Here is a 68,951-nt window from a genome sequence, read left to right on the forward strand (position 1 = left end):
ACATATCCCTTCTCCATTTTTAGGATAAGTAATTTATATTTAAGTTGAGTATTTGTAAGCTATAGTATATGGCATAGGATGCCAGGGTGAACCTATTTTTTGTCAATCTACATTCCAGTATTCCTAGCAATTCTTGTTAAATAGGGAGTCCTTTCCCAAATAGCTTATATTTTCAAGTTTATCAAATACTGCTTTACTGAATTCAGTTGCTTTTGATTCTTGCTTATTTAGTATGTTCCCCTGAATAGTTTTTTTGAGCTAGTATTAAAATAGCTTTCATGATTAATATTACATCATATCATATGTGATATGGTATGATACAATATGGTATAATATGGTATGATATATGATATAATATAATGCAACATAATGTAACAACATAATGATATAATAAATGGTATATAATATGATATAATACTATATAACAATATAATGTGGTACAATACAATATGATATAAAATGATAAGACATAATAAAATAAAATATAATGCAATATATGATATAACATAACATATGATATAACAAACATAGAATCCGAGATCTAAGAAATACTATTCCCCCCTAATTCTTACTTTAAAAAAATCATTTCCCTTGAAATTCCAGATCTCTTGTTCCTCCAAATGAATTTTGTTGTTGTTTTGCCTGACTCTATACATTGCTCTGTTGGTAGTCAGATCGGTATAGCTAGCCCCATATCTATGATTTAATTTATATACTGTGCTTTTGAAGATTATGATGAAGGACTACAAACTCTGGCAAGAAGTAATGCAGATTGGTAACAACACCAACAATGACCATAATAACTAGCATTTATATGGCACTTTGAGGTTTGCAAAGTACTTTACAAATGGTATCTCATTTTATCCTTGTGATAATCCTGGGAGGTAGATGCTGTTATTATCCCCATTTTACAGATAAGGAAACTGAGGCAGATAGAAGATATGTGACTTGCTCAGGGTCACACAGCTAGTTATTGTTTGTGTCAGACTTCGAATTCAGCCCTTGCTGACTCCAAGTGTGGCTCTCTCTTCTCTGTGCCACCAGAAGGTGCAGGAAGTCTGGTACAATGGAAAGAGAATTTGCTTTGGTACCAGAGGTTCTGGTTTCAAATCTTGCCTCTTATGGTTATTACCTCTATAGCAAGTCATCCTGCCTCCCCAGGCCTCAGTTTCCTTATCTGTAAAAAGAGAGGGCTGGACAAGATCATCTCTAAGAACCCTTCTAGCTCTTGGTTTCGGCTCCCGTCATCTCACTCTGATGCCTTGTGTTGAAGTTAACACCTGCCAGCAGAAGCTGCCTCCTTGCTTCTACTATGGTAACTGGATTTTGTCCCTTTTCTATTTGCAGCCTTTGCATTTGTCCTCTGTTTTACTCACAGGGCTGCTACTCCAGTTTAGGTCTTCAACACCTCTCCCCTGGACTACTAAACCAGCTGCTTACCTGGCCTCTTCCTGACTCTAGCCTTTCCTCTTTAATCCAACTTCCTTGTAGCTGCCAAAATCAAGATAAGAATCCAGCTGTGTCACTATCTTCTGGGCTAAAATGCAAACTCTTCATCCTGGTTCTAAACTCACTGGCTCCCAATTCACCTTCCAGACCTACTTCCTATCATCCCCTTTCAGATATTCTCTTTGGTTTTTACAAATATTGCTCTATCAGCTTTCCCCTCAACACTATGTTCCATTGTCATGTCTATGGAGAGTCTGTTCACCTTCCTCCTCAACCCCATGCCTGCCTCCTCCACCCCTTCTTTGAATCCTTATTTTCCCTAAAGGCTCTGAAAGTTCCATCTGCTTCAGAAAGCCTTCCCTGATTCCCCCTCAATCCTCCTATTACTTTGTATTATAGTTCTCTATTTATGCATTGTATCTCTCAAATGGACTAAAAGCTCACTGAGGGCAGCGATGGTTCCATTTTTTTTGTCTTCATATTTCTCCACTACCACCTCCTGCCCCTTACTCCAATCAGGCACAAATCCTTGTATAGGGCATATACTTAATAAATATCTTTTGGATTAAGGACCTGTACCAATGAAATTAACTAGACCTAGAAATAGTAAATTATTCCTTTCACAGGGCGTTGAGCAAATCCTCAAGAAACTGCTAGAATTTTAGACATCAACTATAGTAGAGTGGGAGGGTATTGGGGTTAGGGGAGGAAGAAGCGTTCCTTGGTCTCTTCATAACATACCCCAGAGGCAAATTCTCCATAGACCCAGCATGCTCTGGGAAAGGGGAGACAGAGAAGGAACAAAATATGGGTGACTAGCTTTTATTTCTCAGCAGATCTCTCTCCCCTGCTGAAGGATTGCAGCCACTGTTTAGGGTGAGAACATAGAGAAAGGGAGGGGAGGGGAGGTGAGAGGGGGATGGGGAAACTGAAGGAAGGAGAAGACAATGGAGAGAGCTGAGCGGGGGAAGAAAAAGGGGAGAAACAGAAACTCAGAAGGACTTGAAAAGATGGGAGGGATCAAACATGGAGCAGAGGCCCTTCAGTAGGCAGCACAGGAGAACTCTAACCACTTCTTCCAAGCCACCCCCCTATTCAAGAGTCAGAGATCACTCATCAGTCACCCAGCTGGGGGCCTGGGCCAGGCCAAGATTCCAAAATGCAGAGACATCTGCTGAATCAGGGTGGCCAAACAGTGATTCTAATCACCCAGTTGAAACTACTGAGTCACAGGACCCACTGAGAAGCTGGTGACACTGAAGGGTGGGGAGCCATGAGGGGGAGGTGGCACTGGGACTTTTAGCCACAGATGCAAGATGGTGACTCTTCTAGGGTCTTGCCAAATTAAGGCTCTGCCAGGAGGTAGTGGGACATGTGACCTATGGTCCATCATTTCTGGAGAATCCTTTCCAAAGAATCCTATTCTTGGTGACTTGAGTGAGAGAACCATTGTGATCAAGCCTGTTGACACCCTGCTTTTGGGAGGTGGGGTAGGAGATCAAAAGCTGGGTAGGGAGGCAGAATGAGATCCATCTTGCCTCATGTCTTGGTCTAAAAATTTGAAAGATTCTTTGTAATTAACATTTATAAAGCCTTAAGTTACATGTTTGTGGTATCTACGAAAAACTACACAGGATGAATTACATGGATCTCATCTCTGCTGACAATCAGTTGCTAACCTTACATGATATTTGCCTCTGGATGTGATAGGATCACAGATCTAGTGCTGGAAGGAACTCTTAGAAGCCAGATCATTTTATAGATGAGGAAAATGAGATCCAAATTTAAGTGACTTGCCCAAGGTCACATAGGTAGTAAATGGCAGCACTGGGATTTGAATTCAGTCCTCTGAGTCCAGGGGCAGCTACATGGCACAGTGGATCGACAGAGTGCTGCACCTGAATTCAGGAAGATCTGAATTCAAATCCAGCCTCATCCACTTACTAGCTGTGTGACCCTTCACAAGTTGTTTAATCCTGTTTGCCTCAGTCCCCCCATTTGTAAAATAGGCTGGAGAAGAAAATGGCAAATCACTCCAGTGTCTTTGCCAAGGGAACCCCAAAGGGGGTCACAAAGAGTCAGATATGATTTCAAATGGCTGAACAACGGCAACAACCACCTCTGAGTTCAGAGCCAGCATTCTTTCTGCCACTTTCTTTCCTTATTCTCTTACTAAGCCTTCTCTTCTCCATTCTTATTTCTCTATTCTCTCCCAGAGAGAATGTACTAGCAGATGCATACATAGAAGAAGAAGCAGCTATACCAAACTAGATGACATGGACTAATTCTTTCTTCACCATACTCTCTTCACAATATTTAAGACTTTTCTTCAATATTAGATGCTGGAGATACAAGGATAAAATAAAAACCAGTCCCTGAATTCAAGGAGTTTCTCTCTCTCCCTCTCTCTCTCTCCCTCTGTCTCTCTGTCTCTTTGTCGCTCTCTGTCTCTTTGTCTCTGTCTCTGTCTGTCTCTGTCTCTGTCTCTCTGTCTTTGTCTCTTTCTCTGTCTCTCTCTCTCTTTGTCTCTCTCTCTCTCTCTGTCTCTCTCTCTCTCTGTCTCTCTCTCTCTGTCTGTCTCTCTCTCTCTCTGTCTCTCTCTCTCTCTGTCTCTCTCTCTCTGTCTGTCTCTCTCTCTCTCTGTCCCTCTCCCTCCCTCCCTTCTTAAGTACCTGCTACATGCCAAGCTTTATGCTAGGTGAAGGCAATACAAAGATGAAATAATAAACAAGGGAAAACAATATGCCATCATGTAGCAATGTACCAAATAGATTCAAGATAATTTGAGGAGGAGGATGTGGTATCAGGAGAGGTTTTGTGTGGGAGGTGGCACTTGACATGAACCTTAGAGGAAGAAAAGGCTTCTAAGAGGTAGAAAAAAGGAATCAGTACATTCCGGGCATGGAAAATAGCTAGTACAAAGACATGGAGGTGGGAGATGAAGGACTGTGTGTAAATAACATTAAGAAGGCCAGTTGAAGCCTGGTTTAGGACAGTGGGAGTTAGAACTGGGAAGGACTTTAGTGCATCTAGTCCATGAGTTTTTATAATTTTTGTTTGTGTCAAACAGACTACCTTTGTTGGTCTGGTATTGTTCATCCTTCATTTTCAAAGAGGACTAAAGACATCATGGTGTGATGTCTCTCGAGTGAATTGGATTTAAGTGAAGCCCAACTTGCACAGTTGTCAGCCTCACTCTCTCTTCCAGAGACCAGTGGCAGAACAAAAATCAAGACAACTGGCGGTGGCCCAGGATGCAGTAGATGACCTTGGCATCTTCAATACCTGACCAAGCTCTAAGCACTCCACAGTGCCTACTTTGGCCACCTTCATGGCCACTGGAACAAATTGTTCTCATCCACCCATTTCACCAGGGGCAAGTCTTCCATGATTGGGAGTAGACACCCCCCCAACTCACTGGCCACTATGAGGCCTGTTGGTTACCCTCAACCTGGTGTAGCCTGTCTGTCAAGATGGTTTTATCAAGGTGGGGCTTCTACATGGCATGCTACAGCTTCTCGAAGCCATAGGAGAGAGTTGGGTGAAGGGGGACACCAAAGGTGATGAGCAGCCCTGAAAAGGGCTCAGCAAGCCCTCACACCACTGCTGGTCCTCTCTGAACACCTCATACACCCCACACATACAATTCATTTATGAAGGAAACCAATTATATTGAAATACAATTATCAAAATATTTGAAAAAATAAGTTTACGTATCACAGGTTAAGAGCTCTTTGTAGAACCCTTTACATAGTTCAGTTCACTTTACAGATGAGGAAACAGTCCCACAGATGTTAAGTGATTTGCCCAAGTTACGTAAAGAGCAGAACCAGAATTTAAACTGAACTCTTCGGACTTTCAATTAGAGCTCTTTCCGCTAGGCCAAGGTGCCCTCTCCTTAGCATTCAGCAACTGGGAGATAGGTGAGGATTCCCCATTTTCCCCAAATGAGAATGGGGCATTTTTCTAGGGGGAGTAAAGAGGAAGTTTGGACAATTGGCATTTTCTCAGTGGTTAGGACACCTGAGCCTCTGTGCAGCAGCTTGCTCTCCTGGGAAATGGCCTACCTAGCCTGCTCAGGGGAAGGCATCCTAAGAGGACAGAGTGAATTCACCTCACCAAAGCTGAGGCTGCCTGTAGACCAGTGACTCTGTCCTCTATCACCCCAGAGAAGGAGCTAAGGACCTGGAAAAGAACAACCAGGAGGAAAAAAGCAACAACTTCATCCCCTTAACCCCACTCCCTTGGAGGAGAATTGGTCTCTGGGCTAATTACTCTATGACAGCAAGTTAATTAGATAAGACCCAAATTATATGAGCAAGGCTTGCAAGCCCAGCAATTTGAGTGTTTCATGTTGTTTCAGAGATGGGGAGGCTCAGCAGAGAGAAAATGATTTCTTGCTTCCAGGCAAACCAAACCCATGAATTAATGCCTGGACTGCCCCTTTAGAGTGCTAGCCTGGGTGTCAAACACATATAAGGGGATAGGTGGCTGTCCCTCATACCATTGGACTGGGATTCCCAGGCTTTGCTTTCCTCCTGCTGCATCCGAGTACCATCTCCACCAGCAACATGAGCCGGCAATTCAACTGCAAACCAGGAGTCTATGCCAAGGGAGGCTTCAGCGGCTGCTCGGCTGTGCTCTCTGGGGTTACCAGCAGCAAACTGGGTAGCTCGTCCTCTTACCAGGCAAGAAGCAAAGGGCTTGGGGGAAACTTTGGCAGTCGGAGCCTCTACAGCCTACGGGGGACCCGGAATATCTCATTCAGTGTGGCTGGTGGAAATGGATTGAACGGGAGTTATGGTTTGAGCAGGGGTCGGCCAAGTGGCTTTGCTGGGAGTATGTTTGGCAGTGTGGCTCTAGGACCGGGGTGCCCATCGGTGTGCCCACCCGGGGGCATCCACCAGGTGACTGTCAATGAGAATCTCTTGGCTCCACTCAATGTGGAGCTGGACCCTGAGATCCAGAGAGTGAGAACCCAGGAACGGGAGCAGATGAAGGCGCTCAACAACAAGTTTGCCTCTTTCATCGATAAGGTAATGGAGAATAACTAGTTTTTAAAATATTTTTTTTCAGTTGTAGCAGGAAGATCTAAGGTTAGACTTTGAGAGGGACTTCCCAAATGAGTTTTTTTTCTTGTTTTTATAAAAGTATTCTTAGGGAGAATATAAAAGCTAGATCTGTTAGGTTATCTCAGCCCCTGTACAGAACCTTGTCCTGAGAACCAAAAAGGGGAGAGCAAAGGGGAAAAAGAAATGTCAATCTTAACCTTAAGGTTTATCTTAGTACCAAGATTCAGCTCCTAGGCCATTGTAGAGAAAAGTGGATGACAAACAACAATTCTCTCCCATAGCCTTCCTAGAAAAACCAAGGAAGCATTGGGACCTTCTCCCTCCTTCCAACTATGTCTCCTTTCATGGGACTTAGGATTCAAGCCATGTGTACTTCTCAAGCACCATCGTTTCTGGAATGACCCTTCCATGGAGCAGGAGTTTCAGTGAATTAGATATGACCTCATGGAAGGGTGAGGGGAAAGGGGACTATGAGGGAGAGCAAAATGTCTGCTAGAACGGACCAAAGGAGGTCCTCTGGTCTAAGTATCCCCCTGCCTCCATAGTTTTACAGATGAGATCACAAGTGCTTAATGGTTTGTCACACTACTGACAGAGATGGTGTGGAAATCCTGGGTTTTTGCCTTCCAGACAGGACTGCTTTCCCTTGACCAGGGAAGGGGGAGGGAATAAGCATGGATATAGCACCTACTAATGGGTCAGGTGCTGTGCTAAGTGCTTTTTACAAATATTATGGCATTTGCTTCTCACAACAACTCTGGGAGGGGACTGCCATTATCATCCTCATTTTACAACTGAGGCAAACTAAAGTTAAGTGACTTCCCCAAAGTCATATGGTTAGTAAGCGTCTGAGACCAGAATTGAACTCTGACCTTCCTGACTCCAATCTACAGTACCACCAGCTGCCTCCACCTCAGGACAACAGGCCTTTGCAATAATGTGCAAGCAGGATAAAGAAAGTTGGTCCAGAGGTCATCCATTGCACTGTCTCTAATCTCCATCTGAACTTTGCCAACACTAGCTTCCTGAATTGTGCAGAATCCTAGGCTCTTACCTTTGTTGATAAGCTCACCTCTTGGTTGGCCTCGGCCCTACTCCTATAGCCAATTAGCAAGGAGTGTGAAGGGGTCCTCATTCTGCACTGAGAGCTCAGGATGAGAGTGTAGCAAGCTACTTATGTGGGGGCAAACCCTGTGGAGCCAGGAAGATCTGATAACCAAGAAAGGTGAACCTGAGCACCTCTCATGTTTCCACATTAAGGGAGGGAAGCTAGGTCAGGGGATCATCCAAAGGAACAGACAATCCACAAATTATTTTTGATTGACAATGGAGTAGACACCTCTAATATAGGTTGGCATCCTCCAAAGCGGACAGCTGGCAGGGATTTCAATTTCACTTCATTGGCCAGATGTTCCCAGTGAGCCAGACACTTAACAGTGTGGAATCTAATAGTCCTTGGAACATAGCTTACCTTGGGTCAAGTTGGCTTTGTGGTTAGTTTTCAGTGGCTGGAGAAGTTCCCTCAGGAGCTCAGGAAATAGGAAACTCGGTGCATTGAATGTCACAGAAAGAGGGGAAGTGTGGTCCAATGGAAAGAGGTCTGGATTTCTGACCCAAGCTGAATTCCAGCTCTTTGACTTATGTCCTTAATTCATTTTTTTCTGGGCTTCTGTGTCTCATCCATACAATGAAGGTGTTAGGCCAGGTTACCTATGAGGTTTCTAAAACTATGATTACCAAAATAAACTCTTGATCATCTATGTGAAGATTAGACATTTTGTGGATTGTTGTTAGTCATAGACAAGGTAAGAATGTTTGAGATTATCTAAAAGAAACCATTTAGCCCAATCCCTTCATTTTACAGCTGGGTGAACCGAGTCCCAGGGAAGCAAATTAAGTAATGCCAATGTTGAATCCTACGCTGAAGCTCACCTCTAATCTACAACCCCACCATTTATGCACCTCCTAGTGTACACTTAGTGCCTCTGGGAACAGAAAACAAAAAAAATAAAACAATATAATTCAAATATTCCAAAGTCAAAGTGCTCTCCTCCTTTCTCTCATCCTTTGATCTAAAGGAAAAGAGAGGCATGGAAGTCTCAGTCTATCTGTTTTTACATGAGAGGGGGATTGAAACTAATAGCAAAATAACTTGTAGGAATCACCAATGGATTTAAATTACCCAGGCATCCCAAGGTTATGGAGACTTGAGTGTTGACCGAACTAAGGTATACTCTCTGCCCTAGAAGTTAAAGAGAGGCCCACGGCATTTTGAGGGATTAGGGCTATCACCTTGTTTGTTTCAGCCACCCTCACAGTCCAGGTGAATGGGATCTCCTCATGTAGGTTCTAACTTCCGGGGTTGGGTTCTAGGTGCGGTTCCTAGAACAACAGAACCAGGTGCTGGAGACCAAGTGGAATTTACTGCAACAGCTGGACCTGAGCAACTGTAAGAACAACCTGGAGCCCATTTATGAGGGCCACATCAGCAACCTGAGGAGGCAGTTGGAGGGCCTGTCAGGGGACAGGGTGAGACTGGACTCTGAGCTGAGGAACTTGCGGGATGTTGTAGAGGACTTCAAGAAGAGGTAAGAAGGCAGGTGATCCCTGTGGACGGGATACCTGGGCCCTGCAGATCCTGAAGGCCCTGGAGACGAATTCAGTCCTGTAGAATTGGGCCAGTTCAGCACAGATCGGGCATTTTCATCAGTTTCTGCAAGGAAAGCTTGAGCTGCTCAGGGGCTGGAGAGAAGGCTAGCAGTGCCCCTAGTATTAATCCTTTAGAAACCTCATATAGGATGCCAGCAATTCCTAGAAGGATTGCCATAGCCTGATAGAGGGAGATACACACACACAGGCATGTGTATGTGTGTGTATATGTATATGTATATGTATGTATATGTATATGTACATGTATATGATGCCTGTTGGGCATTGGTTATGATCATTTCTGCACTCTGCCTACACCTAGAGCCTGGATGCTCACAAGGCAGAGAAGTAGTATGAGATGATCATTGAATTGGGAGATCCTTTGAGTTGTCAAATTTGCCATTAGTTGTGCATTATAATATTCCATTTCGTTCATGTACCATAATTTGTGTGGCTGTTCCTTAGTCAATGGACATAATTTTGTTTCCAGTTTTTTGCAACTACAAAAAAATGTTACTCACTCTGATACTTTGGTATACAGGGGTCTTCGGTTTCTGTTGAATTCCTTAGGTGTATATGCCTATGGAATCTTGGGTTCAAAGGGTCTAGACATTTTAATATCTTCCCCCTCCATTTGGTTTTAACCAAAATCCCAAATAGCCTTATAGAATGGTTGGGCCAATTCAACAATCTGTGTGTCTGTTCCACCATGGACTGTCCAGTAATATTTCCTTCTTTTACTATCTTTTCTAGTTTTCTGAGTGTCAGGTGAACCTCAGAGCTGTTCTGATTTGTATTTCTCTTATCATTAGTGATTTGAAGTAATTTTTCCTATGCTTGTTAATAGTTTGCAATTCTTCTTTTGAGAACTATTTGTTCATATCCTTACTGAGTTCGTAACTTGTTGAGAAGTGGTTCATGGCCCTTTATATTTGTGTAAATTCCTTATATGGCTTCGACATCATACCTTTGTCAGAGACATTGGAAAAAAGACATTTTTTTCTCACACAGCAGTTTCCTTTCTTTTGGTCTTAGCTACATTGATTTTGTTCCTGCAAAACGTTTTAATATAATCAAAATTATCTATTTTATCTTTTGTGATCTCTAACCCTTATTTGATTAAGAATTCCAACCCCCACCCCCCAGCCATAGACATTAAAGGTATCTCCATCAGTTTTCCTCCAATCTTTTTTACCATGTGGCCCATGGATTTAAGTAGAGAGTCCATTTGAAACTTATTGTGACATATGGTGCAGGATGCTGGTCTAGACCTATTTATACTAATAATAATATTCCTTTTTAGTTGTTGTGAGTACAGAGCCCTGGTTTCCTTTTCCTTTTGTGTCTCCTTCCAGGAATATAGTAGGGCTCCACAATAAGGACATTCTAGAAAGTATATAGGAGCAGCTAGCTAGGTTGGATAGAGTGCTGGACCTGGAGTCAGGAAGAGTCCCTCTCCATGAGTTCAAATTTAGCCTCAGACAACTTACTAGCTGTGTGACCCTAGGCAAATCCCAACCCTGTTTGCCTCAGTTTCTCCATCTGTAAAATGATCTGGAGAAGGAAATGGCAAACCCTTTCAATATCTTTGTCAAGAAAATCCCAAATAGGGTCATGAAGAGCTGGACACAACTGAAAACAATTTGACAACAACCAAAGAAAGTATATTCACTGACAAGCTATCCTACTTCCAGGTATGAAGAGGAGATCAACAGGCGAACAGCTACCGAAAATGAATTTGTGCTGCTCAAGAAGGTGGGTTTTAGAGGCCTTTGAGGCCTTGGGTGAGTTGACATCTCCCTAATCCTTAATGTCACTCACTATGAGCTATTTCGGGACCAACGAGGACTTGAGGTGGGGAGAGATCATGATGAAAACTCCAGGAAAGAGAAAGCTTTTAGGGGAGGTGAAGGTGGTGGTGAAGAGGGAGGTAGAAGTGGAGGAAGAGATAGAGATGGAGGAGAACTTCAGAAATATTTTGAAGCATATGAGGATTGCCCTAAAGCAAAGATTAATCTGGAGTCCATGAGTAGGTTTTAGGGGATCTATGAACTTGGGTGGGAAAAATACATCTTTATTTAACCTCTAACTTAAATTTAGCATTTCATGCAAGTATTTAAAACATTATTCTGAGAAAGGGTTTATAGGCTTCAACAGACTACGAAAGGGGGTCCATGACACACATGATAGTAAGGACCTATACTCTAGGTTGTTTAAGGTTGTTTAAGCAAACCTTCCCTGAGAGGGACTTCTATTGCAGCAAGAAGGACATGGACTAGACCACAGGAGGGATTTCTAATCTATCAGTAATATTAAGAAGGCAGCTGGGGAAGAGCCTGGGAAGAGCTGCTTTGTCAAATCCAGGTTCCCTGTTTTTAGAGCCTTATGTTTTTCCCACTATGCCATGATGTGTGTGTGTGTGTGTGTGTGTGTGTGTGTGTGTGTGTGTGTGGTTGCTAGAGGACCCCTACCATTTCCTTGAGATCCTTCGGTTTCCTAGTTCTCTTTCTTGACATTGGGTGACTGGAGCTTGAGGAGAAGTCTCTGCCTATGAAGAACAGGTAGTAATTGGAGAATATTTTGGGGGGTGTCTCTCCTAGGATGTGGATGCTGCTTATGCAAATAAGGTAGAGCTACAAGCCAAGGTAGAATCCCTGGACCAAGAGAACAAGTACCTGAAATGTCTGTTTGAAGCGGTAAGTCTTCACTGCAGACGACGTCCTTGTTTCTCCCCCACTCAGCTATCAAAAATGAGGGAAGTAGGGGGTGGGAGGAAGTAGATTCTAGTTTGAAATAAGGAAAAACTCTCTAATAATCAGAGCTATCTCCAAGTGGAATGGGTGGCTGAATGACCCCTCCTCAGGGATCTTATAGAAGGCATTCTTTCAAGCATTGTCTGATGACCAATGAGATTTCACACGCACTATGTTGTGCTGGACGTTACAGTTACAAAGACAGCTAGAACATAGAACCTGCTTTCAGGAAACTTACAACCGAAGGTTGAGTGATGGGAGCACATGTACAAATCAGTCAATACTCTAGAATAGGGGTCTCTAAACATTTTTTAACAATCCCATATCTCCACCAAAAATCTTTTGAGCATGTATACCCGATATATGGGTATTTACTCATTTATAAATTGTATGATATACTATTATAATACTAATTATGTGCATTTTTATAAATCTTACAAGAAAACTAGAAATTTTAAAAAGGGTAAGATAAAGATGAAATAACACTTGATCCTTCACACAATAGGGAGCCATTGGAGTTTATCAAGCAGGGGAGTGACATGGTTAGAGTTGCACTTTGGGAAAATTTCTTTGAAGGTGGGGCAGAAGATGAGTTGGAGAGGGGAGAGACTTAAGCAAGGAGACTAATTCTGGCAGTCCAGAAGACTTTGACTATTACAGTCCTTCAGGTGAAGTGATTAAGTGTCTGAGCTATGAGAGTATGAGAGTAGAGAGGGACAGACAGATTCTAGACTTGTGGAGATAGAGATGACAAGATTTGGCAATGATTGGATTTGTAGAGTGAGTGAGGAGTCAAGGGTGGCGCCAAGGTTGTGAACTTTGGTGACTGAAGTTAGGGTGGGTTAGGGTGATGGAAAGAAGAGCTGTTCTCTTTATAGGAATAGGAAGCTTGGAAGAGGAGTGGATTTGAGTGGAAAGATCATGTCATTCAATCTGGGATCGGTTGAAACCCAGCCCTCCCTGCTGATTTTGTGCCTCTCTGCTCTCCACATGAGAGCACAGCAGGTCGGGTTTCTTGAGGGTATTGAGGTATTTTCATAGGGTCCTAATGGGGAGCCAATCCTTTATAAATTATTCCTGGGAAGGAGGGAGCATCCGGGATTTTGGTCTTTAGACACTGTCTAGTGGTCTGGTTCCCTGAGCAAAATGTACACTTGACAGCCTTGGAAAGGCATTTCTGCTCTAATGATGGGAGAAGAATAGGGGCTGAGGGGAAGGACTGTTTTTGAAGGCAATGAAGAATTGGACCAATGGCCTTTTGGGCAAAGTACACTTTTTGAACTTTTGTGGGGGAGATGGAAAATTGCTTCCTGGAATTTGTCCCACCTCTTTAGGAGAGAGGTCATTCAACCTTGGCCCATAAGGGGGTTCTCACTCTGAGGCTATCTTTGTACCCATGGTAGGAGATTGCTCAGATACAGTCTCACATCAGTGACACGTCTGTTATCCTGTCCATGGACAATAACCGAGACCTGAACTTGGATAGCATCATTGATGAAGTCAGAAGCAAGTATGAGGAGATTGCCATGAAAAGCAAGACTGATGCTGAGAACTTGTACCAGACCAAGGTGAGTCTAGGGGTGGCTCCAAGGAGCATAGAGGTGTATGATCTGTGTCCTAGAAGTATCCTAAAATTTCCTAGGGTAAGGGGAGAGGGTTTGAGCTGCCTGCCATATCCCACCCTCTGCAAGTCACCAATAATCTTAGAAACGTTTGTCTCTCTTTTGTGACATGGCATCATGTGGGTCTCTCTAGCCCGGAGAGCAAGATTTCCAATGCTTTTTGGGGGGAACAATGAATTTAGGGTTCTGGGGATCTGAGAAACTTTCCTTGGCTTCTAACAGTTATAGGGAATAAGAGTGCTGAGAATTTGATAGTAGGCGCCGATTAGAGAAGAATCAGAGAATCAGTTTCAATTCAATTAAATCAATATTTGTTAAGCATTTTTGCTATGTTCAGAGAGCCATGCTAGGCACTGTCAGAGATAAAGCATTTCCATAAGACACTCACCTTGTCCTCATGGTGATTGCAGGCTAGTAGCAAGGAGAGAAATCCACACAGAAAGCTAAAATACAAATGATTATATGATAAGGAAAAGGAACAGTAAAAGTTCTGTGTGACTTCCAAGGATCATGGCTATTCCTGACTAGGGGGATCAAGGAAGGCTTCCTGGAGGAGGTGGTGGCATTTAGGCTGGATTTTAAAGTATGTATAAAAATTCAACAAATTAAAAGGGTGGCATTGCAGGAATAGGCAACAGCCTGAGCGAAAGCCAGGAGGTGGGTTTGAAATTGTTTTCTACAGTTTGACTTAGTCTCACAAGAGGGTTTCCAAATCCTATTGGACCTTCAAATTTTGCCTAAGTTTTATGTGAATGTCCCAGGGAACCTTCCTCTCCTAGACCTAGATTCCATTTTTATTAAGCTTTCTTCCTGATTTCCTAAGCTTGTAGTCCCTGGTTTGTGGTCAAAGCTGGTGTTAATTCATATAATGCGAGCTCCCTAACTCCAAAGATGGCAGAGAGAAAGCATAGGACTCAGTTCCTCACTCAGGGAAAAAAAGAAGGAGCAAGAAGAATATGTTGTCAATGAGTTCTCCTTTGGGGTCCCAAGTTCCAGGAACTGCAGTTGGTGGCTGGCCGGCATGGGAACGACCTCAAACAAACCAAAAACGAGATTTCAGAACTGAACCGGCTCATCCAGAGGCTTCGCTCAGAGATTGAGAACGTGAAGAAGCAGGTGAGGTGGATCCAATGGTCCAATGGTCAGTTGGTGGTGGGGAAGAAGTTGGGCTCTAATAGTCAACATCCTGCATCTCTTATTCCACAAAGAATGGGTCAGTGGAGTCAGAACCCTGAACACACTTCATGTCTGGAGCTAAACATCTTTAGGGGCCACTTATTACAGGTGAATTTGAAAAGATTAAGGAGGGAGATAAATAACTCTTCAGATTACTGATGGAAGGTGCCACATATTCAGAGATTTCCCTTCCTCCTTCCCTTCCTCCCTCCCTCCCTCCCTCCCTTCCTTCCTTCCTTCCGTATTTATTGAATGTTCACTATGCATTCCAGCTTGTGCTGGGCTCTGAGATGACCTATGAGAGATGTATAAGGAGACAAGGTAGTACAACAGAAAGATGACTGATTTAGGAGGCAGAAGTACTGTGTTCAAATTCTGCTTCCTATGCTTACTACCTGTACAACATCTGACATGTCATTTAAACTCCATGGGCCTCAGTTTCCTCATCTGTAAAATGGGAAATGGATTGGAAGGCCTCTAAGATCCTTTGCAGTCCTACAACCCATGACTTTATGATTTATAATGTGAGGGGGTTGGACTAGATTACCTCTAAGGTCCCTTCCAACTCTAGACCTATCTATCTATCCATCCATCCATCTATCTATCTGTCTATCTATCTTTCTACCTGTCACCAAGACAATGCCTGTCATCTAAGATCTTACCACTTAGAACCCCACCCAGTGAATCTAGAATTCCAGCACAGGAATTTAGAATTCAAGTGCCTGAATCTAGAATCCCAGTACATGGATCTGGAATCATAGTGCATTAATCTAGGATCCTGTTTGCTAATCTAGGATACCAGCACATGGATCTAGATTCCTATTAGATCGATCTAAGTTCATCTTATGCAATCCCCTAATTTTACAGAGGAGAAAACCAAGGCCCAACTTTAATGGTAGGAACTCCAGGCAGGAATTTAAGGTTGGGGTTAGGGTTAGTTTGAGAGAATGCTCAGCAGTAGGATGGGATAAGCCATAAAGGGGAGCCTTGAACATGCCATTACTCTAAGTTGATCATCACAAATGAAAGAACAGGAGGAAATAGGCTTACATTTTAGCAGGAGCAATTAATGTTTTTTTTTCATAGGATCTAAAGCTGGAAGGGTCCTTAGATAGCATCTGGCACAGTCTCTCATTTCACAGGAAACTGAGACCCAGAGAGCTTTACCCAAGGTCACACAAGTAATATATTTTAGTAAGCAGTAGTATTAAGAGCTGGGATTTAAACCTGGGAACTCTGACTCCAAGTCTTGGATTCTTTCCATCAAATACCCCCTCTATCTGGCTTCAAATCCAGTGCTGTTTTAAAGAATCCCCAAGGTCTATTGGGAAACCAAATGAGAAAATGTCATCCTAAGGGGTTGTTGGCATCTCTATCCCTGAAATCTTTAGGAGTGAGAAGTGTGATTAAGGAAGAGAGAGTTGCCCAAAGGCAAGAGGATGAGTTGGATACCTCTTTCCTCCTTCCTCTTGCCTCCCCAAATCTTCTGACACTTTCAGTTCTGTCCCTGCAGCGCTCCAACCTGGAGATGGCCATTGCTGATGCTGAGCAACAAGGAGACAGTGCCCTGAAAGATGCCCGGGCCAAACTGGAGGAGCTGGAGGGTGCCGTGCACACTTCCAAGGAGGAGCTGGCCCGCCTGTTGCGGGAATACCAAGAGCTGATGAGTATCAAGCTGGCGCTTGATGTTGAGATCGCCACCTACAGGAAGCTATTGGAAAGTGAAGAGTGCAGGTAAGGGCTAATTTTCATGTGTGGACTAATTAGTCCTACAAAGCACACCTTACATTCAGGAAGAAAGGAATGAGAAAAGTAACTCCACCCTAATATGGGTGGTGATGATATTCAGATTTTCAGGGGAATGGCATTAGAACCCTTCCCTTCAAAGGGAGGTTGGTAATCTTGATTTATTGGTTTGAAATTCTGGGGTCATGTCTACACTTTCTTAAAAACGTGAGTTTTCAATTCAGTTCACCAAAGATGTATAAGGCACCCACCATGTGCAAGTCTGTATCCTAGATCCTGGTCATATCAGGACAAGAATAAAGAGTTCCTGACTTCAAGCAACCTATAATCTATTAAGGGGATAGAGAGATAGGGACAGGGAACTCTTAGATGAGGAAGCTCTTTGTAACAATGCACCCTCTCTACCACTTAGAACAGTCTTGGAGAGTAGCCAAGAGTACTGACAAGTTATGGGACTTACCCAGGCTTAGATAGCCAGTGTGTATCAGAGTCAGGAATTGAACTCAGGTCTTCTTGGCTCCAAGGCCAGCTCTTCAGCCATGACACCATACTGTGATAGGACATGTACACAAATAATGATAGTGAAAGTAAAATTGAGGAGGCAGAGAATACTAAAAATTTAGGTTTCTGTGGAGGGAGTGGGAAATCAAGAAAGACTTCCTGGAAGAGGTGGCACCTGAGATGAGCCTTGAAAGAAGACAAAGTTTCTGAGAGAAGAGGAGTGAGTGTATGCCAGGCCTGGGGAGAATGACACCAGTAACCTGCATTACTGAATGGATGTTGATGACCCTCTGTTTCAGGGGTGGTACCCAGTGATCCATTTCGTCATGATAGTGTTGAAAGCAATGTGTGGTTAAGTTAGCTATTTTGAGTGACTCAGATACTGCTCAGATCAGTAGACTGGGGGTTGTAAATATTCCATCTTGGACTTTTATTCATCCCCCAAGTAGGGTTTGGAGGAGAGACTGTTGATTGGAAGACTGACCTAACCTGTTGTTTTCTTCTTTATAGAATGTCTGGAGAATTCCCATCCTCTGTCAGCATCTGTAAGTGCCTTGAATCATAGAAACTGAGGGACCATAATTATAAACACAGAACCCTGTGAAGTGGGGAGTAAAAAGTGTATTATTCCCATTTTGCTCATGTAGAAACTGAGAGAAAAAGAGAGATGAGTCACTGTTCAAGGTCGAACAGCTAGTTCATGAAAGAGTCAGGACAAAAACTCAAATTACCTACATCCAGTGCTATGTCTACCAGACCATTTCACCTTTGCTTCATGAGAATTTACAGTCAGGTACATAAACACTTTGCAAAGCTTAAAGCGCTAAACAGGCATTAAGTTTTAGTTATGGCTAGCACAGTTACTAGAGTATTACTATGTTGCTATAGGAGGGAAAAGAGAGAATGGAAACAGAGCCTAGGAAGCCATCTAAGAGACTAAGAGAATAGGTTTTTCTGTCATCCCAGAGGAATGGTCAGAAAAGTGTTGAGGCCAAGTTATTATAAAGGAATAATCAGAAGACCATGGTTACAGACTGGATGTGTGAAGACTTTTGTAGGGGCCAAGAAAGCCTATCCTTCAGGTGCTTTCCTGGCGAAAGGGAGAATCTTTAACTCGAACTACTTCCGCTGCCAAATATTGCATTGGGAGCTGACCTCTAAGGGGGTAGACCCAGGTCTGAGAGGGCTGCAGGGGAAACTTGGAAGGGCTCTGGTCCTAGCTCAGAGAATTATTAGCATAATCTTGAACAGGTGACATGGTCTCTAAGCTCATTTCCACATCTATCAGATGAATGTAATACACTTACATGCTTTAGCTCCCAGAGCTGTGGTGAGGGAAGTCCTTTATATACTTAAAGCACTCTACAAATGGGATGTAGACTTGTCTTCATTCTGGCCCCAGGTTGGGTGGGGGTGTGGGGGTGGGTGAGGGACATGTCCTATATGACAGGCTCTCAGGGATAATCTGACATCCTGGATCTCTCCTTGCAGCTGTCATCAGCAGTACCAGTGGAGGCAGTGGTTATGGCTACCGGCCAAGCTCTGTCAGTGGTGGCTACTTGGCTTCCAGTGGGTCTTGTATGTCTGGAGTCTGCAGCACAAGAGCCAGGGATGGCAAGAACCAAGGTTCCAGTGTTGGTGACTACAAGGACCCCCTGAGCAAATCCTCCACCCTGGGCTCTCCCATCGGGAAAACCAGCCGATAGATGGTCTACAATGTGTTCTCTTGCTGACTGTCCTCACTGGTCACCACAACTCCAGTCCTCCATGTTAAACATCTCTGCCCTGAACTGCTCATCCTGGGACACCATCAGCCAAAATTCTTTTATCTTCCTAAGCCCTCAGCTTTCTCTGAATCTGCCTAGTCCTGAGGCAACACTGGATTCCTAAACTACTTCTTTTACTTCTTGCCCCTCTCTCTTCTTTTCTTTTACCGCCCCCCCCCCCATATGGCCATGCCTGCACTGGCCACACCCTAAACACACTTCATGTCTCCCAGGCCTCTCTTTCCTTTTCTCTGGCTCTAGACTGCAGCTGGAACTCCAGCCATCATGAAACTCCTTTCTGGATCTTAGCTCCTGCTTCACCTCTTGGACCTTGGAACCTACTGGTTTTAATGTGTCTGGGGCTCAGGAGTCAGACAGTGGATACCATTCTTTTCTAACTCCTGTCTTGGCCACCCACTAATTAAGGGCCGGGAGTGACTTGGTCATCTGTTGGTTAAACCTACCTGGTTCACTTCCAGCTATATTAAGTGTAATTTAGATCCATGGAAGGACCTTCTGTCTTTATTTTCTCATAACCAGAAGCAGAGGCAAAGAAATACCATTGGCTTTCCCCATCTTTCTTTCACTCCTTTGGCTTTACCAATCTTTCTTTCACTGCTTTGACTTTCTACCATATTTCAATAAACAGCAAAATCAATATGACTTGGTCTCTGAGTATTTAAAATACACAATTCTATGGTCACTCATATACAAAAACATGTGCACACAGATACACATAATGTACTCACACATATGTACACAGGCATGCACATAAAGCACACACATAGAATGCATATGCAGTCATATGAACACATGTATATGTGCATGCACATTACCACACACATAAGAATAAGTACATGCATGTACTCACACATTTTATATAGATAGACATATTTGCATCCATATTCACATACAATCACATGCAAATGTACAAACACATACACTTATACATTTACTAACATGTATATACTAACATGCAGAAATATATAATTAATCACGTGCACACAAATTTACATAACATACAGATAAATTTACAATGATATGCATGTGTTTGCTCACATATATAAATATGCACATGATACATGTGCATCCACACCCAAAATTACATGCATGAATTTGCCAATACACACACAGATACAAGAAACAATGTACATATGCATACTTGTATATGGATTATACAATATATGATGTTGTATACATACACAAAAACACACAAATAAATCTATCTACCCTTTTATGCACTTGTACACATGTCCACAAACATATGTGAAAATATACATTCGTGAGTTCATATGTACTCATACACATATGCTGATAACATGTGTACTTGGCTACTCCCAGAAAGACTGCTACATATAATACACACACACACACACACACATATGCTGCCACACTGTCTCTGGAGTAGTAAAAATGAAAACTCCTCCAGGTTATGAGGGTTCTGGGAGATTATGAAGTCCAGGGAGAGTGGAGCCATATGGGATTCAGTCTGAGAAGGGTCCTTGAGGGGAGGAAGGGATGAAGAGGATCTGTAAGGAAGAAAAGGTAGTGAGACATAGTGGGATTATAAATGCACTGGTTTGGGAATCAGAAGACCTGGGTTCCAGTTTGCCCCTTACCATCTGTATGATCTTGGAGAAGTTCCTTCCCCTCTCTGGGTCTTCTAAGTTTCCTTCATTTTATAAATGTGTAATCCTATTATCTGGAAGGAATTTCTTAGGCAAAGGACTAGACAAATACCAATAGATGGGGCAAACAGCATCAGTCTCCGCCATCTCTGCCATTTGGATCTGGAGGGGAGGATCCATCTCAGAGGGCAGTGAGAGCCATGTGAGGTTGGAAGTAAGCTGCCATTTTGGCCTTTTTCCATAGGACACTAGAGCCTCTTGAGGTAGGCTCCCCAAGCTTGTTTAGGGGGAGCTGGATTCCAGGTGGGCTTCAGTTCAGTGTACTCTCCTCTGTTCTGGAAAGAATGTCATATAATTAGGGATAGACCTAGGAAGGCAATCAAAAAAAAGTCCTCAAGCTAAGTCCTGCTTCCTGGGGGCTGGCAGTTGTTGGAGGGGGTGACAGGATAGTCCTGGGGAAGAAGATGAGGCACATAAAGTTTGGTGAAGAGGACAGTGATATCTTACTCTGGATGATGTGCCAATGTCAAAGGCTGGAGTCCATTGGGGTGTGATGGTCTGGCCTAGCCTGGTCTAACCTGGCCTGCCTGCCTGCTGCTGCAGATGGATATACAGAGGGCAGAAGACAAGTTTGAGGTCTGGGTTCAGCTTGCTCACTACCTCCTTCCTTTCCTTTCAGGGTTCCCAACACACAGATAAGCCTATGAAGACCCTTGCCCGGAAACTGAGGGGCCTGGAGTCACCTTCCTGCATTGTCTTTCCACCTGGCTTAAGAAGGGACAGTTGAGTAGTTCTGGGGGTGGGAGGGGGCACAAAAAAGCAACCTGCACAGTGAATATGAGGTGGAGGTTTTATATATATATATATATATAAAATGAATAAACAAACAAAAATAATGATAAATAAACCCAATAAATACCATATTATATATAAAATAATAATATTATTTAATAATAATGAAATTGAAGGGGGGGGGGTGGAGGCAGCTAAAGTCTCTCTGGGGCTTTTCAAGAAAAAGATGTGGCTAACTAAGGCCTGGGTAAAGAGGAAGGACTAAATGACCACAACCTTCCCTTTAGGTCCTTGGCATCAAATCCCGCTGGGGATCTGTTTTCACTGTCACTTTTCAGGTGGGATTGGGCATGGGGAGGAGGAGGAAGAAGGAAGAGTTGGGGGGGGGGGGTTGTTTCTACATTGCAGGGCTAGGGGATCTGCAGCCATAAGGCCACATATGGACTTCTAGATTCTTAAGTGCAGTCTTTTGACCGAATCCAAATTTTATTGCCCTGTATCTAGGGCAATAGAACAAAATTCTGAAGATCGAGTAAAACCTTAGTTCTCCACTCTCCCCCACCTCCCACCTTTTCTAGATAAAAAAATTAAGGCCAGAAAAGTTCAATGTTCTGCTTAAGGTCACACAGAGTAAGAGTCAGAACACCATAATTTTAACCCAGGTTCTTGGCCTACAAATCCAGCTCCTTCCCACTGTACCACATTGGATGAAGTCAAATATGGCCAAGAGTTGCTTAGAGCAGGCACTCTTGACCTTTGGGGGGTGGGGAGTGTCATGGATCTCTTTGGCAGTTTAGCAGAGCCAAGGACTCCTCAAAATCATGTTTTAAAATGGATAAAATAAACATATATAGGATCAAAACATGCTATCTGCATCCAGAGAAAGAAGTGATAAATAGAAGTATGCATAGAATAATTTTATATACATATATACATTGATTTGTGTCTAATTACCGATAACCATCTCTAGGGTAGGGAGAGGGTGAGGGGAGAAAGAAAAAAAGGGAAAAAAGGAAAAGAAATTTGCAAAGATAACTTCATTATATATGTAAAAGGAATAGCAAGTTGTACATAATAGATTTGCAGTTTCATGTGCAATCATCTTTTTAAAAAATGGTACTATGTTATGGAATTGCTTATTTTATTCCAGAAATTAAAAATTAAATAAAAAATTTAAAAAAGAAAACCAATTATATTGAAATATAAAATTTAAAAAGAACAAGTTTACAGATGCCAGATAGAAAACGTCTGGTTAGTACCACTGTTTGAGGTCTTCCCAATAGCAGCCAAAGGCAACAGAGTGAGCAGGGGCAGTTGGAAATAATGCTGAAGGACCCACAAGACTCGATGGGGGTACTTAAAGAACAAGGCTAGGCAGAAGAATCACTGAATTGCACAATCCCAGAATGCATAACAAATTATCATCCAGTCCCAGTGTGTGGGTGGCAGGCTCATTAGGTGGAGGTAAGAAGACCCAGAAGCTTTGGTGGGGAAGTCTGCCTGCGAGATTTCCTTTTTTCTTGCCATTTTGGCTGCATGCCTCTCTACCACTCCTGCCCTGCTAAGAAGGTATGAGGCTAAGATCAACAGGAGGATAAATGCTGAGAATGCCTTCCTATCCTACACTTTCCCTTTATCTCCCAGCTATCCCTCTTCCTTCCCACTCCCTACTCCAAAATCCAGATAAGGGTCATTAGCTAGGGCAGGAGTTAACCTGACAACTGACTTTGATTGCTCCTCCTGGGTCTACCACTAATTAATTAGCTATGTGGTATTTGAACCTCAATTTTCTGTAAAATAAACCTTAAGAATATTTTTTTCTTTTTTTAATTTGGGGTGGAAGGAAGAAGAGAGTTAGACATGATTAAAGAAAAGCGAATTGGAGGGCTTGGCTGGCCCAGTCCTTAGAGCATGTGCCAATATCTGCTAAATTACAAGATAAAGTAAAGGAAAGAGGGTTGTTGAATTATTTTTTTAATGAACAGAAGAGAAGAGAAGGTAGGTCAGATAGGATCACTGACAAACAAGACAACTTTGAAAGTTAAATGTTGAATTTATCACATATTTATAAAGAAAATTGAACTATACACAAAAGAGATGGGATGAATTTCATTATTGCTTTCTAGAGTTTTTCATTATTACTTTCTAGAGCTAGAAAGTAATGATGAAATTCTTCTGGAGGAATAAAAGGTCAATCTCTAGGAAATAATTTTAAAAATGAAATTACTACAAGGCAATAATCATTAAAATTATTTAGTACTGAATTATTTAGTACTGACTAAGAGATATGTTGATGAAGAAAAACCTGGAAAGACTTATATGAACTGATACTAAGTGAGGTGAGCAGAACCAGGAGAACATTGTACAAGTAACAGCAGCATTGTTCAATGATCAGCTATGATTGAATTAGCACTTCTCAACAATGCAACGATCCAAGACAATTCCAAAAGACTTGTGATAGAAAATGCTATCCACATCCAGAGAGAGAACTATGGAGTTTGAATGCAGATTGAAGCATGCTAACATGACTAATGTGGAGCTATGTTTACATGATTGCACATGTATAACATATCGGATTGCCTGCCATCTTGGGGAGAGGGGGTGGGAGGGAGAAAAAATTTGAAACTCAAAATCTTATAAAAATGAAGGTTGAAAACTATCTTTACATGTAATTGGAAAAATAAAATACTATTTACAAAAAAAAAGAAATAGGTTGATGAGTAGAACAGATTAGGCATGCCATGTACAGAAACGACGAGCTCAATAACCTATTGTTTGATAAACCATCAATGAAATAAAAGCTCACTATATGACAAAAGCTGCTGGGAAAACTGGAAACCATCCAGTAGAGACTTGTATAGACCAAAATCTCACACTGTATAAGTGTGATAAACTCAAAATGGGTTCATGTTGCTGCTCTGTCATTTTTTCAGTCATGCGCACCTCTTCATGACTCCATTTGGGGTTTTCTTGGCAAATATACTGGAGCAGTTTGCCATTTCCCTCTCCAGCTCATTTTATAGCTCAGGAAACTGAGGCAAACAGGTTGAGTGACTTGCCAAGGTCGCACAGTTAGTAAGTATCTGATCCTGGATTTGAACTTAGGAAGATGAGTTTTCCTGACTCCAGGCCTGGTGCTCTATCCACTGCACCACCCATCTGCCGCAAATGAGTCCATGACTTTGACCTAAAAGGTAACATCATAAACAGAGAACCAAGGAAAAAATATCCCTTCAGACCTATGGATCAGGGAAGAGTTCATGACTAAACAAAGGACTGTAAGGATTGCAGGTGATAAAGTAGACAATTTGATTTTTATAATTAAATAGATTTTACACAAACCAAACCAAATGCAGCTAAAATTGGAAGAGAAGCATAACTCGGGCAAAAAAAAATCCTTCCAGCTAGTTTCTCTTATTTACAAGATACAAAGAGAACTGATTCAAATTTATAAGAATAAGATTGTCAAAAGATATAAGCAAGCTGTTTTCAAAGAAATCCGAGGTATCAATAGTCATATGAGGTAAGTGGCAAATGGCTGTCTGAGACAAGTGGAACAGCCTAGGAGGGGATTAATAGCTGCTATATATACATTGACCTATGGTTTCTAAAGTACCTTCCTCCTGAATAGTCAGAATATAAAGGAAACTAAGCCTTTTTTTTTTCCTTTGGAGGGGTGAAGGCAGGGCAATTGGGATTAAGTGACTTGCCCAAGGTCACACAGCTAGTAAGTGTGTCAAGTGTCTGAGGCCCCATTTGAACTCAGGTCCTGCTGACTCCAGGGCCGGTGCTCTACTCACTACTCCACCTAGCTGCCCCAGGAAACTGAGTCTTAAAGAATCCTGGCAATTGTTCATAGTTATGCAGCTAACAGGTATTTTATCAACAAGCGTTTTAAACACAATGTGCTAAGCTCCGGAGACACAAAGAGAGGCCAAAGCTCTGTCCTCGGGAGAATTACGTTCTAACAGGGGAGGCAACATGCAAGCAACAATGTATCGACAAGTTAAATACTCCCGACTAGAAAGCTAGTGCTTTCCTCTTAGGGGCAGGCAGGAGAGGAGGGGTAACATGCGAAGCCCAGGAAGAAGAGTTTGGAAGCTGATATCACAGGCAGTGATTTGTGGTTTTCAATGAGAACTTAGGACATTTCTATCACGCTTTCTGGTAACCAAGCCCTCTGTCTAAGTAGAATCATAGACTTTCCAAGTTGGAAGGAATCTTATAGGCCTACAAGACTGACCTGTACTTGAATATAAATCTCCATGATGTGAGCCAGTAGCCTAGGTCATCTAGCCTCTGCTTAAATATATCCAGTGAGGAGGAGCTTACTACCTCCCGATGAAGCCCTCAGTTCTAATTATTAGGTGTTTTTTTCTTATATTATCACTTAATGATTATAATAATAACCAACATTTATATAGAGAGGAAACATGGTTAAAGGAGCACATAATAGAGGGAAGGGAACACACATTTATTAAGTGCCTACTGTGTGCTAAGTACTGTGCTTAGCGCTTTATAAATATTATCTCATGTGATCTTCAAAATAGCCCTGGGAGGTGGGTGCAATATACCTACTTTATAGTTGAGAAAACTGAGTCGGAGAGAGGTCAAGTGATTTGTCCAGGGTCACACAACTAGTAAGTGTCTGAAGCTGGATCTGAGCTCAGGTCTTCCTGACTCTAGGCCCAGTACTCTATCTTCCATGTCATTGTAATGAGATGACCAGGGTTTGAATTCTTGCTCTGAAACTTAATACCACTGTGACTTTGGGAAAGTTACTTCTCTTTGAGTTTGTTTGAGTTTGTTTGTAAAATGGTCTTAGAGGCCTCTAAGGTTCCCCCGCTAACCCTTTTTAAAGTTCTAGAGCAAAGGACCCACATGTGCAAAAACAGTTGCAACAGCTCTTTTTGTGGTGGCAAAGAATTGGAAATTGAGGGAATGCCCATCAATTGGGGAATGGCTGAACAAGTTGTGGTATATGAATGTAATGGAATACTATTGTGCTATAAGAAATGAAGAGCACATTTTTTCAGAAAAAAACCTGGACTTATATGAACTGATGCTGAGTGAGGGGAGCAGAACCAGGAGAACATTGTACACAGTTACAGCCACATTGTGCAATGACTAACTTTGACAGACCCAGCTCTCCTCAGCAATGCTAAAACAATTCCAAAAGACTCATGATGAAACATGCTATCCATATCCAGAGAAAGAATGATGGAGTCTGAATGTGGATTGAAGCAAACTATGTGCTCTCTCTCTGTTTTTTGTTTTGTTTCTTCTTTCTCATGGTTCATTCTATTGGTTATAATTCTTCTCTGCAACATAACTAATGTGAAAATATGTTTAATGTGACTATATATGTGGAACCTATATAGGATTTCATACCATCTTGGGAAGGGGTGAAGGCGGGAGAAGAGAGAGGGGGAGAAAATTTGGAATTCAAAAGTTTGTGGAACTGAATGTTGTAAACTAAAAATAATTAAATGAATTTAAAATAAAAAAAAGTTCTAGAGCTTATATTGTATTTAAAGGTTTATAAAATTCTTTGCTTAACAACACCCCTTGGGGTGTGTTAGTCAGGTTCAGTATTTCAAGGAACAGAGACAAAAACCACTCCTACCTTATACTAACTATAGGGTTAATTTAGTAATATACAAACAAACCACTTGGTTCTACTTCTCAGTCCAACAGGAATGGTGTAAGAGGATCTGTGCACATCTGTTTCAATGTGACTTGATGGGTATTCATCTTTTAACTGGTTTAGGAGACTGAGGGTACACACATAACTGCCCCTGGAAAGTGGGCTTATTTCAGGCCGAGAGTATGAACCCAGGTGGTCCACAGCTTTTAGAGGTTATGTGGTTTCATACCAAGATATAGAAAGGGAATAAGAGGCTCCAGTCTGAGGTGAATCAATGCCGCTAGGTCGGATAAAGGTTAAACTCAGGGAGTTGGCAGAACTCCTCAGGGATTCTCCATAGCCTGCATTTGTAGATAATCACTCTTCACTTTAGCTATCTGAGATCTTCATACTCCCTCAGCCCTGCTTCTGCAGGAAAGGGCTTGTCTGATTTTACTGGCCTGTAGGCAGCAGGTAGCAATGCACATGTTGTTCATCCTTCATTTTCAAAAAGGACCAGCTCCATTGCATGGAGCAATGTCTTGACTCGTGCATGAATTGGATTTAAGTGAGGCAGACTGGCACAGAGTCATCAGCCTCACTCTCTCTTCCAGAGTCATTGGTGCCAAGAGAAAAGTCAAGACAACTTGGTGACAACCTTGTTGTCTTCAATGCTTGACCAGACTCAAAGCACTCCATAGCACCTGCTTCAGCCACCTTCATGGCTGTTAGAATAAATTGTTCTCATTCACCCATTCCTCCAGAGGAAGTCTTCACGTGCTTGGGGTAGACATCCCCCTAATTCACTGACCAGTTGGAGGCCTGTCAGTTACCTTCAGCATGGTATAGCCTATCTACTGAGACAGTTTCACTGGGGCGTGGCTGCTGTGCATGATACAGCTTCTTGGAGCCACAGGTAAGAACTGGGTGACAGAGGTGCTAGTCCTCTCTGAACTCATATTATTACCTTATTTTACAGATGAAGAACCTGAGGGTCAGAGTCAGAAGTCAAACACAGGTCGACTCCAAATTAGAGCCCAATTTGTGTAGCTTTGACAAGAGACTTAATGGGTCTTAGAAGCTGTTCCCTGTGAACTGGCTGTAGAAGAAATGGCTTTGTCAGAGGCTGGAGAGGAAGTAAGTCTCCTGGGATCACCAAAGGAGAGGACACGATGGCCATTCTGGTCCTATCCCTCAGGGAGTAGATAGCTGAAGTTAGATTGGGACACTAGCCAATGAGATCAAGACCCTGAGGGCCCTCTATGAGGTGGTAAGGATGGTGCTTTGTGTGTGGGCTGAGGTTGGTTTCTATGGTAGCACAGCGTGATAGGATTTCAGAATAGTTAATACTCAGAGGCAGTGGGGTGCTCTATAGATTATCCATGCCCTCATTCTATACCTACATGACTTTGCCTGAAAGTCTGTCAGCAAGGCCCAGGTAAAGAGTTTGTTGTTTTGTTGTTGATCTTTTTTTAACAGTGGCCTGGGAAGAGCATATGGGATGGTGAAGAGAGCCACCAGATTGAAAATTTGCCGCAGTGGGATGTAGCCTCAACTCTGCCACTGTCTTGCCATTGGGGACCTGGGATAAGTCACTTTGGTTCACTCATCTATAAAGTGAGGCTAAGTATCTCCAGAAGTGCCTGCCACAAAAACTTGCTATGAGGAGCAAATTGAAATAATGTATGCAAAGCGCTTTGAAAAGCACGATCATAATAATAATACTCGGTTAGCGCTTAAAGTTTGCCAAAGATCAAAGGAGACAATGGATGTGAAGCGCTTAGGAAAGAATTCTAATAATAATAGTGATAATTGCACTTGTGTCACTTGATTTTTATAACTGCTTGTAAATTTGGTACTGTTATTATCCGCATTGTACAGATAAAGAACCAGAGGCAGACTCAGGTTAAGTGCCTTGCCTAGGGTAAAACAACTAGTGCGTGTCTGAAGCAGGTCTTAAACTCAGGTCTTCCTGACTCCACAGTATGAAAGCATGGTACCAAACTAAGGTATTATAGTGTGGATTGTGGCAGAGAAAATCATTGAACTTGGAGAGAGCAGGTCTGGATTCTAGCCCTGGTGCTGTTACTCAATAGGTGATCTTGGGGAAGTTACTTAATTTCTCAGAGACAGTTTCATCATCTGTCCAGGGGAGGAGGATAATTTCTACACTGTCTCCCTCCCAGAATTGTTGAGGGAGTGGGAGGAAGTACTGGCTCTAGAGTACTTTAAAGATTTTAAGACATTGGCAGCTAGGTGGTACAGTGGGTAGAATGCTGGACTGGGAGTCAGGAAGATGTGAGTTCCAATCCAGCCTGAGACACTAGCTGTGTGACTCTGGGCAAGTCACTTAACCTCTTTAGGCCTCAATCATCTCATCTATTAAAACGGGCATGATAATAGCACCAATTTCCCAAGTCTTCCTGACCTTGAGAGAATCAGCAGAATTAGCATATGTAAAGTGCTTTGCAAACCTTCAAGTGCTGTAGAAATTCTAGGTGTCAGGCACTTGGATCATGCTTTCTGAGGAAGGTCTGCCTATTTCTTGGGCTCCACGGACCGAATCTCCTGGCTATCTCAAAGGAGGAGCTGGCCAGCTTATGCACCCAGGTTTTTCATACCCAAATCATCTTGTTTATTATGGACAGGAGCAGGTCCCAAGAAGCTACATAGACTAGACGTGGAAAGATGGGAATGACATCCGAGGAAGAAAACAAGATGGAGGACAGCAACCAGCCGGCAAAGATCGAGATTCCATTAGACACTGAGGCCCAGGTGACCCAAAAGCTCAGCTGCTGCTGTCAAAGATAGAGAAGCTCTTTGAGTTTACCCTCATTGACCTAGACCACCTTCAGGAAAATCAGTCCTGGAGTTGTGCACCCAAAATCTAAAAGATGTTAGGTGGTGAGATGAATAGAAATTGGTCAGTGGCTGTGATTTCATTCTGAAAAGAAATAGCATTTGGGTTGTAAACCAAAATCAATACATCGCAGGAAACATTTATTTAGTGCCTACTGCATACAGAGACTAGAGAGGGTACAAATAAGATGGTAGAATGTCCTTGTCTTTACAATGTAGAATCTCAAAATCTCAGCATTTGAAGGGAGCTCAGAGGTCATATTGTTCAATACAGTCATGCACAATATTATATACTAAGTGAATTAAAAAGCAATAAAATAAGATGCTAGACAGGGTCCGAAGAGGCAGGTTGTTTTTCGCCTGGGGATACCCATGGAAATTTCATAGAAGAGATGGCATCTGAGTCAGGTTTGAAAGGATAAGTAGGGAAGTAGGAGAGGAAGGAGATTCTAGGTTCTAGAAGATCTAGAGTAGTAGAGCAGTAGATATAGTAGATCCCCATTCTAGGGATCATAGTGAGGAAAGTCATGGAGTTTTGGTAAAAGGGAAAAATAAAGCATGTTCTGGGAGTGGGGCAAGGTGGGGCAAAGAATGACCTCTTTTACCATTTTAGGAGGAGACATTCTGCAACCCCTTTTATATCGGTTTCCTTGAGTTTCTAGCCTGGGGGAAGCACTAGGAGTATCAATTATATATCTTTATGTTCTTTGCTTTATGAAAAAGTAGGGTGGGATTAAGGAACAAGGTGAGGAGGTGGAAAGGAGGTGTAGGGGAAGATAAGGAAAAATAGAGGAGTTTGGGTACATGAGACAGACTCAGCCCCTAGATTGCCTAGCAATTCAATAAATATTAATCAAGAATTTACCATGTTCAAAACACCCTATAAAGTGCTAGAAAGACAAAAATGGGAAACAATTCCTGCCTTCAATGACCTTATATTCTGCTAGATTCTTCCTGTCCTAGAGTGGCTATGAAAGCCCATACAGAAGTCAACAAGTAGGAAAGAAAGTTGAACCTAGGGCCTGGCTAAAGTCAAGACTGGTTCAAGCAGGTTTTCCATCTCACTTCTTCAGATCTTAGATTCTGTCTCAAAGAGAATATTGACCTTTCCAATGCAGAAAAGTCCTGATGTAGGATGGGTCAATCCCACTGGCTTGATTGGGCACTTGTCCAGGGTGCTATACAGTTTCTGTGGTATAATGGTCAGAAGACCTTGGGTTCAAAACTCAGTTCTGACATTTATGAAATCTGTAAATAAGGGTAAATCATTGAGCTTATCTATGAGCATCAGTTTCTTCATCTGTAAAATAGAGCTAATAGCATTAACTTGTGTTAGCTTATCATTGGACCGATAAAACTCAAACACACAAAATATGCGGTGTCAACCTTAAAGTACAGTATGTGTCATCTATGATAACAGCTGCTTTTATTATTGTTTTAGGGAAGAGAGGGCTAGTGGTAGCCAGTCAGGGAGCTCCATTCCTCTTCTGGCTTAATAATATCCCCAGGCAACCTTTTCCCCAAAGTTCTACCCAACAGTGAGGACTCCTAGGCATTCCCTCACTTAGCTAAAGAAAGGTACTCCTATTATGGTTTCATGTAAATGACACGTCTGTCCCATTGTTTCCACTTAGTTGCTGGCACTACAGGTATCAGCCACAAGACGTTTGGATCATGTGAACAAAACAAAAGAGAAGATCTCTAAACTTAACAAAGCAATCAAGAAGCAGTGGAATGAAATCGAGCAGGTAAAATCCCGGGTAAGAAGCTGATGCTCATTTGTTCCTTCAGTAAACACTTACTTACATGCCAGGCTGACTGGCTCAGTTTCCTCAATTGTAAAGTGATGATAATAATAGCACCCATTTGCCAGGGTTGTTGTGATGAATAAATTAGATAATAATTGTAAAGCACTTAGTACACTGCCTGGTACATAGTAGGAATTATATAAATGCTGCTGCTGCTGCTGCTGCTGATGACGATGAAATGACTTTACTCAAGGGCATGTGGCTGGTTATCAGCAGGAACAGAATTGTAATCAAGGTTTTCTGACTCCAAATTCAGATCTCATTCATTCCACTGAGTCACAATTGTCTTTAGTTCTCCTTACTAGGAGTGTGATTGGGCAAATCATTTCAATTCCCTGTGCCTAATTTCCTCCTCTTTAAAAGAAAGAGATCATATTATATCTTTTCTAAAGCCCTTTCTAGTTTTTACATTCAATAATTGACAGATCTAGAACTAGTAGAAATGAGTAAACATTTTAGAGGGACAGGTTTCAACCGTAGGGGAGAAGTCTCATCTCTAACGTGTGTTAGAGATGCTTCTTCTTTTGGTGGGGGATGGGGATGTATTCCAGGATAATAACTGGTGGAAATTTACAAAGATCAATTCAAAAATTGAGTGGGGTGGGACTGCAATGGGGAGAGACTTGAGACAGGTTAAATCAATTTGCCAAAGTAAATCCCTTTATATGCACAAATAAATCTCATTCTATCCCTTCTTCTACAGTAGATTGTCCTTTCTGTCATCTTTACTTTCTTAATTATCTTCAATCTCTTCCTCTCCCCCATCCTCAAAAAATCCTCACTTGATCCATACATCTTTGATAGCTATCATCCTAGATCTCTCCTGATTTTCATGAACAGTCTTTGAGAAGGACATCTACCATCCTTTATCACTCTCTTCTTAACTCTCTGAACTCTGGCATCATTCAGCAGGCTATTGTAGGCTATAACCCAAGCATGAGTTGAAGAGGACCTACTGTAGCAGGGTGGTGGCAATGTCAGAAGAGAGAAGAAGGTGGGCACAAGAGATATTGTAAAGGTAGAATTGCAACAGACTGGATATGGAGGGGGTTGAGAGTGAATTAGTTAAAGATGATACCTCACTTTTGAGCCTGGGTGACTGGGAAGTTGGTGGTGCTATCAATAGTAATAGGAAAGTTCAGAAGAGAGTGGGACTTGAGGGGAAAGACAATGTGCTCAGTTTTAGATATGTTGAGTTTGAGGTCTCTATGGGACCTCTAGTTCAAGATGTCCAATGGGCAGTTAGAGATGAAAGACTGGAGGTCAGGAGAAAGGTCAGGGCTGTATCGATAGATCTGAGAATCATAGAGATAAATGAGTGTATTGTATAGAAGGAAAAGAGAAGAGGACCAATGGCAGAGTCTTTGGGGAAGACCCCAAGGGTTATTGGGTAAGACCTCGATGAAGATTAAGCAAGAGGCTAAAGAGTCAGCTAGAAAAGAGCAGCATTCCAAAAAGAGTATCAAGAAGAGAATATCAGGAAAAGTATATCAAGAAAAGTGTGATCAACTCGGTCAAAGGCTTCAGAAAGGTCAAGAAACATGAGGACTGAAAAAAGACCATTGGATTGGGCAATAATTAGATCATCACTTGGGAGAGAGAAATTTCAATTGAATGATGAAGTTGGAAACCATAGTTCAGAGAGTTAGGAAAAAGAGTAAGAAGACAGGAAGTGAACACATCAATTGTAGATGTTCTTCTCAAAGACTATTCATGAAAGTGAGCAGAGATCTAAGATGTTAGCTATCAGGGATAGATGGATCAACTGAGGATTTGTAGAGGATTGGGGAGCCCTGGGTATGTTTGTAGGTAGTAGGGAAGCAGCCAGTAGACAGGGAGAGATTGAAGATAAGTGAGAGAGAGGAGGATAGAGGGACAATCTATTGGAGAAGATGAGATAGAATGGGATTATTCATGTATGTAGAAAGATTTACTTTGGCAGGAAAGGCTTCTTTCGCATGAGTAAGGGGTGGAGATATGAATAATAAGAATAATTGCCATTCATATAATGTTTTAATTTTAATATTTAATATATTAAATAAATCAAATAATATTTTAAAATATTTAATATTTAATAATTTTAATAGTAGCAGTAACAGTAGCTAGCATTTATAAGTACTTTATATATAAGTACTTCTGTGAAACACTTTACAAATATTCTCTCAATTTATCCTCATAATAACTCTGGGAGTTATTGTTTGCCTCAGTTTTCTCAACTCTAAAATGATGATAATAAAATAGCTCCTGGGAGGTAGGTGCTATTCCCATTTTACATACTAAGAAAGGATGTAAGAGGGAGATGAGAGAAGGAGAAAGAGGAAACTGAGGTTGAAAAAGGTTAAGTGACTTGTTGAGGGTCACATAGCTATCAAATATCTAAGGCAGGGTTTGAACTATAGATCTTCCTGAACCCAAGTCCATTGGGTCATCTAACTGTCACATAGCTTTACATATGTTATTTCATTTAGTCCTTACTACACCCATTTTATAGAAGAGGAAACTAAGGCACTGAGATGGGCAAGTGACTTACCCAGGATCACATAGCTAGTAAGTTTTGGAGGCAGGATTTGAATCCAGGTCTTCTTGACTCCAAGGCCAAGGCTATATCCACTGTGTGACCTGGCTGCCAAATAATGGGGGAAGGCCCCTGAGTTCTATGAGATGAAGAAGAGGAGGAGGAAGAAAAAGGAGCCTTCAAGAAGTGGCCTCAATTTTTCCCAATATAAAGCAAGGTTCTCAGTTGAGAGGGTAGTGGAGGCAGAGATTTGAGGTGGGACAAAAAGGCTCAGTAAATCTTCTGTGGTGCATTTGAGAGTGAATCAATTAGGGAGGTGCAAAAGAATTGCCTTGCTGTGGTGAGGGCCCAGTGGGGAATATATTACATGAATTTGTAGTGGACCCAGTCAGCGCAATTTCATAATTTCCCCCAACTTCATTCAGCAGTATGTGACTAGGAGGAAAGGCAGTGGATAATGGCAGTATTTTAAGACTAGAGTAAGATTAAGGACAACATGGGAGGGAGGAGTCTTTATTACTAATATTTCCTGTAATGTGTATATTTTGTGTATAATGTATATATTTTCTAGCAAGTATTATCAACCCATTCCCATTCCCCAGAGGAAGTGTTGTACTTACAGATACAAAAGTCTAAGAAGTAGATGTCTCCTTATGTTCATAGAAAGGTCATAGAAACCAACAAACCACACCCTGAGAAATGAAATGTGGAAGTCATAGTTTAATGGATTCTCAACTAAAGTTTTCAGCGAAAGGAGATCAGGAGCTTTATCAAGGAAGACCTCCTGGAGGAGGGGAGTCTAAAGCAGAGTTTGAGGCCAGGGAACAAAGGAGATGTCTCCATCTTCATTAAATGACTGTTCCTGCAGATCTCTAGAAAGTGCAAATGGAGAAGGATACCTAGAGAAGGAAGTTGGGTAGAGCTTGGAAGGATAAACAGTTTGCTTCTCATATCACTGGAGCTTGTGAGAAGAAGACTAGAAGCTGGACCCCAAGGCCAGTAGGGACACTGAGGTGTCATACAACGAATGTCATATGTCTATCCCTGTTCTTTTGGAGAATAAAGTTTTTGCTCAGCCCCTACCTCGTTTCTGAGTGGGTAGATTGGCCTTCCAATTTGTTTACCTTACTTTAAGGGAGGAGGCAGGATGTGCGTACATCCCTAAGATACAACTCCATTCCATTCAGTTCACCATCATTGTTGTTCACTGTTCTTTCTCAAAGAGGACCAACAACTCCAGGAGGGTGATGTGCTGACTTGCAAGTGAATTGTGTACATTCAATTCAACATACCTACTGTGTGTAGGACTGAGAATGGTGCAAAGTTAAGATAAGTGGTCTCTGCTCTCATCAGCAGTTAATAGAGAAGACATCGAGCTTTTGATATGGGTTTTAGCAAATGAAAAAGGAGTCAACTGATGAAGAAAAGGGAGGATATTACAGGATCAGAGAACAGGGTGTAAGCAAAAGCATAGAGGTGGGATGATGCAGGTTTTGGGGGAGTGTGTGCAGGAGACAATGTGTAGGTCAGTTTGGCTAGAGTGAACAGTGAGAGAAAAGGATGTAAAAATGAAAAAAAGGAGGGCAGCAAAAGATTATAGAAGTCCACAGACAAAGAAACAGACAAAACTAGGAACAGTTAGGTAGAGTCTAGGGAAGTAGAGAGAGGGAATTTAGGCAAGGGAGGTTTTCTGGAACAGGGGAGTGTGGGACTGGATTAGTAAGGTTGGGGGGAAGAGGAAACATGGTGGAAAAGCTGCCATTGGCCATGACCAGTCATGATTGCTATGGGTCTAGCACAAAAACAACTGGGGAATGGCTGAACAAGTTTTGGTATAAAGATTGTGATGCAATACTACTGTGCAATAAGAAATAATGAGTTCATGATCTTAGAAAAACATGGAAAGACTTGCATGAAATAATGAAAAGTGAGATGAGTAGAACCAAGACAACATTGTATACAGTAACAGCAATATTGTTTTAAGAACGACTTTGAGCAAATACATCATTTTGACTATTATAAATAACCAAATCTACAATGAAGGATATATGAAAAAAGATGCTATCTGTATCCAGAGAAAGAACTGACAAATAGAAGTATGTATAGAGTAATTTTACATATACACCTATTTGCGTTTAATGGTAGTCATCTCTAGGGTGGGATGAGGGAAGAAAAGAAGGGAAAAAAAGAAAAAAAAAGAAATTTACATGATAACTTTATTATATATTTAAAAGGAATATCAAGTTGTACATTACAGATTTCCAGTTTCATGTGTAATCATCTTTTTATTATGTTAAGGAAATACTTATTTCATTATCATATTATATTCATTATATTAAAAATAAAAGAAATTTTAAAAAATGCATGGGGAAGGAGGGGAGGAGAAAGCTGATACCTTAATTGGATATGGGGTCGGGGCAGCCCCTAAGCCCAAGGCACATTGGCCTCTGGGAGATTTCTCTCCCTCTCAGTCCCTCCAATTTCTCTCTCAATCTTGGCTCTGTCTCTAGTGTTGGGAACTCCAGGACTCCATTGACACCACCAAACGACTTGAGAGGATATCTCTGAAGGTCACTTGGAGCAAACTGTCTGAGTTGGAAAATGACTTGGAAAAGGCTAAAGAAGACACTGCCCGGCACCTGAAGAATTTCCGGGTGATGAGTAACGATATAAAGACCCCCTACCAGAAGAAGACAGAAAGTGAGCTGCTCAGGTGGGGACCCCAACATTTGACCCTACTCACTCACTTTCTCATCGATTTCCCAAAAGAAAGTTCTTAAAGGAAATCAGAGAAGAGTGCTTAAAAACAAAATCAAACTAAAATAAGGCAGCAGGCTTACATATGACCATTGCTCCTTTATTCATTCATTGCTCTTGGCTTGGGGAAAAAAAAACACTATCTTGAGCCTCCACCCTTACTCCACTCCATTTTTTGTTACACTGGCAAATCAATCCATTGTTAGATTTTCTATATTCTCAGAGCCAAGAGAGAACCTAGACATTGTCTATTCCATCCCCTTTATTTATAGATTAAAACACTGAGGCCTAAAGAGTTGTCAGTCTCTTCCAGTGTCACACAGCTAATAGCTATGACTCAAAACCTTGAATGCAAACTGGATCACTGGAGTGGAAGGCAAGAGACCCCATTTGTAGTATAACCTTTCAGTAAGTCATCGTGTTTCCCTGGGCCTTAGCTTCCTCATTTAGGAAGTGAAGGGAGTGGACTAGGTCAAGACTCCTTTATGTGGGGTCCAGGAACTTTTAAAAATATATTTTTGATAAGTGTATTTCATAAAATTGATTTCCTTAGTAATTCTCTGCATTTTACTTCACGTATTTAAAAGCATCATTCTGAGAAGGGGTCTGAAGGCTTCACCAGCCAGCCAAAGGGTGTGGAAACAATAATGCAAAAAAAAAAAAGGTTAAGATGATCTCAAAGGTCCCTTACAACTCTGGCAGTCTTTCATTTTAGGAAAATGTCCATTAGGCTCATTGCCCAATTTCCATGGGAATTACTACTCCCTTTCCATTAGGTATCTGCTGCCTGATTTTTTTCTTGGATCAGGGGCTGCTTTTCTGGGAATGGCAAAACTAATCCTCCCTCTGGTTTTCCCACTAGGATGGTCAACATTCCCCCAATCAACATCTGTAAGTATTATGTCTGCCCCATACGCTGGGACATGCAAGGGGAAGGAGAAGAGGGAGAGGATCCCACCAGGATCACTGCTCATTTCCCACCCGTGCTTCCTTTCCAGATGCAAATCCCTATGCTGAGGCCTTAGCAGCATTAGAGTTGGAGGCCGGTGTTGGATCTGAGACCTCTCCAGAAATAACAAATGTCAATGCTAGCTCTAACAGTGAAAATGTAGTTAAGGATATGGATGCCTTGGAGATAAACATGAGCGACTTTGAGATAGGAGGAGCAGAGAAAGGCCAGGGGGAGAGTCTGTCTACTTCACAAGAGCAATCAGAATCAAGGGCTGATGACATCCTCGTGATCAGTGAACTGAGTGACGATGACTCCGAGACCAGAATCAGCAATAGCTCTTCAAAAGTCGAAACTAGTGAGAATGACTCAGAATATGAAATTAGTGAAAGCTCTTTCAGAGTCAAAAGCAGTGAGAGTGACTCAGAAGCTAGAGTCAGTGAGAACAAGAGTCTCTTTGGAGTGAAAATCAAGGGAAAAAACTCAGGAGTTAAAAGCAGTAAGAGTTCCCTAGAAGCTGAACGCCTTCAGAGTCCCCTAGCAGTTAAAAGCACCAGGGGTAATTCAACAAAACGCAACTTGGGAATCAAAATCAGCAGGAACCCTCCGGGTGTCAAAATTAATAAGAGTGACTCAGGTCTCAAAAACAAGAATGGCCCCCCAGGAGGCAGATACAATGAGAACCCTTTGAGAACCAAAATCAATAGGAGCTCCTCTGAAGGTAAACAAAGTGATGGCCCCTCAAGAGTCAAAATCAGTAGGGTTCCTTCAAGAAACAAAATCAGTGAGAAAGCGTTGGAAGTCAAAAGGAGTGGCAGTGACTTGGGAGTCAAGAGCAGTAAGGGCCCCTCAGGAGTCAAATCCAGCAAGAATCCACCAGGGGTCAAACATTTTGGGAACTCTGCAGTAGTCAAGACTGGTGGGAACCCTTCAAGGGCTAAACATGGTGGGAACCCTCTAGAAGCCAAACAAAATGGAGGTCTCTCAGGAATCAAAAGAAGTGAGAGTCCCTTGGGAGTCACAAAAATTGGGAGTCCTATGGTGGTCAAAGCTGGCGGAAGCCCCATCAGAGTCAAACCAAGAGAGAATGTCCCAAGAGTCAGAGAGAGCGGGAATCCCTTGAAAGGCAGACAAAGCGAGTGCCCTCCAGGAGTCAAACACAGAGAGAGAGTCTCAAGAGTCAAAAGAAATGAAAATTCCTCAGGACCCAAACTCAGAGAGAGGCCCTCAAAGTTTAAGGTTAATGGGAGCCCCTCAGGAGTCAAAATCACTGAGATTCCCTCAGGAGTCAAAATGAACAAGAACCCTGCTAGAGTCAAAGGAGGTGGAAGCCTTCCAGGAGTCAAAAGTCAGGACAGCTCTTTGAGGGGCAAATCTGAAGTCAAAGTCAATGGGAGTGACTCAGGTACCAAACTTAGTGGCAGCTCCTTGGAGGTCAACACTACGGCCAAGCCTAACCAGAATAGTACCATGGGCCCGAGGGTACAAAAGACACATTCAAAATAAGAGAGGACAAAGCATAAATCCCTCGTCTCTGTTAAAAAAAAAGTCATTCTTTGTGACTTTCATCAGATCCTTTCCTTTTGACAGTTGTTTGGTCATTTCAACTGAAGTCAGGTAAGAATCTCCTCTATATTCACCAAATCACTTTATCTCTTGTCCTGTCACCACAGAGGATAGCATGACTCCCATCATTCTCCAAGAGTCAGCTCCCCTTTTCTTAGTTCTTCTCAGAGAAGACTCCTTAGTGCCCTGGCCTCAGAATCCTTGTTGCTAAGATGTTCAGCTTCCTAACTAGCCTCAACTCCTCCCCTTCTAGTGCAAAATCTTCTTTTTAAGGAGTAGACACAGGATCTCCCTCTCTCTCTCTCTCTCTCTCTCTCTCTCTCTCTCTCTCTCTCACACACACACACACACACACACACACACACGCACCTCTCTCCCTCAGTCTCTCAATATTTCAATCACAATTTCTCTCCCCTCCCCTCCCCTCTCTCTCCTCTCTCCTCTCTCCTCTCCTCTCCTCTCTTCTCCTCTCCTCTCCTCTCCTCTTTCTTTCTCTCTCCCTTTACTTGAAGACTGCTTGTTGTTCATTTCCCCCCTCAACGTTTTCTTTGACCCGGACATTACCAGTTCCTTCAGTTTTTTCATGTAGCCCATTTCTCAGAACACTGCCTCATCTGGCTATGGCATTATCAGAAATATCAGCCTTGGAACTACAAAAGAAGTATCTTTTAAGAAGCTGTTTCTCTTTGTCTTTCCCTCAGCTCCACATTCTTTCACTGCCCTCCCCCAAGAATAAAAAGGGCTTGTCTATACCGGGGTTGAACTATTCATCACAGTTATCAATTAAAGGAGAAAAGTCATGGATAATTTAAAAAAGAAAGAAAAAAGCAAAAGATTGATCACCAAATAAATAAAAACTTTTAATGATTAACAAACCCTCCCCTTTTGGCTCTGGGATGATATCAGAGACATCCCACCACATGGCACTAGCTCCCTCACCTCCTCCCACATTGATTCTGCTGCCACTGATCCTGAAAGCCAATCAGAAAGGGAGGGGACGTAGCCTTTTTGTGGCCCTGGGAAATCCATGGAAGAGACCATGGGGCCATTTGATCATGGAAATTTGACCGTTTGGAAATGCGTAAAGGGAGACTTTGGTTCTTGTTTCTTCTCTGCATTTTACAGCCACGTGAGCAGCAATGAAGGTGAAGGGGGGGGGAGGTGGGGAAGAATGGGCAGATGCAAGCTGAGGCAGGTTTAGCAAAAAGCTGAAGCATGGATGGTATGCTCTCAGAAGCCAGGAGGACCATGAGGTTCTCTCTGCACACAATGGATAGTCACGTCCTATCCCTGTCCCAACAGTCTCCCTTGGGGAAAATCATTTGTGGTTGTTTATCATGGGGAATAAACCATGCTGACTAGGTGCAAGAAAGCTCTCTCCCATTTACTGAGTAAGTATGAGGGGGCACTGGGTGCGATGAAGGAGAATGCTTGGATACAAGAGAGTGGTGAGTGGATAAGGGGTAGCGAGTAGGCACTTCTTAGAAAAAAGAAGGTGAGAGAGAAACCAAGGATCCAGGGTTCGAATGCAGATGGGAAGAAGAGTCTTTGCTCTTCCATGTCATCTATCTCATCCCCCCAGAACGTATGATCCTTGAGAGCAGAGATCCTATCTTATTTGTCTTTGTGTGGTCAGCAGCTTAATGTGTTACCTGTCACATGGAAGATACTTAATAAATAAATATTGATTGATCTATTGAAAACTTTTTAGTAATAAATTATATGATACTTGGGCACTCAACAAGCTTTTGTCATGTAATTACTACATCTTGGGCACTGGGGTAGGTGCTGGAGATGCAAAGAGAGAAACAAAGCAGGCCCCAACTTTGAGGAGCTCACCGTCTACCGGAAAGAAACAATGAGTATGCAAATAAGTAAAATGAACACGTGCAAAAGAAATACAGAATAATTTCAGCTGGAGAGGGGGGGCTGAAAAGCTGGAGATGGATCAGGAAAGCCCTTATACAAGAAGGGATACATGACCTGAGCTTTGAAAGATGCTAGGTATAGATGCTGTTCGGGACCTCTATGCCTTCTGGGCCTGTGTAGTTCCTGTTCATGTTTTTCCCATAAATTCTCCAAAGAATATCTTCCTAATGTAGTGGAAGATGTCCTCTTCCAATTCTTTGTGGTGAGGTGGGTGGGTTGGGGTTGCTAACATATTTGTTCTGTCTCTCATTCTTGCTCTGCCATGGCTCCCCAGGGTGCTTTGGACTTTAGTTATCTGCCTTGCTACTGTCCCTGCCTAAGTATGACCTGGCCTTTCCATCTACTACAGGAATCCTGGCTATCCTTACTAGCTGTGTGACCTTGGGAAAGTCACTTAGTTTTAGTTTTAGTTTCCTCATCTGTAAGATGAGTGCATTGGGCTAGATACCGTCAAGGATCTCTTTCAATTGTTAATCCTGGAACCCCAAGAACCTTCCTGGGAACTAGCATAGTACAGTGGAGAGAGAAGTGGATTTGAAGTCAGAGAATCTTTCACTGGTGACCTGGGAATGGAATGGAGAAACATTTTTTCAAGCATTTAGTAAGGAGATATGGATAGAGGATGGAGGCAATCCCTGCTCTCAAAGAGCTCACATTATAATTGGGGGAGACGACCCATTTAGGAGGGTTCATGTTCACATGCAGTTCATGGCAGATGGAAAGGCTGGGTTATGCTTAGGCAGGGGCAGTAGCAGGGCAAATACTAACCTCCAAAGCACCCTGGGGAGATATGGCAGGGCTCTTTAAGAGAGCAGTGGATGCAAGGGTCTGAGAGATGCACAGGGGCCGGTATCCAGTTGCTGGTGGGCATCTTATTCCTGGTGGGGACTGGAGGAGTGACAAACTCCAGCCTTCACCCTGTGCTACCTTGTGGTGATCGGTTTTCAAGTTGGGTTGGGGAAGCGAAGGTCCCTTGTTGCCCCAAACAATGAGTGGTAGAGGTAGGTCGACTCCTTGGTTAAGTCACCTGACCTTTATGGGACTTAGTTTCCTTATTAATGAACACAAGAACCACGCTTGTCCTGAAAATACCACATGATTTTTGTGAAGATCAGATGACACATGTATGTTTTGTAGTATAAATAATGCTTTGCAATTCTAAGGTGCTATGTAAACATGATTTCTTATTAGATTGTAGAACCCCAGAAAGCAAGAAGTATATGCCTCTACAATTCTCTGTGCATGATAACTCGGATTGATATATCAACAGCCCTGTGAGGCATATACTATAATCTCCATTTTACGGATGACTGAAGCTGGAATCTCCAAAGTGTTTAAATGACTCAATCCATGCCATACAGCCCAGATATCCAAAACATCAGAACTAGACCAGATGATGATGATGGCAGGGATGAGTAGAAGTCACTGGGTTCAACAACCTACTCCTTGTTCCTCCACTCCCATCACAGAAAGAGCCTCTTCTTTGCAGCTCAGCTGCTCTGAGATTCCTTCAGTGTGAGGCACAATTGTTCCCTCAAAAAAGTACTTGTGAAAACAGGTGCCAGCAGATGACTCACAAAATGAATTTATCCCTGAGGAGTGAACGTGCAGGCTGGGGCACTGATGGATCTTTCCACTGATGCTTTTTCCAGTCCTAGCTTTGATGAGGGTCTCTAGGCAGGAACAGGCAGGCTAAAGTTTGGCTAAAGACCAAGTCCTGGGGATGGGAATCTCTGGAGGGAGAGAGAGAGAGAGAGAGAGAGAGAGAGAGAGAGAGAGAGAGAGAGAGAGAGAGGGGGGGGGGAGAGAGAGAGAGAGAGAGAGAGAGAGAGAGAGTAGGGAGGGTCCGGAAGCTTGGAGGGAGTCCAGGGAAAGCCAGGGAAGCAAGAGGTAGAAAAAGGAGCCCCGAGGAAGAAAACTGGGAGGGTTGAGAAAGCTGGTGCCTGGAGAAGGAAGCTGATTCATGGCTCTTCATTTTGAAAGGCTTATTCTCCATGCCAGTTGGGACCCTGTGCCATTGAAACTTTTGTAGTAACCTCAGTACCCAGCACCGTTCCCTGTAGGTGCCTAATATAGAATTGTCTGGTTTAATTGAATTGACTAAAAATGACTTTGATCCAGCTCCACTGTGGGCAGAGAGCATCAGTAATAAATAGCTAGAAAAAGGAAATTGTAGAACTAAGGAAAGACTTCTTAGTGGGAAGACATGTTAGAAATTGGCAAGGAATATTAAGGGTTAGTGGAGCAATCAATGGATTTGGAGTGAAGACCTGGATTAGTGTCTGGATTCTGCCTGTTAATTTCTGGGGCAAGTTCCTTTTTCTTGAAACCTCAGTCTTCTCATAGGCATAAGTATAGGGATAGCTAGGTGGTGCAGTGGATAGAGCGGGGACCTAGAGTCAGGAAGATCCAACTTTAAATCAGGCCTCAGACAACTTAATAGTTGTGTGACTGGTGCATCCCTTGTGTGACCCAAGATAAGTCACTTAATCTCTTTTTGCCTCAGTTTCTTCATCTAAAAAAAGTCTATCTCCTCCCCCCCCCCCCACCATGGTTGTTGTGAGGATTAAACAAGATAATAATTATAAAGTGCTTAGTGCAGTGCCTGGCGCATAGTAACTGTCCTGTATATGAGTGCTAACTATTATCATCATAAATATCGTCATCGTCATCAACATTATTATCATACTTTGTAAACCTTAAAGTGACATCAAAATTACTGTTAACAATCACCATCAACCAACTTGGGCTGGCCCTAATCCTGTTGGTGCAGGCCCCCCATGACTGGAATGCACTTCCTTCCCCTTTCAGAGTGTTCTCATCATTTGAAGCCTACTAAGGTGCCCCCCTCCTACATGGAGCCTTCTCTGATCTCCACCCCAGCCGGCTGCAAATGTCTTGTACAGCAAACCTCCCCCCACCCCTACCCCAACACATACCAAAGAGAGGCCAGGACATTTGATCAGCATCTTGGTACTCCCCAGTCCCTCTAAGAGAGCCTTGCACATAGTAGGGGACTAATAAATGTTTGCTGAGCTGAATTGGGAAAATGGCCAGGTGATTTTCCTGGCATCCATGACTGGCAAGCCCCCTCTTGCCTTTCCTCTGATAGGGGTTATTTATACAGGAGGGTGGGCGAGGGGAGGCAAGTTCCTGCAATGTGCATGTCCCTGGATTGCTCCAAATGTTCCATGCCAAGCTTTTCTGAAGAGATAAAAGCAGATGCCCGAACGCCCTGCTCCAGTCTCTTGGGTGTCCTTTCAGATTGCTGCTCCTGTCTCCTCGACCGGACCTGATGAGCCAGACCCTGGTTGCTGTAGGATTTCACCTGCTCTAGACAACTGTTCTGGGGTTGGTGTTAGAAGGAGTGGCAGGTTACCCAGGGCCTGACTCTGGCTCCCCTGCAACAAAGGTAGTGGATAGGGACAAAGCACATCTTCATTCTCAGCCAGGCAGCCTTGGAATGGTGTTGGAACTCCTTCTGACTTCTGTCTGAGGGGATCAGCTTTGGCCCAATGGATGGGCTGGAGACACCTGGAGGGGTTTGTTCTCTCTTTCTCCCTTCCCCCTCCCAAACAGGATTCCCTTCATCATAATATTTGTGTACCAGAAGATGGACTTCAGATTCAAAGGGTGGGAACAGAGGCACAGGAACTGATCAAGACACTCAATAATTTTGCCTTTCTTGGACTTAGGTGAGAGGACTGCTTTCTTTGGAGAGTGATTGGTGAAGGGAGGGCAGGGATGAAAGGTGTGATAGGAAGAGAGAGAAGGGAACATTCATAGTGGGGAGATTTAGACTCTGCCCACAGGACGGTTCCTGGTCCGATGTGGAAGACCGGCTATAGAACCAGGGCACAGAACAAGGCAAAGTAGTAAAATTGGGACATTAGGGAGCTGGTTGTTAAGTGTTTACCAGCCCACTTCTGCTTAGAACTTTCAATTTCTGTTAGATGTCAGTACTGGAAGGGGTATAATGAGAGAACAAGCTGAATTCATGGGAGATTTTGGTGTATTGGACTCTTGAGAGGGATTTAGGAGTAGGAGGAAAAGTTTCTGGTCCTTGATCCCAGACCTTTCAACCAAACTGGGGAGAGCAACAGCTGGATTTACGGAGGACCAAAGACTTTAATCCTTGAAGATGTGTGATTTCATCTCTTACCAATGCAGATATCAATCCCTCTACCCTTAGTAGATGAGTCTTCAAGAGTTGCCATAGTTGAGTTAGCTGGTGCAGCAGATAGAACGTGGACCCAGAAGTCAGGAAGAGCTTAGTTCAAATTACTCTCAGATACTAGCTGAGTGACTGTTTGTTTGAGTTTTCTTATCTGTAAGATGGAGATAATGATAGTGCCTACCTTGCAGGGTTGTGGCAAGGATCAAATGAGATAATATTTATAAAGCACTTTGCAAACTTTAAAGTACTATAGAAATGCTAGATATTATTAAAATAATAATAATTATTATTAATCAGCCTGCAGCCAACCTGGTAATCAGTATTTCTGACCATAGCAAGGCCGGCCTTTGGACAACACACATGTAGTCTATCACTAGGCCCATATTGAGTGGGTTCTCAGCTGGGTGGGACATGTCAGAACATGGGCTCTTCTGGCAAGAAGAGAGCAAGCCACATAAACTTTAAAGTATTCTAGTGAAGTCAGCAAGGACCAGGTAACAAAGCCTAAGGACAAATTTAGAAGACTATTGTGCAGATGGAGGAAACTGGGAAACTATAAGTCATGGAAGTCTTCCTGGAGGAGGTGAGTTTGGAGCCAAATTTTGAAGGAAAGGAAGAAAAGTAGAGCAAGAAGGCTAGTCTGGCCTGGGTAGTGGGGAGTGGGAAGCTCTGAGGTAAGGAGGGAATGAATGACCTAGGTGAGGGTTCAGAGGCAGGAATGAACAAATGCCTTCTCTACTTGGTGGTTTCAGGTCCTGATGGTTCTTAGTTTCTGTGCCAAGTGGGAATGTTATTTTAGGTGGATGATGATCCAGACTGGTGGAGGCAGGGGGAAGAAGGAGGAAAAGGAATCTGGGAGCAAGGAAGGAGAGCTCAGAGAAGAGGAGCATAAAGTCACTAGAGGAGGGATTAGAGGGACCTCTACTGTCCATCTCCATTCTTCCCAGAAGGACCGAACGTAAACATCCTAATAATACTATTAAAAATCGAAGGGTTGATAATGTGAGTGGGGGAATAGGGAGTGAGGATATTGGGTGGGGGAGGGAGAAAGAAGGGAAGTATCCAGAGGGATTTTGGAGATGGTAGCCATAGGGTTCCCTTGAAGACTCAGCTCAGGCATCATCTGGGAAGCTTTCCCTATTCTCCATCCCACCCCCCCAAATTTGACTACTCTCTTACCAGCTCAAATTATCGTCTCATATCTGTGTTATTTATCATGTGACATGGACCCAGTTAAATACAAACTCATTGAGTATAGGGACTGTCTCACTTAGATCTTTTTAATCCTCAGCACCTAGTTCTGGGCCTGGAGTCAGGAAGACTCATCTTCCTGAGTTCAAATCTGACCTCAGACACTTGCTGGCTATGTGACCCTGAGCAAGTCAGAGATAGATTTCTATGCCCTATTGCCTGCATATCTTATTTCCCAGTTGCATGCAAAAACAACTTTTTTTTTGAACATTTTCTTTTAAACTTTGAGTTCCAAATTCTCTCCCCTCTTCCCTCCTCACCTACCCTCCCTAAGAAGGCAAGCAATTCAATATAGGTCACACATGTATCATTATGTACAACCCTTCCACAGCACTCATGTTGAGAAAGACTAACTATATTTTGTTCCCTCCTATCTAGTACCCCTTTATTCAATTTTCTCCCTTGACCCCATCCCTTTTCGAAACTGTTTGCTTTTGATTACCTCCTCCCCCATCTGCCCTCCCTTCTATCATCCCCCCTTTTTATCTTCTTCCTCCTTCTTTCCTGTAGGGTAAGATACCCAATTGAATGTGTATGTTATTCCCTCCTCAAGTCAAATCCGTTGAGAGCAAGATTCACTCATTCCCCCTCACCTTTCCCTTTCTTCCCTTCCAATGAACTGGCTTTTTTGCCACTTTATATGTATGTATGTATATTCCCTTCAGCTACCCTAATACTGAGGTCTCATGAATTACACACATCATCTTTCCATATAGGAATATAAACAAAACAGTTCAACTTTGGTAAGTTCCTTATGATTTCTCTTTCTTGTTTACTTTTTCATGCTTCTCTTGATTCTTGTGATTGAAAGTCAAATTTTCTATTCAGCTCTGGTCTTTTCATTGAGAAAGCTTGAAAGTCCTCTATTTTATTGAAAATCCATATTTTGCCTTGGAGCATGATACTCAGTTTTGCTGGGTAGGTGATTCTTGGTTTCAATCCTAGCTCCATTGACCTCTGGAATATCATATTCCAAGCCCTTTCATCCCTTAATGCAGAAGCTGCTAGATCTTGTGTATCCTGATTATGTTTCCACAATACTCAAATTGTTTCTTTCTGGCTACTTGCTACAGTATTTTCTCCTTGACCTGGAAATTCTGGAATTTGGCTACAATAATCCTAGGAGTTTTCTTTTTTGGACCTTTTTCAGGAGGTGATCATTCTTTCAATTTCTATTTTACCCTCTGGCTCTAGAATATCAGGGCAGTTCTCCTTGATAATTTCTTGAAAGATGATATCTAGGCTCTTTTTTTGATCATGGCTTTCAGGTGGTCCAATAATTTTTAAATTATCTCTCCTGGATCTATTTTCCAGGTCAGTGGTTTTTCCAATGAGATATTTCACATTGTCTTCCATTTTTCCATTCCTTTGGTTCTGTTTTATAATATCTTGATTTCTCATCAAGCCACTAGCTTCCACTTGCTCCAATCTAATTTTTAAGGTAGTATTTTCTTCAGTGGTCTTTTGGACCTCCTCTTCCATTTGGCTAATTTTTGCCTTTCAAGGCATTCTTCTCCTCATTGACTTTTTGGAGCTCTTTTGTCATTTGAGTTATTCTTTTTTTAAGGTATTATTTTCTTTACAAACCATTTTAGAGTCAGTATCTGAATTCACCCTCACAACCACCTTGGCAGGTGACTTACCTAGGGGTCCCATTTTGGCTTCAAAAGTTATGTAGTTACCACCAATAGGCTTGAATCAAACTTGGCTCTTCTTCACACCAAATCAGAGCCTCCTTCATTAAGCCAGCTGATCTAGAGTGATTGATTAATAACGTGAATTGTCAAATAGCCTATGGGGTCATTATCATCTTCCAGACCAGCTGCAGACTTGCGTTTGTGGAGAGGACAGTAGGGGTCAGAAAAAAGTCAGAGAATGAGAAAGGTGGGAGAATACAACCACAAAGCCTTCCCTCATACTTCCATATATCTCCCGCTATGTGCCTCCTTGAACCTCAGATATGTGGATAGAGTGCCAGGCCTGGAATCAGGAAGACTTGAGTTCAAATTTGACCTCAGACAGTTGCTAGCTGTTAGGCAAGTCACTTAGCCTTGTCTGCCTCAGTGTCTTCATCTGTAAAATGGATATAATAATGACACCTACCTCTCAGGGTATCAAATGAGTTGTGAGTATCAAATGAGATAATCATTGTAAAGCACTTGTCATAGTGCCTGGCACATAGTAGGCATTATGTAAATGTTAGTTATTATTATTATAATTATTTTGGCCTCCTCTGTTGTACCTTAAAAGAATTTAAGAATAAAATACTTAAAATACTTTAAGTACTTAAGTACTTAAAAAATAAAGTACTTAATGTACTTGTAAAACTGTGACTTAATTATGGTTATAGTTTGTGTTTATGTTCATATATATATATATATATGTAACCCTAGCTATAGTTTATTTATGTATCATATATTTAATTATTTGTTAATTATTTGAATTAATTAAAATTAATATTTAATATATTTACAGATGTTATAGTTATAGTTTGTGTTTATGTCTGTCCCCTTATCAGACTGTAAGCACTATGAGGACAGGAACAGAGTCCTTTCTAAACTTTGTATCTCTCAGCATCTAGCACAGTGCTTTTCATACTGTAGGCCCTTAACAAACATTAGCTAAATAAACTAAGTGAAAGATACACTAAGATTTCTAGCATTTCTCTTGTTTTCCATTCCTTCCATTAACATAGTTAATTGGCAGTTGTTGACTCTATTATGATTCTAAAGCCAAATTTTCTGGGAGAAATGCCCAGCTGAGAGGTCTTTGACACCCCCAATCCCATGAACTTCATTGATGCTGCATTTGTCCTGATCCATTCTGAGCTTGTCCTCCATGCCTGTGCTGGAATCATTCCCTATCTCATCGCTGGCATCTGTCTGATGAAATGCTACCCATTCTTCAAAGGCCATCTCAGAGGCTGCCTTCCCCATGAAGCCCCTCAGATTTTCCCAAAGAAATGTACTCTCTCTCTCTCTCCCGAATCCTTTTTGCACTTGGTGGCTCTTATAAAAATCTACTCCCCTCCTAGATGGTGGTAAGCTACTTGAGGAAGGTGATCTTTGTGTATCTAGCCCAGCACCTAACAAGGAGCCTAGATGAAGAGATCCTTCAACAAGTGGCTATTGAATGGAAGTGAATGAAGCATGGGATGGATTGTCTCAATGGAGGCAGATGGGGTAGGGTTGGTGGGAGAGGGTGGTAGGAAGGGTTGAGGGATGGGGATGGGGAAGGGGGGGTATCCTTGAAATCATTCTAAAGATGTATGATCCTTCTAGGGTCATACCTTTAGTTATGTCCTGGTGAGTGTTCCTTTCCAGTAAGGCTTGGACTGGATGGCTGCCAAGATCTCTTACAATTTGTGGTATGCTGAAGCCAGCTTGGAGCCAATTGTTAAATTTTCAGTGTGAGCATTTGCACCTGACAAATACTCAAACACTACTAATTAGGGCTTGAATGATTGTTTTGTTGATTGTCTAGAAGTGAGAAAGTGATGGAGTAAATATTAATAATTCTTAAACTTAAAAATGTGTCTGGTGTATTTTTTCCTGGAAAGCTCATTTTTAAACATTTCCCAGCATATAGCTGCTTGTTACTCTTAATTTCTTTGTGTAAACTGACAGTTTGTCAAGGGATACAAGTTCTGGGAGAATGGTGAGGAAGCAGAGAAGGGAAAGGAACCCATGGTTTTGAGATTGGGATTCTTTTAGGGCCTTTTGAGTAGCCCTTGTTGAAAAAGGGAAAGCATTTTCAAAACTTGGCCCTAGTTCAGGAGCTAAGCACCAGAGGATGGGAGCAGGGGGGAGTGCCCCAGGATTCCACAGGCTGTCTCAGACTGAGAAAACCCCAAGCATCCCCTGTGCCTTTTCATTGCCTTAGCTGTCTTGTCTGTCTGGGTCAAAGATCTATTATACCTTAAATTCATCCTCTCTTCTGCCCTCTCTAACAACTGTAATTTGACATCCTAAGTATCCACTTGTGGTTTCCAGAAATCCAGATCATATAATTATGAGAATTCATTACTTCCTTACCTTTCAGTCAGGTGTCCAAGCAGGTTCGCATTTAGGTCTCCCAGAGCTGTCAGGCAATGCATTTGCCGGTCCCATGTCCTGACTCCCTAGTCTTAGACACTGGGAGAAGGGTCTAGGGTAGGGGAGGGAGGTCAGGGTTCATACAGAGGAAATAGAGGCTCTCCTTCAAGGAGCTCCTAGTCTCCTAGAGACAGTATACAAATGCATACTCTTTGATAATAATGCAAGGATGAGAGCAACTATAGAAAGCTCCGAACCATCTTTGGGAGGTTGATCATGGGAATTCCTTGATCAAATTGATGGTGATACAGGGTAGTGACTTTTGGAAATTTTTTAAAAATTCTGAACTTAAGAAATAAAATAAGCATTTCTATAACAAAGTGGAACAGAAAAAAGAGGAATATTATATTGTATCATATTATACACTACATTATAATATATTATGTTATGTGTAATATATTATGCTATAATATATTATGTTATGTTATATATATTATGTTAAATTATGCTATAATATATTATGTTACATTATGCCATATTGTGTTAGGTTACATTATGCTATGTTATGTTATGATATACTGTATTATGTTACATTATGCTATATTATATTATGTTATACTATATTAGTTGTGTTATGTTGTTATGTTATGCTGTATTATGTTATGTTATATTATGTTATGTTATATTATGCAATGTTATATCATGTCATGCCATGTCATGTCATGTCATGTCATGCCATGGCACATTACATCACATTACACTATGTCGTGTTTTGTTGTGTTAGGTTGTTATATTATATCATGTTGTGTAATGTTATGTCATTATATCATATTATGTTATATTATATTATAATACTATACTATATTATATTATACTATGCTATACTAATATTATATTATATTGTTCTATATTAAACTATACTATACTATATTATGCTGTGCTATGCTATACTATGCTATATTATACTAATATTATATTATATTATACTATATTAAACTATACTATACTACACTACATTATGTTATACTATACTATATTATGCTATGCTATGCTATACTGTGCTATATTATACTTATATTATACCAAAGTGTATCATACTATACTATACTATATCATATCATATTTATTATGTTATATTAATTACATTTATTTTATTATATTATACTATACTATATTGTATTAGACTATACTGTGTTATACTATACTATACAAATATTATATTATATTATTATATTATACTATGCTATACTAATATTATATTATATTGTTCTATATTAAACTATACTATACTATATTATGCTGTGCTATGCTATACTATGCTATATTATACTAATATTATATTGTATTATATTATACTAATATTATATTATACCATGCTATATTATACTTATACTATACTATATCATATCATATTATATTATATTACATTATATAATATCATATTATATTTATTATATTATGCTATACTATACTATATTATATTATACTATACTGTGTTATACTACACTGTGTTATACTATACTATACTACACTATACGATACTATACTGCATTGCATTGTATTGTATTGTATCGTATTGTATCACATTGTATCACATTGCATTACCTTACATTGCATTGTATTATATCATATTATATTCCGTTATTTATATTATATTAATATATTTAATTGTATTGTATTATATTATAATTATGTTGTAGGTGTGGACACTCCCCTTTACATCTCCTAAAAGATGTTACTACTAATATCCTCAAGACGTATTAAGAGATTGTGTTGTGGAGTGGCCTCATGTGGGAAGAGCCATCCCCTTAGGTTGGCCTGTTGGTAAAGGTATAGAATGCTATGAAAATGCGCATACCCTTTGGCCCTGCAGTAGGGCGGTATCCCAAAGAGATCATACAAGTGGGGGAAGAACCCACGTGTACAAAAATATTTATAGCAACTTTTTTTGTGGTGTCAAAGTTTTGGAAATTGAGGGAATGTCTATCAACTGGGGAATGGCTGAACAAGTTGTGGTATGTGAATGTAATGGAATACTATTGTGCTGTAAGAAATGAGGAGCAGGCAGACTTTAGAAAAACTTTGACTTAGATGAACTGATACTAAGTGAGGGGAGCAGAACCGGGAGAACACTGTACACAGTTGCAGTCACACTGTGTGATGACTAACTTTGATAGATTTGGCTCTTCTCAGCAATTCAAGGTTCTAAGACAACTCTAAAAGGCTCATCATGGGAAAATTCTCTCTGTATCCAGAGAAAGAATTATGGAGTCTGAGTGCAGATCGAAGCATACTCTTTGCTCTCTCTTTTGTTATGTTTTGTTTTGTTTCTTCTTTCTCATGATTCATTCCATTGATTATAATTCTTCTTTGCAACACGACTAATGTGAAAATATGTTTAATGTGAATGTATATGTAGAGCCTATATCAGATTGCATACTGTCTTGGGGAGGGCGGAGGGGAGGGAAGGGGAGAAAATTTGGAACTTGAAAGCTTGTGGAACCGAATGTGGTAAACTAAAAATAAATAAATGAATATTTTTAAAAAGAATAATTTGTTAAAAAGACCTTGAGAAGCAGCATGTGTTCATGGAAACACTAGGAATTTGCTGAGGACTTAGCACAGGGAATGATTTTATCTCCTGTGTGTACAGTGTTTCTTTACTTTTCTCTGAGTTCACTCATATGAGCAAATGGGAGAAATTCATATGTAAAAATTGGGAGGACGCAGAATACCAGAACAGTCTAAGGCCTGGCCAATTGAGATGCAAATTTAGGAAGTATATTGGTTAGTCATCAAAAACTAGGCTGAGGTTACTGACCAAAGTCACCTACCTGTATAAGAAACAAAAATATTGAAAAAAATTAAAACATAAAGACTGAGGACAATGGTTTGCTGGGGTGACAAGACTATTTGTTGTAAAAGGGCTTTATACATGGTCCTGTGAATTTGCTCAGGAGATGGTAAGCCTCCAGGTCAAGACTCCAACCCTTTGGAAGGGTGTCTGGTTCTTCTAAAATGGCTGGCTAAAGGAGCATAGCAGGGAAACACTGTCTGACAGTGGCCAATGGAGACCCTGAGACCAAGGGCAAGGGCAATAGTACAAGGACAGCAGCCCAGGAGCACTAGGAGCCTGATTTTCCTCTTCTTGGTGGGGCCTGGATGCCTTGACCTTATGCTTTGTTCATATATTTGTCTCACTAATTGTGTCTTTTCTGTGTGTCTACTCTCCCTACATGAGAAATAGCTATTTTTCTTGGGTATTTATAACTAATTATTGTATTAGGACCCAGGTTTTCCCCCTTTTCTATTTCCTCATTCAGAAATCAACCAGTGTGAAAAATCTCTCTTAAAGAGGTACTCAGGCCAAGATCTAATCAAAGACAGTAAGAGAAGTTCAAAGTCGGGCTAATGGGTTTGCTTATTGTGTCTGCTCAGACAGGTCTGGGAAAATGTGGATCCTCCCTTTTGTCAGACAAGTAACACGGAAATTGATAAGTCTCTTTGACCAAGATTTGGGTGATCCAAGTCACATACCCTAAGGCTCTCATTTTAATACAGCCTATCCTCTCATTGTAATATTCATATTCTCAGGAACACATGCTCTTCGAAGGGCATATAAACTATGAGCCCATTGCCACAAGGGGTCTTCGGCCTAAGAGAAATGGCCAGATGACCTTCATTTTATTAATAAACATGTTGGCCTTACTAATAAAATGATTAAATTACCCAGAAATTATGTCTCTCAAACTTTTTTAAATGACACATGGCTGATGTTCTATAATGGATTGTAAATTCAAGGTTAAGTTTAACATAAGGCCAGAGTATGAAATACCAGCCCAAAAAGTTAGAGCAAGGCTGAATTAAGAGAGACAATGTGTCAAAGACAATTGTACTCTTGTACTCTACTCTGGTCAGATCACACCTAATCAACTATTCTCCATTGTAGATGCCACATTTAGGAAGGACATTGCTAAACTAGAGAGCATCTGGCAGAAACCAAGTCGTGAAAGAATCAGAAGAAAGACCCGGAGGTGTTTAACCTGGATAAGAGAAGACTTGGAGGAGGAGGAGGGGAGCAATAGCTGTCAAGTCTATGAAACCCTGTCATATGGATGAGGGATTAGATTTGTTTTGGCTTGGCCTGGAAGGCAGAAGTGAGAACAATGGGAGGAAGCTGCAGAGATCCAGGTTTTGTCTTGATGTAAAGGGCAAACTTCTTAACACTTAATTGTCTACAGATTGAATTGAACCCCTCCAGAGGTGATGGGATTTTTCTCTTTAGAGGTCTTTAGGCATAAATAGATCACTTGTCAGAGATGTTGTAGAGGGGAATTCCTACTTGGGGATGGGATTGATTGCATGGTTTCTGAAATGCTTTTCAACTATGATTCAATGATTCTGTGCACACTGGGAAAACAGAGTCAGGGGACTAACCCAGAAAGGAATCCCAGGGGAGGGAAGTGTGGGGTAGAGCCAGAAAGGAAGGACATGACTTGAATTTTGGGGGGTGGGATAGAAAGAAAGATCTTCACCCCACCCAGGCTGTAGGTAGTTATTTTGTGCCAGTGAGGTCCCAGAAATAGTATCGGGACATAAAATTGTAAGCTGGGACAAAGGATTGTTTCCAGTGAGACAATGCCCCATGTTGTTTACTGTCCCAGGAAATAGTCTTTACAAAAGATTGGAAGTAGGGGAGGAAGAAGTGTGGGTACGAATGAGGAGCAAATTGACTTGTTTGGAGTAGAACTTTGTCACAAGGTACCTAGATGGGAGAGAGGAGACCTTGAAGAGGAAGCTGAATCTGGGATGGATAAAACAGGGAACAAGGGACCCCTGCCTATTCTCAAAGTGTTTGAGGCAAAAAATGACTCACTATAATGTCACACTTGGACGCTTCTTGAAAGAGAGGTATCAGGAAAGGTTAAATCAATTGTGGGGGACAAACATAATGGATAGATGTTGCTAAGGTCTCTTCTAGCTCTAATGATCCTATTGCATCATAAGAAATGTCAAATACAAAGAAACACGGGGAAAAATATGAAATAATTCAGAGCAAAGAAAGCAAAAGAAAAGCAGCAACATACACAGTAACTATCACTGGGGAAATAATAATAATAATAAAAATAATAAAAAAAGTTCAGAGGGGAAAGTAGAACCAACAAGGGCCACCTGGTATTTTCTTGGTAAAGTGAGTACATATACCTATCTGTGTGTATGTCCATGTTTGTAATATCAACGAAATGCAGGTCCAGTCCCTATGTGTCTGCCTGTCTATCTTTATTATCTATCATCTACCTATATCTATTTCTTTATCATTTACCCATTTTTTATCTCCCTATCTATCTATCCATCTATCTTTCATCACTCCATCTATGTACACACATACAAATATACATACACATGCACACACATACATATATGTACATTACAAACACATGCAATCTATACCATAGGTAGTACAATATACAATAGTGTATATAATAATATAATATACCATATATTATATATAATATAAATAGTATACACACACACATACACACACTCTATTTGTTGCAAAATAAATTTGCACATGGTCCTGGGAATTTGCTCAAGAGATGGTAAGCCTCTGGGTCAAGACTCCAAGGTTGAGAAACAGATGAGGCTTCTACTAGTCCTGTGGAAAGGTGTCTGGTTCTTCTAAAAGAGCTGGTTAAAGGAATATAGCAAGGAAACAGTTCCTGATAGTGGCCAGTGGAGACTCTGAGACCAAGGTCAAGGGGAATAGTGCAAAGACAGCAGCCCAGAAGCACCAGAAGCCTGATTTTCCTCTTCTTGGTGGGGCTTGGATGCCTTGACCTCATGCTTTCCTTATATGTATGTGTATATATTTATATCTGTTGGTATATACACATGAATATACATACATACACACATATACATGCACACTTATGTGGGTCTGTGCAGGCACATAAACTAGACCTGTGATTTCACTGGCATAGGGGGATTTCTAGTGAGGGACTTTCTCTAGCAATGCAGGTCAGCACATGCTCAAGTTTTAGATAACTGCCTGAGGGAACTGGAGGTGGGTGGAATAGGGTGCATAGTGACTTCCCTAGAGTCATCCACTCAGATGTATCTAAGGTTAGACCAGAATCCAGATCCACCTGACTCTTATGCATTGTACCTGCATACACATGCATTTAAAAATAAATAATTAATATGTAAAAAGAAGCAGGAGTGTCTTTATATGATTAATTCCCTCTATGGTCTAAGGGCACTATTTTTTTCAGGTATCTTTACTGCTCCTTAGGCTGACCTAGGGCATCTGGGCATGTGTGACATGTTTGCAGGGTGTGGCGCTCTCTTTGGAGTGTTTCCTGGAAAAACCAATTTCTTCAACTCCCAAAACCACTGGGGTCATTCATCCTACATCATAGACCTAGTAATTAGAGTCCAGGATCAAATGACTCTTTTCGTTATAGGTATGAAGGTGAGATAACCAAGCAGACAAAGGAAGAGAATAAACTTGTAATACTCAAGATGCTGGGATTCCTCCCTGGTATATGTACAATCAATGTTTCCTTCTCAGTGAAGAAAGGAGAAGACTGTCTCTTGTCATTCCTCAGTTACCATGATCTTATCTGCCTGGCTCAAGGAATATCCTTGTGATAGTAGAAAGAGAATGTCTTATCTTTCTTAAACTTTTAAAATACTTTATTGATGTTCTTTTTTCAAATCTATCACTGCCCACCTAGCTTCCCTTTTGCCTCCTCCATCCCAGGGTAAAAAAAAAACCTCATCCCTTGTGACAAATATGTATAGTCCAGCAAATCAAAAATCTTGACCATATAAGAGAATATATATCTGGTTCGGTACATCTAATTCACCTACTAAGAAGTTCAAGACACACTTTGTCATCAAGCTTTAGTGTCTGTGATTGGTTGTTCTTTCAAAGTTCAGAGATCTTTCAACATGGTTTCCATTTATACTTTTATGATCATTATGTAAATTTCACCTAGTTATGCTCATTTTCATCTGTATCAGTTCATACAAGTCTTTCCATATTTCTCAGGGGTCAGCTAATTAAAAATTGCCCAAGTTGTTTACTCTCATACCAAATGTTCTAATTTCTTATTTCCACTCTTAATTTCTTTCATCCATACTTGGAGTTCTTGTGGTCCATCTATCCTTTTGTTCTGTGAGTTCTATAAGCTATTTAAAAATTATTTTCCTCCTCTGGGCTTTTATCATGGAATTATGTTATTTCTTTGCTGGAGGATTGTTTTTTCCTTCTGTTTGTTCATATCTACCATGTTGATTCTTAAATTAGGACTTTGTTCTGGAGCCAAACTCTACTTTCTCTTGCATGGTTGGATGCGGATAGCTAGGTTCAGGTTCTGTTCCCTGTTCTGGAGTAGTTATGTTATACCATGATTATGTTCCACCTTCATTATATTTTAAAAGTTACTGCCTTGTGGAATCTGAATAAAAGGCTACCTGAGACCAGGCTCTGCCACCTTCCGCATCTCTGGCCTGGGATTACAGGAACAAAAATCAGCCAGTTGGGTGCTGATGTCACAGAATCATAGAATTCCAGATTCATAAGGATCCTCAGAGTCTTTCTAGTCAAACCCCTGATGTGAAGCATACTTTCCGTTACCATATCCCTCCCTAAAGGTAGCAATCTAACCCATACCCTTCCAAGACTTCCAGGGTCAGAAAAACTCAGTGCTCCTGAGGTAGGCCATTCTAATTTTGGACAAATTCAATTGTTGGGAAGTTTTTGATATTAAAATTAGCTCCTGTGGTTTCCCTCTAGTTATATCCTCTGAAATGAAGCAGGATAAATTGAATCCCTTTTCCCCCATAGCAGGGCTTTAAATACTTGAAGACAGGGACTTCCTTTCTTCAGGCTAAACCTTAGAACTTTTGAGCTAAACCTCCCTAATTGCTTCAACCAATCCATGTGTGTCATGGCTTCCTGTCTTCTCATCATGCTTCTCATCATTTTAGTCAATGTCATTCTGAAAATGTGGTACCCAGAGCACAATATTCCAGAAAGTCTGGCTAGAGCAGAGCCCAGCCAGATTATAGCCATCCTCATCCTGAACCCCATATTTCTACTGATGCAGCCCAAGATAAGCAGATGATAAAGTTAACAAGCAAGATATTCCAGGGTTTAACCACAATGAGAATGAGCAAATATTTCATTTCTCCTTTTGGATGGAGATTGTAATAGGCTCTTTCTCTCCTCTCATTCACACTGAGTCATTAGGGGAATGATTGCAAGGTATGGCTGAAATTAGGGTGGGGTAGAGATTAAAATTGGCTAAGGGGTTTATGAAGGAGATGTGAGAGTCTCAGTAACAGCTTTCAGGTTTACCAAGGGTTAGGATAAAGATAGTGCCAGTCAGTTTCTCTAATCCCTCTGTGATGGATATGCTGACGTTTCAGCAAGGTGGAATAGGGTTAGATTTCAAGAGACTTATGCCTTATTTTGTTTGAAACTGGCATTCAGGAAGAGGATGCATCCTCAGGATTAGTGATGGGAAGGGGACCAGAATGAAGGAAGTGTGGTTTACTTGGAAAAGCACTGGATTTGGAGTCAAAAGACTTAGATTTGAGTCCCACCTTTGCCATTTATTAGCTGAGTGACCTTGGTCACTTTTTAAGAAGGAGATTTGGGGGGAAAGGGACTAGGGGGCAGAGGAAGGAGCTTCACATTCTTTCCTACCCAGAGATCCTTCTCTGACACATTCTCTTTTCATAGGGAGCTGATACCTACGTGAGCAAGCCCAGGTGGCCTCAGTGAGGGATGAAATTAACTTCTTGAGAGTCCTGTATGAGGCCAGTGACAACATCTCCCATTTTTGCTCCAAATCTTGTCCAAGTAGAAGCTTAAGCCCCATACTTTCTGCATAGGTCCTTATGAAGCCCAGGTTTAGTACTCTCTATGGCTCTTTGCTTTATTAGCCCCAAAAGTCAGTCAATAGTATGAGACAATGGCTTCAGAACCAGAACCGGATTTCACATCCCAAATCTAGCACTAACTACTTGGGCAAGTCACAACTATTTGGGATGAAGTTTCCTTATCTATGAAAGGAGAAAATTGTACTAGATGACTTCTAAGGTCTCTTCCAGCTCTCTTAAGTCCCTGGCTATCCTGAATATGCCTTCACTGGCGACAGAGTGAAATGAGAGTAAGAGACGAATCCAGAAGGAGGAGGAGAACTGGTCCCTGCCCAAGCACCCAATCTGATGGGGAGATGGGCTACATACTCGGTTTTGAGTCTCAGCTCTGACAACCGTGTAGCCATGGGTTACTTCAATTCTCTAAACCTCAGTTTCCGTATCTGTAAAATATGAGTATAATACTTGCCCTAACTACCTCAAGGGGTTGTGACAAAAGTGCTTTCCAAATCTTAAAGTGTTACAGAAGCGTGAGCTATTATTAAGATGCCTCCCTCCAGGCCAATCAGGTCTGATGACAGGGTGGAATCTCCCATGAAGCCCTCCTGCTCCCCTGCCCCCCCCAAGTGTGCAAGTGCAAAAAAAAAGGCAGAGTTAGCGATCCCTTGCTTTAGTGCTGCTGGGACAACAGTACTTGGGAATAACACTGCAGGGTCAATAAAAGTCAATAGTATCACAAGGCAAGAAAGTGAAAATAGTCTTTTCTTTCCTCATTTTTCCTAGTATACTTTGCCTGGACCTCTCCTTTGGCATCTATTATAGTCTGCTGTTTGTGCTTCATTAAAAAGAGGACCAAGGATATCATGGGATGTTGTCTTGACTTATACGTGAATTGGATTTAAGGGAGGCAGAGTTGCACAAAATCATTGGGCTCACTCTCTTTCTTAGAGTCATCAAAGTCCAGTGGCAAGATGTCAGGATGACTGGTAATGGCCTGGGATGCAGTAGATGACACTGGCATCTTTGATGTCTGACCAAGTTCTAACTGGTCCACAGTACCTACGTCTTCATGTCCACTGGAACAAATTGTTCTTGTCCACTCTTTCTGCTGGGTGAAGTTTTCACATGTTTGGAGTAGACATCCCCCGCCCCAACTCACCAATGAGTGAGGTCTGTCAGTTACCTTCAACCTGGTTTAGCCCGTCTGCTGACATGGTTTACTGAGGTGTGGTTGCCAGGCATGCTATAGCTTCTTGGAACCACAGGTGAGAGTTGGGTGACGGTGGACACCAAAGATGTATGAGCAGCCCTGAAAAGTGTTCAGTAAACTCTCACAGGTGGAGGAGCTAGTCCTCCCTGAATATCCCATATATCTCTATTATTATATTATAGTTTATCTAATTATTTGTACACATGAAGTCAGGAATCTAGATCTGGGTTTGAAGCCCACCTCTGACACTTACCAACAGTATGATCCTGGATAAATCATCGAACCTTTCTCAGTCTCAGCTCCCTCATCTCCAAAATGGTGATGATAATAACAGTAGTAGAGGGTTGTTGTGAGAATCAAATGTGGTGATGCCAGTCAAGTGTTTTGCAAACCTTATAGCACTAGAGAGATGACAATTTGTAATGTTATTATTAGGCAGGACTCTTAAGCCTAAGTTCTTTAAAGTCCTAAGTTCTTTAAAAGCAGGCTCTATAGCTCTTTTGCCTTTGTGTTCCCCAGTGCACGACATGGTAACAGACACAGTGGGTGCTTAGTACATATTTGTTGGACTAAATTGAATTGCTTAGGGAACCTGGGGCGCATTCTTGACTGGAGGGGAGGTGGAATGAGAAGGGGGTTTGAGGATAACCAGAGTTCCCAGGAGATGCGATAGATGATTTCCCAGACTCAGAACAATGGGTCTATATAAGTCTGAGGTCTCCAAGACCATAATGTGTTATTGTTCTCTTCAGAGGGCAGTGTGCCAAGCTACAGGCTGCTGGAGAGTTAGCCTTCAAAAACTCCTTGGCCAAGCTGGATGAACTATGGGAGACCCTGCAAAAGGCCAAATTGGCCTCTGCCCACCCACCCACTCTGTTGTTATTAGGAGCTTCTGAGTGTCTGGCTGGCCCTGGACTTTGATAACAGCACCTCTGTGAAGCTTCTGAAGGATCAGAGAACATTTGGGTGGAGTAGCAGCCCCACAGGGCCAGTTCATAAACCTGTTGGGCATCCCAGTCCCTTGCATTGGGATCAAGGGCAGAGGGATCATGAATAGAAACTTTTGTTCACTTTGGAATACTCCTGGTCTGGAAGGGCTGAGCTCCAAAGCACAAGAATGCTTTTGTTGGGTGGAGTCCACTGGAGCTTATGGATTCCCTGTCTAGCAAAGAAAGGCTGAAGAAAATCAAAATTGGGTGATAAATATGAGTGAAATGGAATCATCTCCTATTTGGGTGGCATGGCCTCTTATAATCTGTATGATACTGGTCCACCTGGGGCTCAGGCATAGGCTACTCCATCAGTCTCAGAAGATTTGGGCTCAAGTATTGGCTCTGCTATTTACTAACTGTGTGACTTCAGGCAAGTTATTTAATTTCATTACACCTCTGTTTCTTCATCTGTAAAATGAGGAGGTGGAACTTGATTCTTTCCCTAATTTCAGCACTAAAACTGATGAATAACCTTCTGGGGTCTTTCCACCTCATGGGAGCTGCCTGAATGTGCTGGTCTCAGATGCCTGCATAAACAGGTGAGGTGAGGAGGAGAGGTAACAGTTATGAAAAACCTATAGACAATGGGGGTGGGACAAATTGTGAAAAATTAGCCAAGAATTTTTTTTTTAAATATACATTTTAAGAAAAATCTCATTGTTTCAGAATGATACTACCTGGAGGAAAAGGCAGGAAGAGAGAACCGGCAATCAATGACTAAGCTCCATTCTCCCTTTTTGGCAAAACATAGGATGTTATCAATTCAATTGAATTCCACATTTACTATGTGTGACACTGGACAAGTCATTATACCTCATTTTCCTCATCTGTAAAATGAAGGGGTTGGACTAGCTGATGTCTAAAGTCCCTTCTAGTTTTATGCTACCTTTTGAATTTATTAAGCACCTATTGTATTCAGATCACTGTTAGGCACTGAGGGAGATACAAAGTTTGTCCCAGTCTTTATGAAGCTCACAAATCCTCTTAAGCTCTCTCTCTCCTTGCAAAGTCCAGTCTCTCTCCGAGGTCCTGACATTCTGGAAACTTGCCCATTCTACTGGTGGGATGATCTGGGTTCTGGAGTCTTGGCTCTGTTACTTCCTTTGTGTTCAGTTGAGGTAATATTTTCTCTGCCTCTGTACATAATGAGACTTGCCCCATCCTTACAGAAGCTAATAACTTCTGACACGTTCAGAAAATCTAAGGCCCAATGTTTTTGTGGCTCTCTTGGGTTGACTGAAGAAAGAATCATACTAGGGAGCATCTGTGAGTAACTCATAATAATGATGAATGAGCAAACTCTGAGTTTTCTGTTCTATCAACCATCTATTCCATAAAAATTCAAACCACACCCATTCTATTCTCTGAGCCCAGTCCTGGAGAATGGGGTTAGGGGGTGAAAGGAAGTAAAATTCAGCAAGAGGAGGAGATACAGACCTTGGTGAGCTTCTAATTTGGCAGAGGAAGGACAAAAATCCCAGAAAGAGACACTGAAAGAGACAAGGACAGAAGTGATTTCTGCTACCTCTAGGGCAAAAGAAAAATTTTTAAAAAGTGTTTCACAGTCTGCCTTCCAACCTATCTTCCTGGAATCGTTTAACATCATTGCCCTTTCCTCAATCTACAATCCAGCCACTGACCTCTGTGTTTCTGCTTTGGTGGTTCTATAAAGAACTGCAGTGGATTCCTTCCTTAGTTGTCTCAGAGAATCCTGATTCCTTCAAATGTCTTGCCTTCCAAACTAGCTTGTATTTAACCACTCTGTATTTATTTGTACTTATTTTCATTATATTTACTTACGTGTATAAATATGTATATGTATATGCGCATTTACATATGCAACTATACATTTATACACACACATATTTGTCATTGTCTCCCCATTAGAATGTAAGTTCCTTGTGAGTAGATTTTGGTTTTTTTGTATTTGTATCTCCAGGGCCTACCACAGTTCATGCAATGTAGTAAGCAATTAATAAATGCTTGGGCAGAGTTCTAGATATTCATATAGGGGAGAAGAGGAGGAGTTTCAGGATGCACAACTGGGAGCAAGGTTGGGTAAAGAAGATTTCCTGAGTATGCTAATTTTCACTTTATTTCTTCATGGTTTTTTCCCTTTGGGTCTGTGTCTTCTTTCACAACATGACTAATGTGGAAATATGTTTTGCATGATTGCACATGTATAACCTATATCAAATTGCTTACTATCTCAGGGAGGAGGGGGGTGAGGGAAGGAGGGAGAAAATTTGGAACTCAAAGTTTTTAAAAAATTAACATTAAAAATTGTCTTTACGTGTAATTGGGGGAAATAAAATATTTAAAAACCAAAAAAACCTTCCCAGATGAAGAATCTTAAATTCCTAAGGAATAGAATAGGACAAGAGAGAAGAGACAGGGCTAAGGAAAGACGAAGGTAGAGGGCATAGCAGCCTATGTGAAGAGAGTGAGGCATGGATTGAAGAGGGGATCCTAGGGAGAGGTGATGGTGTTGGGACAATAGACTTCTATCGAACCCCAAGCTGTGTCGTATGCACAATAGTCTGGGAGAAAGGATAAGAGAAGGTTATGTGAAAAGTAGGAGCTCAGGGCAGGAGACAAATGGCTGACTTTGGAGCAAATTTCTACAGTGTGAACTCTGGGCCAGCAACTCACTGGGTGGGACGGCAGTGAAAAAGAGGAAGGGGAAGAGACGTGAGGGTTTCCTGAAAGCCATCATAGGGAGTGTATATTCAAGGGGCAACAGGGAGCCCCTGTGGATTTCTGAGGAGGGGTGGAATAAGATCAGGCTGAGGGTTCAGACAGCCCTGAGTAAGATAAATGGGAGTGGAAAAGGCATTCCCAATGATTTTCATGCTTTTCCACAGCCATGGCCAGCTCCAGTTAGAGAGGAGGATACTGCAGAAGTGAAGTCCTCAGTGGTAGCTTTGACTTGGGCTCAGAATTGGAAAGACCAGGTCTGGGTGGAAAATCACATCAACAACCGAGACAATAAAAGTAATAGCAGGCATTTAAATAGTGCTTTAAAGTTTGCAAAATGATTTCCAAATATCATCTCATTTCATCCTTAAGACAACCGTGGGAGATAAGTGCTATTATTAGCCCCATTTTATAGATGAAACAGAGACAAATAGAGGTTAAATGATTTGCCCAAGATCACATTTTTGTTGGGATTAAGTTTTCACTATAGCCAAGTCATTTCCCCCTATCCCAAGCCTTCACCCCACATCTTGCTTGCAACATCTGCATTCCCTTTCTAGTCAGCCATGTCAAAGTCTTGTCTAGGCACCAGAAGAAGACAGACAAGCATTGCCTGCCTCATGGAGGTATTTGATGGGGTGGGGCGAAGGGAGAGAAGTGGAAACAGAATAAGAAGTATGTCCAGAACACAAGTAGACGCACTAACAAGTGGGAATGAATTGGTACTCCTCCATAAGCACAAAGGTTCCACTATTCTTGAGGTGCAAGTACCTCTAAACTCCAATTTCTTTAGATCACCCCTAACACTGGCTCAAGCTCAAAGGTCCATAACTGTCCCTCTTCCTGACAGAGATAAATTGCACACCACCAATACCTCCCTCCTTCGTCTTTTAGTACATCCAAGAAGCGGCATTCAGCTTTGATGCTGTTCGCCAATTTCACAAACAATATGCCCCAGAGAAAGGGATGAGGGGTAGGCAAATGGAGGGGACAAAGAGCTTTGACAAAGCTTTTGTGGGAGTAACCAGAATCTAGGGGGTTGGGAGGCTCAGAGTGGGGCAGGAGAGGCCAGTCAATTCCAGTTTACCTTGAGAACTTTATAAATCACTGATGTCCCTTGGGGAGAAGATGGGTTCTATTTCGACACTGCCACTGATTCATTCACATTCGATTCTTTCTACAGCAAAGCTCATCACTTTTCAATGGCAGTATCAGCTGCTCATTTTGCTTAAGATGTCTGGTGTTATTATCACCATTCAATCCAATTCAATTTAATTCTGCAAACATATATAATTCCACATTATTATGATGTATGAGGAAATAGGCTAGACACATACAAAGACCAAAAAAAACCCCAAACAAATAATAGATAGTCCATTAATTCCAAGAGCATAAATTCTGTTTAAGTAGGAAAGTAATCTGCAAACTTCAAAGTAAATATAAGGTGATTTGAGGAAGAAAAGAGTACTAACAACCATTGAGATCATACATATAAAAGGATTTGGAAGAGTACAAAGTCAAATTTGAATGTAGTATTTATTACCAATTATTAATTATTGTCAATAATCATTTATTATTATAAATAATAATAATAGTAAGCTGTGGCACAGAACTCTAGCTCTGGGTTTACAGAGATCAGGTTTGACTCAGTGGAGATGTGGGGTGGGGTGGGAATCACTCACTTTAGCTGGCGCTCACACCCTGGGGCTCCTCTGGGAATATCAGAATATGGCTCATGTCTGGATCTAGTACTAATAAAGAATAAAGTATGCATCTACTTCTCTCCTCTTGTTACTTCTGGGTCTCCATCCATTGCTTGCAAGGTTTGGGAACTCAGCACAATAAATTTATTTCTCTTCTTTATTCTAGAAGCTTGGTTTAGTATCTCCATTACTGGAGACTTCTTCCTTCACGAACTCTTTTTATAGTTCTTCTCCATAGCTGCTTTTTCTAGGGGACAGAGGTTTCCTGGATAAGGATGGGTATGGGGGAGCTGCACAAATAAGAAGGCTTCTGCCCACTGCTGATCCTTCCCTCCCAACCCAGGTACTCAGTCATCTCTCTATGTATATCCTTTCTCCTATTCACAAACCTCAGCTCCAGTTTCTGTCTGTTTATTTAACCACTTGTGACAACAATGTTGCTAACAGCTGCTGTGGGGGGTGTAAGACCAATAACACCAGCACACAGGAGGGCTGCTAGCACAGGATCTTTGATCTGCTTTTCTAAGGAAAGTAACTTTAAGGGGTATACAATCTCACTTTAATTAAACATTCATATATCATTCACTTAGTTCAGGGGAAAAAGTCAACACACTGAACTTCAGAATAAATACAAACAGAAATTACTAGCAGAAATTATAAACAGAGCAAAATAGCACAAATCAACAGACAGGCTTCTGTCTGACCATAGCAATACATACACAATTGCCAGAGAGAGAAACACCAACATCTGGGTTTTCAAAGCCAGGGGGGGCTTCTTAATGGCTTGTCTGACCAAATCACATGAACGCTCTTCTCCCAAGTGAGTGAGCCCCCAAAGTAAGACTTTTCTTCCTTCAGTTTTGAGATTCTAGCCTAATGGCTGTCCTCATAGTAGTTATACCTTTTTCAGGGCCAAAGGACTTCACATTCTCGAGGGCTTCACACCTCTCATGTCTCAATTAGCAAAAGGCTGTGGGTCTTCCTACAAACAAAGGCAAGACTCAATCAAAGGCACTTGATTGCCTTAGTGCTAAGAAGCACTACAAAAGAAAAAAACAGTAAAAAGTCCCACTTTGCTTGCCCTTACACCTCCTCTGTGGACTTAGCTTGGAGGCCAGAAAGAAGTGGAAGGCATATACATTAGAAACAAAATACATAGGGGGGCAGAGCCAAGATGGTGGCTGGTAAACAGGGACGTGCCTAAAGTTCTCCCACAGGACCCTCCAAACACCTATAAAAATGACTCTGAACAAATTCTAGAACTGTAGAACCCATGAAATAGCAGAGGGAAGCAGGGCTCCAACCTAGGACAGTCTGGATAGTCACTAGGCAAGGTCTATCACACGGAGCTGGGAGCAGAGCAGAGGTCACCCAACCAGAACCAGGAGCCAAGCGGAACAGGCCTTAGCACCCTGAATCAGTGAGCTGTGGCAGTTACCAGACTTCTCAACCCACAAACACCAAAAACAACAGAGAAGGGAAAAAACTGCGGGAACAGAGTGAAAGGAGTTCGTGGTTCCTCCACTGCCCCAGGGGCAGCAGAGGTGGTGCAGCTACAGAACTACAGCTGCAGTTGCTTCTTGCCCCAGGCCCACCTGGTGGGAGGAATTAAGTGGCAGATCAGAGCAGGAGTGCAGAGCCTGCTCAGATCTGAGTTGAGGTCCGAGTTGGCGGTTCTTGGGGGAGGAGGAGTACTGGCATGGCAGAGATTGCTGTGTAGAAAAAGCTCTGAAAACAACAGTACAGCCCCTCAAACTTGGGACAAAGTACTCAATACTCTACAAGCAGGCATACCCCAATGGAAAACTCAAGGGCTGGGAACATGTCTGGGCAGCGAAAATGGTCTCAGATTCAGATTCACACTTTGGAATCTTTCTTTGGTGACAAAGAAGACCAAAACATACAGCCAGAAGAAGTCAACAAAGTCAAAGAATATAAATCAAAAGCCTCCAAGAAAAACATGAACTGGTCTCAGGCCATGGAAGAGCTCAAAAAGAATTTGGAAAAGCAAGTAAGAGAAGTAGAGGAAAAATTAGAAAGAGAAATGAGAGTAATGCAGGAAAACCATGAAAAATAAGTCAATGACTTGATAAAGGAGACCCCAAAAATAATGAAGAAAATAACACCTTAAAAAATATACTAGCTCAAATGGCAAAAGAGCTCCAAAAAGCCAATGAGGAGAAGAATGCCTTGAAAGGCAGAATTAGCCAAATGGAAAAGGAGGTCCAAAAGACCACTGAAGAAAGTACTGCCTTAAAAATTAGATTGGAGCAAGTGGAAGCTAGTGACTTTATGAGAAATCAAGATATTATAAAACAGAACCAAAGGAATGGAAAAATGGAAGACAATGTGAAATATCTCATTGGAAAAACCACTGACCTGGAAAATAGATCCAGGAGAGATAATTTAAAACTTATTGGACTACCTGAAAGCTATGATCAAAAAAAGAGCCTAGATATCATCTTTTAAGAAATTATCAAGGAGAATTGCCCTGATATTCTAGAGCCAGAGGGTAAAATAGAAATTGAAAGAACACACCGATCACCTCCTGAAAAAGATCCCAAAAAGAAGACTCCTAGGAACATTGTTGCCAAATTCCAGAGCTCCCAGATCAAGGAGAAAATACTGCAAGCAGCCAGAAAGAAACAATTTGAGTATTGTGGAAACACAATCAGAATAATACAAGATCTACCAGCTTCCACATTAAGGGATCGAAGGGCTTGGAATATGATATTCCGAAGGTCAATGGAGCTAGGATTAAAACCAAGAATCACCTACCCAGCAAAACTGAGTATCATGCTCCAAGGCAAAATATGGATTTTCAATAAAATA

At 41.7% G+C, this 68,951-nt stretch overlaps 2 protein-coding genes across 8 annotated transcripts; both read left to right on the plus strand.

Moving 5' to 3' along the window:
• The first annotated feature begins 6,020 nt into the window (after positions 1-6,020).
• On the plus strand, positions 6,021-18,674 carry LOC118850368 (keratin, type II cytoskeletal 71-like). The gene is made up of 9 exons (XM_036759716.1): positions 6,021-6,485; positions 8,895-9,109; positions 10,865-10,925; positions 11,771-11,866; positions 13,327-13,491; positions 14,536-14,661; positions 16,235-16,455; positions 17,479-17,513; positions 18,460-18,674. The coding sequence occupies exons 1-9, from the start codon at positions 6,021-6,023 to the stop codon at positions 18,672-18,674; spliced, it is 1,599 nt and encodes a 532-aa protein (XP_036615611.1).
• A 9,424-nt stretch (positions 18,675-28,098) lies between these two features.
• LOC118852285 (putative uncharacterized protein ENSP00000383309) lies at positions 28,099-54,941 on the plus strand. 7 transcript variants are annotated; one of them, XR_005010525.1, is made up of 7 exons: positions 28,099-28,218; positions 29,429-29,555; positions 31,274-31,399; positions 36,473-36,675; positions 37,582-37,610; positions 37,718-39,285; positions 54,575-54,853. XR_005010525.1 is itself a non-coding variant. In XM_036761993.1 (6 exons), the coding sequence occupies exons 2-6, from the start codon at positions 29,469-29,471 to the stop codon at positions 39,172-39,174; spliced, it is 1,956 nt and encodes a 651-aa protein (XP_036617888.1). In that variant the 5' UTR covers positions 28,099-28,218; positions 29,429-29,468; the 3' UTR covers positions 39,175-39,254. The 7 variants fall into 7 exon arrangements, 2 of the variants coding, with proteins under 2 accessions (XP_036617888.1, XP_036617889.1); XR_005010526.1 differs by having other exon boundaries at positions 28,117-28,218; positions 31,274-31,387; positions 54,575-54,941; XR_005010524.1 differs by lacking the exon at positions 54,575-54,853 and adding an exon at positions 39,936-40,103 and having other exon boundaries at positions 28,117-28,218.
• The last annotated feature ends 14,010 nt before the right edge of the window (positions 54,942-68,951 follow it).

The sequence above is a fragment of the Trichosurus vulpecula genome, chromosome 5, assembly GCF_011100635.1.
Source record: "Trichosurus vulpecula isolate mTriVul1 chromosome 5, mTriVul1.pri, whole genome shotgun sequence".
In the NCBI taxonomy this organism is placed as follows: domain Eukaryota; kingdom Metazoa; phylum Chordata; class Mammalia; order Diprotodontia; family Phalangeridae; genus Trichosurus; species Trichosurus vulpecula.

Excerpts from the sequence above, each read along its gene's own strand:
- LOC118850368 (XM_036759716.1), top strand. The coding sequence starts at position 6,021 with ATGAGCCGGCAATTCAACTGCAAACCAGGAGTCTATGCCAAGGGAGGC. Across the intron at positions 13,492-14,535 it reads AGAACTTGTACCAGACCAAG|TTCCAGGAACTGCAGTTGGT; the intron begins GTGAGTCTAGGG and ends TGGGGTCCCAAG. Across the intron at positions 17,514-18,459 it reads CCCATCCTCTGTCAGCATCT|CTGTCATCAGCAGTACCAGT; the intron begins GTAAGTGCCTTG and ends CTCTCCTTGCAG.
- LOC118852285 (XM_036761993.1), top strand. The coding sequence starts at position 29,469 with ATGGGAATGACATCCGAGGAAGAAAACAAGATGGAGGACAGCAACCAG. Across the intron at positions 31,400-36,472 it reads TCGAGCAGGTAAAATCCCGG|TGTTGGGAACTCCAGGACTC; the intron begins GTAAGAAGCTGA and ends CTCTGTCTCTAG. Across the intron at positions 37,611-37,717 it reads CATTCCCCCAATCAACATCT|ATGCAAATCCCTATGCTGAG; the intron begins GTAAGTATTATG and ends CTTCCTTTCCAG.